The sequence below is a fragment of the Triticum urartu genome, chromosome 7A, assembly GCF_056163025.1.
Source record: "Triticum urartu cultivar PI428250 chromosome 7A, HENAU_Tu73, whole genome shotgun sequence".
In the NCBI taxonomy this organism is placed as follows: Eukaryota; Viridiplantae; Streptophyta; class Magnoliopsida; order Poales; family Poaceae; genus Triticum; species Triticum urartu.
In genome coordinates this window covers 102,181,883-102,242,830 of record NC_141879.1, presented here as the reverse complement: position 1 = coordinate 102,242,830, position 60,948 = coordinate 102,181,883, and the positions used below count along the sequence as shown (strand labels likewise).

At 41.9% G+C, this 60,948-nt stretch overlaps 2 protein-coding genes and 2 pseudogenes across 2 annotated transcripts; 1 reads left to right on the top strand and 3 right to left on the bottom strand.

Moving 5' to 3' along the window:
- Positions 1-6,599: 6,599 nt before the first annotated feature.
- Positions 6,600-7,756, bottom strand: LOC147958283 (BTB/POZ and MATH domain-containing protein 1-like; annotated as a pseudogene).
- A 4,023-nt stretch (positions 7,757-11,779) lies between these two features.
- LOC147958282 (protein FAR1-RELATED SEQUENCE 9-like) lies at positions 11,780-14,194 on the top strand (annotated as a pseudogene).
- Positions 14,195-15,752: 1,558 nt separating this feature from the next.
- Positions 15,753-16,498, bottom strand: LOC147958281 (uncharacterized). Its single transcript, XM_087535769.1, has 4 exons — positions 16,412-16,498; positions 16,201-16,299; positions 15,968-16,102; positions 15,753-15,857 (listed from the first exon to the last, which is right to left on the bottom strand). Exons 1-4 carry the CDS (start codon positions 16,496-16,498, stop codon positions 15,753-15,755), a joined length of 426 nt encoding a protein of 141 aa, XP_087391895.1.
- An 808-nt stretch (positions 16,499-17,306) lies between these two features.
- LOC147958280 (uncharacterized) lies at positions 17,307-20,448 on the bottom strand. Its single transcript, XM_087532027.1, has 6 exons — positions 20,423-20,448; positions 19,319-19,543; positions 18,768-19,197; positions 18,459-18,626; positions 18,254-18,370; positions 17,307-17,948 (listed from the first exon to the last, which is right to left on the bottom strand). The coding sequence occupies exons 1-6, from the start codon at positions 20,446-20,448 to the stop codon at positions 17,307-17,309; spliced, it is 1,608 nt and encodes a 535-aa protein (XP_087388153.1).
- Between the last annotated feature and the right edge of the window lie 40,500 nt (positions 20,449-60,948).

The window sequence follows — 60,948 nt, the reverse complement described above, 5'->3', positions numbered from 1 at the left end:
ACTGACTGGTCAAAACATCGGTCTATACCTCAGGGGGGCATTGTAAAATATTCTTTTTCTAATTTTTATTTCATAGGCATGCTTGGCACATGTGGGTCACCATGTTCAAGAAAGTTTGGGTGATTTGGAGGTGCTGGGAAAAATCACATTTGTTCAAAAATTGGCTTAAGTTAGACCAAATGGCCCCTCCGGAATACGGTCATTTTTTCGACCACCTCCAAATAACCTCAACTTTGGCACACATGATCTATTGCACAAACAAAGGTGGGTTTCCAAGGTTTTATATTTGTTTGATTTTTTTTATTAATTTATGATGCCCCTAGACTGTCTGGTCAAAATATCGGTCTATACCTCAGGGGGGCATTGTAAAATAATATTTTTCCAAATTTTCTTTCATAGGCATGATTGGCACATGTGGGTAACCATGTTCAAGAAAGTTTGTGTGATTTGGAGGTGGTGGGAAAAATCACATTTGTTCAAAAACTGGCTTAAGTTAGACCAAATGGCCCCTCCGGAATGCGGCATTCTTTCGAGTACCTCCAAATTACCTCAACTTTGGCACACATGATATATTGCACAAACAAAGGTGGGTTTCCAAGGTTTTATATTTTTTGAATTTTTATTAATTTATAATGCCCTCTAGACTGACTGGTCAAAACATCGCAGCGCACAGCCGTTGGGTGGTGGGAGTTTAGTCCCACCTCGCCAAGCGAGAGAGCGCCGCACTAGTTTATATACTCGGCTGCGACTCCACTCCCAAGCTCCTATCAATTGCAGGCAGTACATTGCCTAACCCTCGTCCCCTCTGCCCCGTGGGGCCTACTAGCAGTAGAGATATTTTGCACCACGGGCCTGCATCCTGGCCCATGCATGGCAGGGTTCCTAGTCGTATGCAGGCCGTGGAGTATGAATTCTCCTGCTCTGGTAGGTGGACACTTTTTTTGGCATATTGCCATGTGTATTGATCTTCAAATCACACACTAAATTATACACATGCTCACTTGCGTTCAATACACACTTTTTTTGCATATATGACAAGTTAATGTTTTGACCTTCAAGTCATCTAATAAATTTTACACATGCTCACGTACATGTAATACACATGGAAATTAATTGGATTTCAACAAAATGAGGCCGTGGTGTATGAATTCTCCTCCCACAAGCATGCCATGGTCATGGTACGCTGTGCAAAAAGTTTGGGATCATTTGGTGGGTCCGGCAAGGAAAACCTCTTTCAAACTTGCCCTCTGGCAGACCCAAATGGTCCGGCTTGTACATGATGCATGTGGGGGCATGCATGAGATTACCCCAACTTTTGGGAGCATGTGGGTCACCATGCTCAAGAAAGTTTATGTGATTTGGAGGTGGTGGGAAAAATCACATTTGTTCAAAAACTGGCTTAAATTAGACCAAATGTCCCCTCCGGAATACGGTCATTTTTTTGACCACCTCCAGATGACCTCAACTTTGGCACACATGATCTATTGCACAAACAAAGGTGGGTTCTAAGTTTTTTTAAATTTTTTATTATTTTATAATGCCCTCTAGACTGACTGGTCAAAACATCGGTTATACCTCAGGGGGTATTGTAAAATATTCTTTTTCAAAATTTTCTTTCATAGGCATGATTGGCACATGTGGGTCACCATGTTCAAGAAAGTTTGGGTGATTTGGAGGTGGTGGGAAAAATCACATTTGTTCAAAAATTGGCTTAAGTTAGACCAAATGGCCCCTCCGGAATACGGTCATTTTTTTGACCACCTCCAAATAACCTCAACTTTGGCACACATGATCTATTGCACAAACAAAGGTGGGTTTCCAAGGTTTTATATTTGTTTGATTTTTTTTATTAATTTATAATGCCCTCTAGACTGTCTGGTCAAAATATCGGTCTATACCTCAGGGGGGCATTGTAAAATAATATTTTTCCAAATTTTCTTTCATAGGCATGATTGGCACATGTGGGTAACCATGTTCAAGAAAGTTTGTGTGATTTGGAGGTGGTGGGAAAAATCACATTTGTTCAAAAACTGGCTTAAGTTAGACCAAATGGCCCCTCCGGAATGCGGCATTCTTTCGAGCACCTCCAAATTACCTCAACTTTGGCACACATGATATATTGCACAAACAAAGGTGGTATTCCAAGGTTTTATACTTTTTGAATTTTTATTAATTTATAATGCCCTCTAGACTGACTGGTCAAAACATCGGTCTATACCTCAGGGGGGCATTGTAAAATATTCTTTTTCCAAATTTTCTTTCATAGGCATGATTGGCACATGTGGGTCACCATGTTCAAGAAAGTCTGTGTGATTTGGAGGTGGTGGGAAAAATCACATTTGTTCAAAAACTGGCTTAAGTGACCAAATGGCCCCTCCGGAATACACGGTTATGTTTTCTACCACCTCCAAATGACCTCAACTTTGGCACACATGATCTATTGCACAAACAAAGGTGGGTTTCTAAGGTTTTATATCTTTTTGAATTTTTTATTATTTTATAATGCCCTCTAGACTGACTGGTCAAAACATCGGTCTATACCTCAGGGGGCATTGTAAAATATTCTTTTTCCAAATTTTCTTTCATAGGCATGATTGGCACATGTGGGTCACCATGTTCAAGAAAGTTTGGGTGATTTGGAGGTGGTGGGAAAAATCACATTTGTTCAAAAACTGGCTTAAGTAGATCTTATAAGTAGGGTAATATAACTTTATTACAAAATAAAGTAGATCTTATTTCAAATTCCTTTTTTTGCACACATTATTTTTAACTAGTATTACATTACTCTTCTAAATTTACATTTAATTCCTTCACACTTTGATGATGGAATATTTGCTCTCTAATTGCAACATAGGTTCAAATGATGGAACATTTGATCTTTTTGCTTATTCAAATTATGCGTTGATAGAATGTGTGAGGATGAACAATTATTAGTAACTTTACTAAACCCCATGTACTATAATTCATGACAGCCATTTTGGAACATTGCCACATTCAATATTTGGTATAATTGGCACATGGGCACAACATGTTGCACTTGTCCACATCATAGACAAGTGTTGCAGCATGTCTGAAGCAACACTGAAGCGCCATTTGTAATCATTGCACCATCGAAACAACAACTAAACATGAAGCAAGCATTCACCACCAATAAAGTTAAGGCCACACATATATAGATAGCATTCTAGGTTACCATCACAGGTAGCAGGCAGTTCACAACAGATCCAGTTCAGACACACAATACATTACATTAATATAGCTAGTTTCCAAGCAGTTCAGACCCAGATGCAGCTTTCCAAAAGTAAAATATCATCAAATATACTGATGATGAGTACGACTTCTAGCTTCCGATGATCAGCATGATGTACGACTAGAGGTTAGGGTTTCTCAGGACCTTCAGGAGGGCAGAATGCTGAGCCCTGATCTTGTACTCATCACTGGAGATCGATGTAGCCCGACAATGTTCCATCAGATGCTCCAATAACCCAGACCTGGGCTTGGGCCTGCTGCAGTAGGGGCAGCGGTACTTTTCATTCCTCCAGTTGTAGTACATACCAGGTCCTTGGGCCCTGATCTTCAACACCTCCTTCTCTTCAAAGGACTCGACGTTCCCCTCAACCACATCATCTCCAGATTCATACTGCACACATTAATGACTGACATTAATACATTATGCATTCAAAAATACATAATACTAACTCAATGCAGAAATAACATTTCAACTAGGCCTTACCTCGTACGGCTCATCTTCATTAGAGTCATATGGGTAGAACCCAGTCTTGTCCCACTTCCTCTTGTTGCCCACAAGATCCTCCTCCTGCTGCTATATTGTCAAACAAGCACATCAATTACAATGAATTGAATTGCAGTTCACAGAATGTCATTACAAACAAAATTGTGAATGTGAACCACATTGGTATGTTGCAAGTGACCAAATGCTTTCCTTATAAATACAAAATCTAAGCATCAATCAACAGACAAATGATGTCCTTCATAAATGCTAATGAAAATGCAAGCTGGATTCTTGACATTCCCTGGATTAACCCAACACTTTTCTTTTGAGAGAATCCCCCCACACTACTTAATGGAAACATATAGTATATTTTGTTGCTAGGATCCTGCCTTGGAATGTTTACTTCACACTTTACATATAGTATATACTAATTACAGAAGCCAACTACAAATTTTAATATGCACAAATTACTGTTTTTGGGATAATGCAGCAAAGCTCCTACACATATTAACATAATGCAGTAGTTAATTAGGTACAACTTCAACTATAAATGCATACATCTCCAACAAACATCTAAAATTTCATTACTTACCTAAACAACAACAAATTATACTATAGATGAATCTTGTATCATCTAAATCAATTCATTGGCACATCTTAATTAATGCATTCCAAATCAAATATGTTTCCATCCAGTATCATTGAACCACAGACCAAATCAAATAATCATAAATGTCAGCAGCATTGAACTACAGATCTAATAATCATATGACATCTATCTGACCTTAAATTCCCCCTTAAATAAGGTATTCAACTTCATACTAATTAAAATCTAACAAGCAAAAATTCAACTACTAATCTAATAAGCATCTGAAAAAACCCCAAGATGCTTTTATCTCTGAAGCAACAGCATTGCAGAGGATGTTCAATGCTGTCAATATCTCTGAAGCAACGACAAAATTCCACTACTAACCCAAACTAAATAAGCATAGACTTCCCCTTCCCCTCGACCACGCTTCCCCTCTCCTTCAGAAGCCCCAATCCAGCACAAAAAAAATCCAGCCCTTGAGAATCTCTTTTTGATTAACATGACAATACCCAGTACATGAGCACATCCTTCACTATATTTAGAACCAAACTAATGCACCATCTAATCACCTCACGTAGACAATTTCCAAAAACACAAGGCCATGCACAACCCATCTCATAGCCTCTGCCTGACAGGCATCAATCAAGCAGCAAATAACTGCAACTATGACAACATGCATCAATCAAGCATCTAAGAATTGCAACTATGACAGCCATAATCCCTAAAAGTAAGCATCCATTTAAATAATCATCAAGCCAAAGAACTAAAGCAGGCACCAACCCAAACCAATAGAGAAGTATATATTTGACTAATCCATCGTCTAATCCTCAAGCCAAACACCTAAAGAATTGCAAAAATTCCACTACTAATCTAATAAGCGTCTGAAAAAACCCCATCCCTCAATCCGGCTACTTCTAACCTAATCTAATAATCATATGTGGTCCACCATTCTTGCACGAATCAAATACAGAAAAACCCTAATGCAGAGAAAACCCTACCTCCAACAAATCTAACCAAACAAAGTTCTAGCCACAAACCCTACAATCTAAAAACTACAAACTAAAAGTGATAAGCAGATACCCTCTACGCCGCCTCCTCCTCGCCGGGCCGGCCTCCACCTTCTCCACCTCGTGCGCCTCGCCAGAGCCCGCCCCCACCTTCTGCGCCTCGCCAGAGCCCGTCTCCACCTTCTGCGCCTCGCCGGAGTTCGCCAGAGCGGGCGCATCTGGCTGGTCCGCGCCGCTGCGGCCCGCCCCCGCCTTCTCCAGATCTCCGGCGGAGGGAGCACCGCGCTGGACGCCGGCACGCCCCCTCACAAAGGTGCCCACAGCGACCTGCCGCGCCTGCTCCACCAGATCTGCGCCCCAATCGAGGCGCTCGCCTCCTGCGTCCGCCATGGCGATGGAGAGGATGCGGTGAGGGAGACGAGGAGGTTGGAGAGGAGAGGGAGTGGGGAGTGGAGAGAGGGAGACGATGCGGCGGGGGGAAATGGTGGGCGATGCGGCCGGAGGTGGTTGCCGTCCATATTTATATGATGGGACAGTTTTGGCAACTACCCGTGACACGTGCTGCCCCACGCGCGGGCGGCTTCACGCGTGCACGAAAGGCCGCCGTATACAAACAAATACGTATATGGACGGGCATACGTATACGGCCGGGCATACGATCTAACCGGGCCCGTACGGGCCTCCCAGGGCTCCTCGACGGCTATACGCGGGGGCAACAAAGACGACCATGCCCCTCGTTATGAACCGTTTTTGGTTCATCCTGGCCGTCGATGTGTTTTTCCACCCCGTGTTCAGCCCAGGGGGGGAGCACCGGAGCAGAAACGCCCACACCATCCTTTCTGAAAGTGCTAGTGGCTACAGTGTGACATTATTTTGGCAATAGCAAATTGTAGCATGGTAAACTTTAAAGCTTTATACACAAATAAAAACATATTTACCCTGGCATGATCAAAGGTGTACAACAACATTAGTATTTTCAGTGCCTATGCAGAACTGCCACTATCTGGATTCTAAATCTAAAGTAACAAGGCTCCAACATGCAAGATTGGCATGACATCCATCTTTAGCAGTCCATAGAGACTAACTAAAACATTAGAAGAACTACTGTTTAACATTCTATTGCTCATTAAGCTACTTCTGTTTCTGAAGCTCGTCTAAAGTTACATAACTAAGATATAGATTTAGACATGCGAACATTTAGCCATACATGCATCAAGGACTAGTAAAAACTGAATTACCAAATTTAGATTACATATTCACACTGTGGTACTTAAAATTTCATGATGATATCCTTCGCCGCTTTTAGTTCAGCGGGTAGGAATCTAGCAATCAGCTCCTTGATGACTGACGGGCAACTGCTCTTGAGATGCTCATAACCATCCTTGCCACCATAGCCTCAAAATTGGAAGGAGAGGCAAGGAACTCAAAGCAAGCTTCCTTTAGTCCACGGCAACTATGTTGTTCAGCTAAAGCTAAGCTAGTGGCCACGGTGTCGGAGTCAATGTGGTTGCACAACTTGTCCTCGCATATCAGTTTCAACCTCTCGACAGCGTACCTGTCAGCCGCAACGAGTAAATGGCCAGCCATCGCCATGTCTTCACGGGTGATCTGAGGCATTGAGTCGTCCGTGTATATGAAATGCAGCAATGACTTGAACACGTCGCTCTCCATATCGCCGATCTCAACCGGATCACCGGCATTCTCCATCATGGAGCCGAAGAGCTCCGCCTTGAAGACGGAGGACCGAGCAGCGAGCACGGACCTATGCGCTGAAAATTTCTGCCCGCCGACGTGAAAGGTGACGTCTGCTCCATCCATGCTCTCGAGGAGACCGCCGAGGTCCCGGCACATGTTGCTCGGAGGAACCACTACAAACTGTCGTTTAAGCTTTGTAATTTGCTCGCAACGGATCTCCTTCAAGACGGTGACATCGCATCTGATGGTGAAACAATCGTCTATGAGATGCGGCGACCCCTCCAGATCCGCCTTGCTGATAAATTTGCTGTAGCCCCAGGTGGAATCTTTTGGCGTGAAGGTCTGTACGGACTTGTAGGCACGGCTGAGAGAAGGCACTGGCACCCCGGCCTTGTCGAGCACACTGAACTTGCATCTCACCTTGACATGCTTATTGGCACCCTCAGAATCAAGAACTAGGTAAATAGACACGAAATCGGCATCATCGTTTGGGCAATAACGCACGGTCCAAACATGGCCTCCAACGCGAAAAGGAGTAGATGTTGCCCACTTGCCGGTCTCGAGCAGCGCCTTGGTTCTCGAGTATCCCGCTATCTTGAGCGTGTATGACATATCCTCGGCGTCAACTACGATTGCACCACCACCAGCAGCAGCAGCAGCAGAAAGATTGCAGTTTCCTGATGCAGTATGATCTGCTCTTGTTGGCGACCCGCGGAAGTAGCAGCGCAGCATAATGCCGCCGCGGGCCGAATCGGAGGGGTGTGGAACTCTGGATGTCGGGGCGACGGCTCGTACGTCTCCTCAAGGAACAACGGCAGTAGCGTGTTATGACCGGAGTACTTGGAAACGAGATGAGTTGACCTAGGAAAAACCCTCCATGATTATAAGACGGTCGGTGACGGGCACACAGTCCGTTGGTGCTCCAGATTCCAATTCCAACTATGTCATGAAGACAGAACCCTATTTGGAGTATAATAATACTCCTTCTGTCCCAAAATTCTTGTTTTAAATTTGTCGAGATACGGATTTATCAAGTCACGTTTTAATATTAGTGCATTCGTATCTAGACTAATGTAAGACAAAAATTTTGAGACGGAGGGAGTAGTATGTAACAAAAAGAAGGCCTATATTTGAGCACCTACAGTAGAAGGCCATTAATTAAAAGGGCTGAAAAGGCATAAAAAGGACTAACCGAAGAAGAAAAATGCCCACGTGACTATATTACATCCATTTACTAAAAAAACATGATACATATATAACAAATGAAAATTCCAAAAAATTGTCATTCGAGTTTGACCAAACTATTTCATAATTTGCCATGATATTTTTTTTACAATGGCAAGTTCTACAGCAAAAATGATCTCTAAGAAAGCATAGCAAATCTGCCATGGCAAAAATAAAAAATTAAAAAATTTCCATGGAAAAAATTTATGTTCAGAAAGATGACATGTCAAATTTTACCAGGAAAATAAAATAGAATGCACAAAATACAAACGACGACATGGAACATATGAATTTTAGTTGCCATGTTCTTATGTAGAGTGAACAGTTGAAGCACAAAAGTATGACAAGAAAATTGCCATGGCAGATTCATATAAAAAATTGCCATGGTAATTAATTAAAATTTGCCATATTTTGTACTCCCTCCATTCTAAAATATAGTGCGCCCACGCTTCCCGAGGTCCAACTTTGACCATAAATTTAACCAACGAGACCAACTGCGGCGGGAGAAAAAAATTATATAATTAAAAACTTCTTTCGAATACGAATTCACTGATATAATTTTTGCTCCCGCAATCGGTCTTGGTAGTTAAATTTACGGTCAAAGTTGAAGTACGGGGATAGAGGAAGCACTACATTGTGGAATGGAGGGAGTATAAGAAAAAATGTCATGTACGAAAAAAGTAAAAGCTCAACTTATGAACAAATTTCCCTGGCAAATTCATATCAAAACTTGCCATGCCCAGCCGCCCACCCGGGGAGATGAGGAAAGGGGAGGTTGCGTGGGAGGGTGGAGAAGGGATGGGGCTCGAGGTGACTCCCTCTTCTCTGCAAACGTGATGGGCCACCCTTTGTTTTTCCTAGCCAATACACATCCGACTATCCAGGCCGATCAGGTTGCGGTTTCAGTTACCGGAAAAGTAGGATCGGATCGCACGAGGCGATCAGGAGGTGACGAGGCCCTTGCGCGCCGTCGGTGACACCTCCGGTTCCCCCTCTCTCCATCGGCCGCTCCGGCGGCGGGAGGGAGGGGGAACCTCGGGTCTGTTCGCTAGGTGGGTGTGTGGTAGGGTTAGGGTTGAGGGAGACGCTGCCGAGGCTGTTGCGGTGGTGTCGCGTCGGAATAAGTTTCTTAGGGCTCCGTTCGCGGTCAGGCGAGGCTTTGCCTTCGTCTAGGAGCCAGCGGAGTTGGGGATCCTCGGGTCTCGTCGAGGTCGCGGGCTTTGGTGGCTGGAGGTCCATCGGCACTGGCGGTTGGGTCCTCAGATGGGCGATGGATTCAGGGAGACGAAGACCCTTCTTCTTCCTTGTTGGTATGATTTGCTGCTGCTGTTCTTCTCCTTCCTCTGTGCTGATGCTGGTGGGAGATCCTGCTTTGTCCGGGCGGATGGCCCGGCCGCGGTGCTGGACCGGTCGGATGACTCGAGTTCTCTTCCTTTCGGAAGGGACACTTCTCGCGGTACTCAAAGCCAAAGATGGCGACATCTGTTGCAGGTGTGTTGGATTGATGTCCATGCCCTCTCAGCGCTGGTGTCAAGAAAGGAGGAAGCAGCGTGGCGGCAATTGTACCGTGGTCGAAGATGATGACCTGTTTGCGACTGGTTGCATATGCTTCTGCTGCAGGGGTCTTCTCTCAAGATTCAGAGATGATGACACAGGGCTTCGGAGAACTTTTTGTGTTATGGTTGTCTTAGGGTATTCTAAGTGTTCATGGTCCTTTGTTTTTACGTTTCAGTGTGCTTGTAAGGGTCACCTACTCTGTACTGATTCGTGATTTGAAGAACAATTTCAAAAAAAAAAAAAATACACATCCGACTGCATAAAACAATCGTCTCTTGTGTTGCCGACGTGGACATGCCCAGCCAGCGCCATTGTGGCGACTGTTAATGGGTTTTATGAGTATGACCAATCCTCGGCGTCGATTACGATAGCACCGCCAGCAGCAGCAGAAAGATTGCAGTTTCCTGAGGCGCCCGTACGATCTGCTCTGCTTGCTGGCGACCCGCCGAAGCAGCGGCGCAGCATTATGCCGGCCGGCAGGATGGAGGGGGTCTGGGTGTCGGGGCGGCGGCTGGTGCGCGGAGATTGGAAATTATCGAGCTCGACGTACGGCTCCTCGAGGAACAACGGCGGTAGCTTCGTTACGACTGGAGTACTTGGAAGCGAGATTGACCTACGATCCCCTCCTGCATTATAAGACGGTGACGGGTCAGATTGGTAGTTTGGCACCTGGGACACAGTCCGTTGCAGCTCCTGATTCCAATTCCAACCATGCCATGAAGACGGACCATATTCGGAACCCCTAAGGCCATCTGAAAATGTTATAAAAATATTATAAACCAGGCCGGTGCTAGGCGTAGGTCGGGCGATGCTAGACGATTCGTAAGCCGCCTTCGCGGTCGTCTGATATAAAGCACCGCGTCCGTCCGATCTGTACGTGCACGCTTCCCCCTTGCAAAGCCCGTCGGCCCGTAGCGGTCGCTGCATTGCAATGAAACAAGACGCCCCCACACGCGAATAGATCCCCACCTGTGGCCGCAAATCGCGGGGGCTTCCTCCACCTCTACTTGCCCTGCGATTTTAGCTCGCCGGAGACTACAACGACCCGCGAGCGCCGCCCCTTCTCTCCACCTCCACCCCTCCACCTACTCCACCTCCCGCGATGGCGCACCACATCGCCAGAGACATGGCCTACTCCGCCATGGCTTGGAACTCCGGCGAGGGTTCCTCTGTTCCCCGGCGGACAACTTCAGCTCCGGCGACCGCCCTAGATCCTAGAAGACAAGGTCCCGTGTACAAAGATCCTCCAATTGTTTTCACTCATGCACCCCCTGCAGGATCCGCTTCAAATTCGGTGAGCTTCCCCTTTCTCTGCTGCATTGACATTTCCTATGCTAATGGCTTTGTTGCTTGCCCTTGTTGCTTTGCTCATTGTTCACTGTCATTTAACACAAACTAGTGTGCAGCTGAGGTGATGTTGCTTTGAAACAAAACTAGATGTTGCTTTGATTTCAATTCAGTAAGGAAGAAAAGTTATGTAATGGGAAGGTTGCATTGCTTCAGATTCAAAGGATGTGTAGCTTAACTGAATGTGTGTTAGCTATGCAACACCACTGAATGTTGCTTGCTTTAAGATTCACATGATGTAAGCACACACTGAAAAAATATATTGATTTCTTTAAATTTCAGAGATTACTTGTGCAAAGTTAAAAATTCTGCTGTATGAAAAAAATGCTTGCTGAATAGCAAAAAGCACTAGTAGATTATAGGGCTTGGGTATGTTATAGTGTTGTTGGCCTCTACAATTTCAGCAAGCATAAAACTCTGTAAAAGGATATGTTATTTAAAGCTTGTGCACACTGCAATGAAAAAACTAGTGTTGTTCTTCACTACCACTGATGGTGTTGTTCTACTGTTGTTGCAATGATGTAGCATACCGAAGATGGGGCGGCAAATGAGGAGAGTTTTGTTCAGCAACCTTTCACAAGTCATGGTGGTGGGGATTCAGATGGTGTCCTAGACACTCACGGTGGAATGCATGATGCAGATGAGGATGATGATATTTCATCTCAGCCACTTCTGCCCCATGTTGGCATGGAATTTGACTCAATTGAAGATGCCAAAAAGTTCTATAATGACTACACATTTGGAACGGGCTCTGGCTCACGCATAGCTTCCTCAAAAAACAGTCAGAAGAAAGGTTCACAACAACTTATCAAGAGGGTCTTCCAATGTGTGCATGCTGGCAAACCGGAGACTACATGTGAGACAAGCAGCCACTCGGAAGGAATTGCAGCACGGGGAAGCTCATGAAGCAAGCAGGCTGGGGTTGAAATGGATGTGACAGTCAAGCGTCAGAGGAATCGGATTATGCATTATGATTGCAAAGCTCATATGATTGTTGGCCTCAGGGGCAATAAGTGGGTTGTTACCTACTTTGTTGCACAACATACACACCCTTTGATGCAGCGTGAAGAGATTGTGAGGTTCTACCGCTCACACCGCAAAATTCCAGAAGAAGATTACCAACTACTGATGACAATGCATGATGTAAACTTGTCAACTACAAATTGCATGGGAATGCTTGGAATGGTCCATGGAGGAGACCGGAGGAAACTGCCATATGTGAAGAGGGATGTTTCAAATGCGCCTTCCAAGCTGCGACAAAATCAGTCATTTCAGGACATGGATATGACGGTTGCTTACTTTAAGAGGCGTCAAGCTGAGAATGCTCAATTCTACTACGCAACAGAAGTTGACAAAGAAACAAACGAAGTGACAGCTCTGTTTTGGGTGGATGGAAGGACAAAAGCATTGTACCCAAAGTACAAAGATTGTGTGTTCTTTGACACAACATTTTGCACAAATCGGTACAATCTGCCTTTCGCTCCTATTGTTGGTGTGAACAACCACTTGCAAACCGTGCTGCTAGGTTGTGCCTTGGTGCCAAATGAACAAATAGAAACTTTCAAGTGGGTGTTTCAACATTGGATGATTGCAATGAATAATGAGCACCCGCTGCACCTAATGACTGACCAAGACAAGGCAATGGAAACATCAATAAAAGATGTCTTCCCAAACACAGTGCATAGGTGCTGCAAATGGCACGTCCAGCGAAAAGCAAGGGAAAAGTTGGGTAGGATCCTGAGCATGGATGAAATTTTTGAGCAGGTTTTCTATGGGGTTATCAATGATTCAGAGACGGTAGATGAGTTCGAGGAGAATTGGCAGCATATGCTGCATTGCTTTGACTTGGTTGACAACAGACATCTAAGCAACATGTGGCGTACGCGAGAGACCTGGGCTCCAGCATACTTCCGAAAGAACTTCTTCCCATTTACAAGCACTACAGGGTGGTCTGAGGGTCTCAACTCCTACTTCAAGACATTCGTCAACCCTCAAGACTCTGTCTGGAGATTTGTACAACAATATGAGGTGCTTCAAGAAACAATGTTGGACTGTGAAGACAATCAAGCTTTCATAGGCCACGCAACAACTGCACCACTTTACTCAAGGTATGTGTGTGCTTTTGTAGAGAGAAAAGGTTAGAATAGGGAACTTGAAAAACTCAAAATCATTGACCTTTTCATTGCAACATTCAGGTACAACTTTGAGCGCCAAGCAGTTCACTTCTATACCCGAAACGTGTTTCTCAAGTTTCAAAAAGAGGTCATGGCATCAACAGGCTTCATCATGAACCTGCCCCCTGCTCTTGACAATGCAAGCGTGAGGTTTGAGCTACACTCAAATTACTTTGAGAACCCCCGAATATTTTCAATGAATGTTGTGTTGGCAGAGGAGAAGTTTGAATGCAGCTGCAACTGTTTTGAGATGAATGAGATTATTTGTGCACACATCATAAGGGTAATGGTGCATCTCAATGTCCAAAAAATTCCACAAAGATACATGCTAGAGAGGTGGTCAGAAGCTGCGACAACGGCAATGAGCAGTGGTGGATGTCTCCTAGATTTTGGGCACCTTGCAACCAACACTCTCAAGTATAACGCCTTGTGCAGAAAGTATACATGGTTGGCTTCACAAGCTTGCAACAACGATCTTGCCTACAAAATAATGAATGATGCAGCTCACCAACTTGAGCCCCTCATAGCTGCAGCGAAGCAAGGGGCGCTCCAAGAACAACAGGAAGCAAATCAGCAGCAAGCAACGCAACAGCAACAACAAACCCCCGAGCCAACCACTGTGCCGCAACCTGATGGCGATGCCATGCTTCAGAACCCCGCACGTGTTCCAAAAAAGGGCGTCCGACTGAAAAATCAAAGAGGAGAAAGACTCTGCTTGAGCAAGGGGAAGATGCACATAAGAACAATGCTAAGAAAGATGAAAAGAAGCAAACCAAGCCCAGAGGAAAACCTGGACCAAAGAAGAAAGCGCCTCCTTGCTTGTACTGCAACGAAGAAGGTCACGGTGTCCAAACATGCCAGTACTTGAAGGCTGCAATGGGGGTCAAAAAATGTCCCTACTGTGAAGAGCATGGTCATGCTGTGCAAGAATGTCCCTACCTAAAAGCTGCAATGAAGACAGATGCTAGCATGGCTAGAGCAACAGAGCTTAGGCTGTGATCAACTTCGACCAGAAAAAGAAAAAGAAAACTCTCTTGCTACTACACATTTGTAATATTGGTTACGTAGATTAGTTTCTTGACAAAGAGAATGGTGCAATTTACATTAGAGGACAAAAAGTAGTTATTTCATCATGCATTGAGTTGTGCCCCATATAATGCTCTTCTTTTTCTGAAATTACAATTCCCCCTGTTGCTTATGATATTGTTGCTGGCTCATTGTACTTCCACCATTGTAGCTTTTATTTTGAAAGGTTTCCTTGGTACAACAATGCATGATGTTGTTGCTGGCTACTTAAACATACAAGTACATTGAAGCATCCCGTTTTAAAAACTTTTCCATAAAAAACACACTGGAGAAACTGTAGCAAAAACTTTTGACATGCCCGTTGCCACATAGAAAGGATATTGCATTACATTTCCTTTTGTTTTAGTGAGATTGAAAAGTTATGAAGATGAAGAGAAACAACAACCCAACAATCGCCCCAACCCCACCCTATTGTTGCGATTATTCAACTTCGCACACGATTACATGTGTGAGTACAGTGTATTGACTTTCATTGATGATGTCGAACTTCACTGTAACTACTAAATCCATATAAAAAAAGATGTGTGTGTATATATATATATGATTAATAGAGATACTAGCAGATACACTGTAACTACTTGTGAGAAAAAAGATCTCAAGCCGGGTACAGTCAAAGTATATCAACAATCTTCTTGAAAAGGCAAGTAAAAAACAAATAATCCTTGCATAAGCTGACAAACAATCTTGAATAGGCTTCACAAAAAACAAATCCTTGCATACAGTCACACAATGAAACATTCCTGTGAACTTCATTCAGAGTTGCATTGTGAAAAAAGTTCAGTCGAGCTGGCTAGAAGAACAAGCTCTCAACTACACTCGAGCTAGCTACAAGAACATGCTCCCAACTACACTCGAGCTAGATACAAAAACTCGCGTCAGCAGTACTAGGCCACCGCCGCCACGACTCCTCCTGTTGCAGAAGCTCGAAAACCCCCATCTAATGCTAAAGAAGCAGCTTCAGCTGATGCGCGGGGTCCAACTTGTTGCTTGGGTGTCTCAACAGATCTACTGCAATGTGTTTCCGAAGGTTTGGGATGTAATCCTAGGAAGCAATAAGACAGGAAACAAGTAAAAATTTAGTCATGAAACAGATCCCAATCAAGTTGAGAAGAATTACACAAAAAATATGGTTTGCTATCTAAAGAAAATACCTCGCCAAATGACAACATAACAAGGCCATCTCAATTCTCCACGTATAAAATACTATAGTAGCCACAGTTATAGCTGAAAAAAATAGAAGGTATATAGTTATAAAATGCAAAAGCAGCTTGAGGTGAAAAAAGATAAAAATGTCTCTAAATGCAAAATAAACACATATTCTACTGGGACAAAAATGCTTACTAAGTTTTTTGTTGAGGGTAATCAAGTGGGGTGAATAGCGAGTAAGACTCGAGATTGTGCTTAAAAAGTGGCTCCCTCATTGCAACACTCTTGATGTTTGCGACCTGATCAAACCCAAGAAAACATGGACAAACAAAATGCATAAGTGTGCGGTGTGGAAAAGAAAAAAAAGAAGGAAAAGATTTGTTGCGCCAAACTCCAACAGGAGCATTACCACATTCTTAGTGATCCTGTCCATCTCAAAAAGGTCTTCCGAGTTCCTGATGGAGTCAAAGATATTGAACTCCTTTTGGGTGATGTTAGCAACTACTACTGCCCAATGCTTTTTGTGTACAACCTTGAAGAATAGCTGCAATGCATCAAAACAAAGTAGAACCAGAAAATCCATTTAGAAAAAAATGTAAAAAATAGAAAAAGAATGCAAGATGGAACAAGATAAGAACTTACCAGGTCAGATTTTGAAATGTGATTTTGTAAGCAAGCATTCTTAAATTCTTTTTCGCACACCTTCGGATCAAACACATCTGGCTCAGCACTGAGTTTCAACTGATGGAGAAAATCACAAAACAAAAAAATATTAGAGGGCAGACCACAACTATATGATAAATCAAAAAAGCATTGAAACAACAGATAGAAAAAAAGAGATTTGAACACTAACACTCATCAACACTGAGAAAACAAATTTTTTTGGCTTCTTCTTCTTCACTGACTGATCATAGTTGAATGTCTTCAGGTATAAGGTCATGACCTCATTGTCAATCTCCGCTCTTGGCTTTAGAGATGCATGAAAATTCTCGAGAGATGTATGGAAGCCATCTATTTCAATGAAGTCGGGCCTGTAAAAAGAAAATTTGTGTTGATTTTAGATAAAAACAGCAAGAGATATGCTCACATATCAAACTCTTTCATCTATGGAAACACACAAAAAAAAGATTTCAGGCAAAAATGAGTAATAGAAAAGCATCATCATATGACTCACAGAAGCTCGTTTTTCTTTGGTTTTCTTGTCTTGTATCTGGTCATTACATACTGATGGTGTAAGGCATCACCGTGTGCATCAACCTTAATCTTCTTCATCATTGGCACATTGTCTGGGGAGAGAGCCACCCTTTTCTTCTTTGACTGTTTACCAAGACTGTTGGACTCACCCCTGACCGCAACATTCGCCTCGGTTGTCTCGTGCAAATCCACTACTACTGCACATCATTGCAACAACACAAAAACAGAGAGAAAAATGAGAATGCAAAAAGGAAACACACTGAGAAAACTCTTAGATAAAAAGAGCTTGTGTTCTGAAGCAAGAAAAAACCTTGAGGTCCATCGGAGGAAGCGTTTTTGAATGAGATGGGGGACACATCAAACACAGGCCCCGGAATGGTCGTTTGCCCTAGGGAGCTTTGGAACTGTGTCAAATGTTGCGGTTGGGAGGTTGCTAGGCCTTTCAACTTGAGGAGTGTTGTCAAAGTTTGGCACTAATGGGATTGAATTCTGCACATCAGAGCTAGAAGCATTTGGTGTCTACACATGCTTGACTGGTATGTCTACTTTTTGATTCATGACTCATAGTCTTCGGTCCCCTCCACGAAAAGAGCACAAGATGGGCCATCTTTCCACTCCAATGCAGTTACCATCATTGCTTGCCCCGTGCCCTGGGAAAGAACTGGTGTTTCAACCTTATCAGAAGCTCCTGAAGGATCCATGTTGCAAACATCTTTGGGGGTCACCTTTCCGCCCTGACGTATAACTTCCTCCTGCTCCACACAATCCTTCCCATGAGAATGATTGCTACTCTCACCTTGTTGCAACGCAGCACCCCTAGAACGCTTAGCAACGCTTGTGCTTTGACCCACCCCCTGTTCCGCTTCCACCCCAACCTTCTCACCTAATGCACCGGTCTCCGCTACTTTGGGAGCAGCAACTACACCGCCAGGTTGTGCCTTGTTCTGATCATCAGCACCTGCTTCTTCCCGGGATTCAGGATCTGATAATGGACACTTGGAAGAGTGGATAGCAATGCCTGCTGCAGTGGCTGTTGGGGTGCCAAAAGTCATCGCTCCCGTGCGCTCGACACTGCTTGTTGCAATGACTCTTGGGGCGACAAAACCTTCACTCCTGTGCTCATGGTTTGACACTGCATTGGAGTGCGCTTCCATCAATATGAGACCCAACCGCTTGCAGAAAGTTGACTGCAGGACCTGCCCAAAAGAGATAACAACATTCTTTAACTCTGCCGTATAGAGATTTTTGTGCTTCTCATATATAGGCTTCAAGTGCAAAGGTATCTAGCACAGAAAATAAGAAACAAACAAATGGGGGTAAGCATAAATAAATATGAAAAGAAGATCAAAAGAACAAAAAGAAGCAAAATCATGCACTTAAATTAATTGGTTTTAACAAGGTAGTGCATTTCTACCTCTAACTCTTGGCAGGAAGGGAGCGGCTGCAGCCACTCATCTAGAGAGACGCGAAACTTAGCGCCTAAATCACCCTCAACACTGACTTGAGTGTTGGCTTTGTCAGCTCTATTAGTGATATTTGCCGGATGATGTTGATTCTGACCCTCACATTGCTTGTCCGCCTTTAGTATTGCATATGGCGTTTGAGACAAAGGACGATGCTGCATACAACAATCACCAAAAGAAGAAAGTAAGATTTTTATCACCGAAATAAATCTTTAGAAAAAGGAAGATTGGGTCTGCTCTTACATTGCGCTTTCCAAAATCAACCTTCTCGAGGGTGAGCTTGTTCTTGTCAAAATCTTTAACAAGCTCAAAATCTGCATTGCACACAAAGCAAGCCCTAGGCAGCGAGTAGTTGAACGTATCCTCACTAATCAATGACCGAGGCACATCCAGGAAATCCATGTAAATTAACTACATATATTTTTGAAAAAGAAAACAAATCAGAAGGTTGTATCGTACATATGATTGTTGCGAGCAGAATAAAATAAAATAAAGTAAAGCAAAAATATGAACCAATGAAAACATAGACAAAATGATTTGTGTTTGGCATACCACGAACATAGGTAGACAACCGCCTATCCAGAAGCCACTTGCCCCAGCCTCCCTCTTTAGTTGGTAATTCCTCGCCTCCCTCAACACAGTTGCCAACACATGCTCGTCCCACGCAAACTCATTCAGTTCATCCAAGTCCTTCAAGCTAGCAAGGTAGTCCAACGAGACCATGTTGCCGGTGCCAGGAACTAGCACGAGAGCAAGGCATAAAAGAACCCAAGTCCTCTCTAAAGTAACAACATCATTATCCGATGCTTTCTTGATTACAAAAATGGATTTCTTCATTGGAGCCCTTGTGCCTTCTCGATATATGTCGCGCAGCTCGCAACATTCATTCCTCTTCAGCAGCTCCACTGCCCTTGGTCCGGATGGGACATTAAAAAATTTGTGCACCATGTCTCTAGTGAACAATATAGTCTTCTTTTTATGGCTGACAAAATGGCACATGTCAAATTCGAGGACAAAGAACATTGCTATGCAATTCCAAATAAAGAACATTGCAACAGAGACACACACAAAATGAAATGTGCCAGAGGGTGATTTGAAGGTACCTGAACAAAGAATGCTTAGTGTCAATTCTCATAACTACCCAGTCAATCAGCTCGAGAGGTACAGAAAATGGTCTGATCTTCAACAATGAACCAATACTCGACTTCTCTAGCACTGCCCTCTTGTTAGCATTCAGCTCCTTGTCTGCAACCTCACGCAAACGGCTAGCTGAAAAGTGCGTTGAAAACGACCCATCGGAAGATTCATCATCATCCATTTTTGGATCACTGCAAAAAAAAGAACAAAAAGGAAATGTTCAGAACACCCATTAACAACACTAAAAGCTATAGAGAAGGAATGCATGAAAATCTGAAACTTGTGAAAAAAATCTGAAATATACTTGGTCATTGCATGAAAATGCTGGTTGGTCATTCATTTTAGGAGGCCACATAAAAAATTGCAATGTAGCATCTTCACTAACTTCTGAAAGGGAAAACCTATATAGCTATCACTAACAGATATCAAATAAAAACAAACACAAACAACTACTTCTACAATTTCCATGCAATATGGGTAAAATCCTGGGGTAACATGTACTGCAATGCAACACAACTGCCTCCTGAACAAACACAACAACAGACAAAACTACACTAAAATCTACAACTCACAAGTACTACAAATGCAAAAAACCGCCTAATCATATCTCTACATCATCAGACCTGCTACACACATAAAAACAACAACAACCGTCTACATAAATCCACATGCAGTCAACGACATTGCAGTAGTAGTCGTGAGCACCACCGAAACCTGTCAAAAGAGCAGTAGCACACACACACATATGCCATCACTGATGACCTTCAGCAAGGTGCACTGCAAATATGTGGAAGATTGCAACAAGCTTGAAACAGATGCAGTTGCGAGCACGAGATCCCAGAGAGAGTGTATGGGCTCTGGCAAAACTCCTGCTCCAGGTCCAGAACAAAGACCACTGCGCCTCTCCCAAAAAATAGATGTCTACCGGCGAGCCCGCCCCAAAAACTCCGGCAAGCCAGCGATCCGCCTCCCCTAAAATAGATCGTCTGGGACGTCGAACCTACAAGATTTCTACTATGAATTTCTACTGCGGCCACTTCTGGATTATTTTGGAGAAGGATCGGAGGTACCTGTCCTGCAGATTGTCGACGTCCATGTCCTCAGCCGCCTCCTCGCGGACCTCCTCGCGCGCCTCCCCTCGTCGACCTCACGTCAGCTTCGCCACCCCGGGAGCTGGACGCCGCGACGACCGTCGCATTGGAGATTTGGAGCAAGCTTGGGGGAGAGGAACGAACAGAAAAGGGGAAAATGTTGCAATGTGGGTAGGGGTGAGGGAAGGGGGTGCGGGTGAGACAACCCGACCCGATAGACGCGTCCTTGTCAGCTCGCGTCGTGCGCTACACCAGGACCGTCAGATCTCTCGCGATTGGACGGTGCGCGAGGAGATTTACGCGAGCGAGAAATCAGTCGGTTGGAAGGAAGCGTTTTCCCTTTTTCAGTAGTTTTCTCTCTCGGAAACCATAATATTTTTCCCAAATGATAACACTGCTACACGTGTGGCACACGAACACATGATAATTCCGGACATTTTTATAACAAATTTAGTGGCATGAGGAATACAACTTTAGTTGTCAAGTATGGTGACTTTTCTTTTCGGATGGCAAGTTCTAATTTTTGGGGGTTTGTTTTTTCCTTTTTAGATGACGACTTTAGTGTAAAAAATGCCAGAGCCGGACTGCTTCATGTCATATGTGTTACACTTATCGATTTGGTATTTCTAATAGTATTCTAATAAAATTTAATCAATTTGAAGATTGTGGGGGATCTAGGATCCTGAAATTGGGGGTTTTGCCATTGCCTTTACCGTCCTTCTCCGCCAATTCTCGGCTATGCGGGCATGGAGGGATTCCCCCAACTACGCCTCACGGACTACCGAAGCCTCCTCCACATCGCGTGCTGTCGTGGCCGCCTGCGCCGCGAGGGTTGCAGCAGCCGGCTCCGCTTGAAGCCGCGTTGAAGCCTCACGTGGCGGGCACGCCGCGCCTCCTTTTTCAGATCCGCGTCAGGCCATGGAGGCGCAAATGTCCGTTTTGGCGCATGAAGTTGCAGGGACGAGGTGCCACCTAAAAGGTTATGGCGGCATGGCGGGGTTGTGCCATGCGGCCTTCGTGACTGCTACCGGCAATGCGCGGCGAGACCATTCGGCCTAGGATCTACCGGCGCCGGATTCGGCTGCTAGTTGGGCAATGGACTCCCGTTGGCTAGCTGAAGCCCGTGGGAGGATGCATGATGATGACATGTACCTAGGATAGGGTCATAGGCCTGACCTAGACATCTTACCCAAGGATACTACCCTAGAGTCAAAGACATTCAAAGTACAACCAAAGATACTGACTGAAATCACCTTGGAGTCCAATCCACTCGACCAAATAAACCACTCGGATATCCCAATTCCACTCGACTAAGATAGAGTCATTTGACCATACGAAGAATCACTCGGAATACAGAAGATCTGAAGCCACCCAGGATGGCAACAATGAAGCATTCATTCTGCAGTCTTAAAGGACATTTATAGTCCTTTATAGCTAGCATTACCCGTAACGCCTTGTCTTAACGAACATTGAACCCTGTGTAACTGAGGGCCGAAGGGGTCCGGCGCACTCTATATAAGACACCCATCCCCTCTGGCACAAGGGTTCACACCCCCTGTAACTTTCATGCATAATCTAGTCAACCAAGCCTTCGGGCACCGAGACGTAGGGCTATTACTTCCTCCGAGAAGGGCCTGAACTCGTAAATCTTGCGTGCAAAACCTCACCGTAGTTAGGATCTTGCCTCCTCTTATGTACCCCCTATTCCTACTGTCAGACTTGCTCCCACGACAGTTGGCGCCCACCATGGGGCAGGCGTCTTAGCAACTTCCGATGAGGTTGCAGCTTTTCGCGATCTTCATCAACATGGTTTCAGGCGGTGGTTTGGCTTTGGGCCGTGAGATCCGTCTCGGCGCACTCATTTTCATCGCCGACGACTCTGCCTGGCTCCAAGAGGCCCCCCTTGATGTCGAGGCCATTCCCGTCCGCGGGGCGGCGCACTTTCGAGCGAGTGCCTGCAGCGTCCTCCTGCGGCCGCCGTCGACCCAGTATCAGCCGGCTCCCACGTCATCCACTCTCCTCGCTGTACACCGCCACAAGTGATCCGGTCGGTCGCGGCTTCAGCGGTGGGTGAGGCATGCGGTGGCTCGACAGACAGCCACCCCTCAAGTCGCGGCAATCGAGCCCGACGAATCTCTCTACGGACCATTCGACTGGTTCCGCAGAGACACTTTCCGAGTGCGGAAGAAGCGACCCTACGGTGGAAGTCCTCATGGTCAACACGCCGCGCAGCCCACCTGGGTTCCGTCGCGGCGGCGGCGGCGATGGCAACGGCGGCCCGTCGCATGGTCACGACGAATATCATCCCGAAGCCCTCACTTCTGAGAAGAGGGACGAGCTGTGTCATCGCAACATGGAGGCACTCTACACCCCCATCATTGGGGAGACCTCCGAGGCTCGGGCCTTGGAGGCTGCTCGTCTGGCCACCTTGGCTGAGCATGCCCGACTGGAGAATCTCCAACATTCACTCGACGAGTGCGCCCATCGGCAGATCCCCAAATCCAGTCAACGGCCTCGACAATTGTTTCCGCCCGAACCTCAGGTATACCGTACTCCAGTCCAGAATCTTGCAGCCGCAGCATGAATAGCAGAGTCAATTCAGCCATCTCGTTCAGAAGCTGGTAGAGGGCTGCTACAGATCCGCGAGCTGCTCCGAGCGACCGGTGAACAAAAGTAAGCTCTTTCTCAGTCGTGCAACAGGATTCATAGTAGATCTGTGGTCGCGGACACAGTTCAGTCGGCACACAGCCCAAGATCGCCCCCGCGGTGTGACAATCATGGTCATCGCCAGGATCAGTACTTGGATCGAGGACACAGACAGTATGATCACCGGTATGCCCGCGATGACCACCGTTGAGTGCCTACGCCCCCTCCGAGGCGCGGGTCGTACACGCCCCGCCCGTATGATGATAGGCGCCCGTATGGTGATGAGCGGAGAGTTCCACTCGACCCCGGAGAGCCTGGTTTTGCTGCAATATCTCTTCTTGTACAAGGTCTGGTCGACAGGGGTCAGGCAGACAGAGAAGGACAAGATAGAAACCATCCGAGTGGAAGCAGAGTACATGTTTCTGGACCAGAATGTTTCAGTAGAGCCATCCGTGCTGCAGAGATCCCTCCCAACTTCAGATTGTCAATGAGTGCGAGTAAGTTCACCGGTGAGTCGAAGACTGACACTTGGCTAGAAGATTACTGAGTGGCAGTACAGATTGCTGGAGGCAACAATGATGTAGCCATGAAGCACCTCCTCCTGATGCTTGAGGGTTCAACAAGAGCTTGGTTGAATCAGTTGTCCCCTGGAAGTATTTTTAGTTGGGAAGAATTGGCCTGAGTGTTTATCAAAACATTTGAGGGCACCTACAAGCTACCTGCTGGACTAACTGAATTGCAGCACTGCGTTCAGAAACAGAATGAGACTTTGAGAGACTTCATCCAGAGATGGACTACTCTTCATCATACTATGCAAAATATGTCAGAGCATCAAGCAGTTTGCGCCTTCAAAGAGAGCGTTTGATACAGAGAGCTAAACCTAAAATTCGGTCGGTCAGGTGACATGTCTCTGGCCTGAATGATGGAAATAGCCACTCGGTGCGCTAACGGCAAAGAGGAAGACCGACTCCAAAGTGGCAATAACAAACCAGTCGCCCAAGACATCGGAGGAGGAAATTCCAGTCGGAAGCAGAATCGCAAGGCTGAAGTTGTAGGTCGTGCTGAAGCTGCAGCTTTGAATCAAGGGAAGTTCAAGGGAAAGCCTAAAGGACCATGGATCCCCCAAAAAGCAAAAGATCAGGCAGGAATGACATTCTTGATTTGTCGTGTCACATACACACCAAAACAGATGCAGAGGGTAACTTGATTCTGCCCAAGCATACCACTCGACAGTGTCGACTCTTGATTCAGAGTTTCCAAGAAGGTCAGTCCACTAACAAAGGAAAAGAATCTCATAAAGACGAGGATAAGGATGAAGATGATGGTTACCCCAATGTCAATGCTACTTTGGTGATTTTTGCTGACATCGAGAGCAAAAGTCAACTGAAAATTATCAATAGAGAAGTGAACATGGTTGCTCCGGCAACTACAACCTATTTGAAGTGGTCAAAAACTCAGCGGGTGCAATATCATGCATAATTTCTTTGTACAAGTCAATAGGTACTGCACTAGCACTAGCACCCATATCACACAAGCCATGATAACAATGATCTCCTATTTTAACAAAAATAACATGCATGCCTACCACAGGTCTATGTTTATCTTTAGCATAAGGTTTACCAATTCTAGCAGTTTCATCACAAAAATAAATAACATGCCCATCAATATTATCAGCCAAGACATCCTTAACAATAGCAATATTATGTTCAACTTTAACTTGCTTAGGAGGTGTATAGGTTCTAGTATTGCTTTTACGAACCACAGTTGAAGCTTTAGCATGATCTTTTATCCTAAAAGAAAAAGGTGGTTTCTCAACATAAGCAGTAGGATTAATAGGATCATTATAAGTGATAGTCTTTTCTTCAACTTTAATAGGTGCAGCTACTTTTACATCTATGGGAGGATGATATTTTAACCACTTCTCCTTAGGGAGATCAACATGAGTAGCAAAAGATTCACAGAAAGAAGCTACTATCTCAGAGTCAAGTCCATATTTAGTGCTAAATTTACGGAAAACATCGGTATCCATAAAAGATTTAACACAATCAAACTTAGGTGTCATACCTGACTCCTTACCTTCGTCGAGATCCCAATCTTCAGAGTTGCATTTAATTCTTTCCAATAAATCCCATTTGAATTCAATAGTCTTCATCATAAAAGAGCCAACACATGAAGTATCAAGCATGGTGCGATTGTTATCAGAAAGCCGAGCATAATTTTTTTGGATAATCATTTATCTTGAGAGCTCATGATTGGGGCATGAATATAACATTGATTTAAGCCTCCCCCAAGCTCTAGTGATGCTTTCTCCTTCGCTAGGCCAAAAATTATATATATAATTAGGATCACGATGAACAAGATGCATCGGATAAAACTTCTGATGAAATTCCAATTTCAATCGTTTGTAATTCCATGACCCCATATCATCACATAGCCTATACCATGTCAATGCATCTCCCTCCAAAGATAAAGGAAGACCTTCTTCTTGATAACATCATCGGGCATACCTGCAAGCTTAAATAATCCAAAAACTTCATCCACATATATTAGGTGCTCATCAGGATGTAATGTTCCATCTCCTGCAAAAGGATTAGCTAGCAGTTTTTCTATCATACCTGAAGGAATTTCAAAGTAGACATTTTCATTTTTAGTAGGTTTAGTAGGTTCAGTTGGTTGAGGAGCAACTCTTTGCTCTACTGGTCGGGGTGAAGATACCCCGAACAAGCCCCAGAGGATTACTTTCCATAGTAACAAGTGACAGTAAATTTCAGCACACTATATAAATTTTTCCTTACCAAATTCCACCTACCAAAGGCGCTTCACTCCACGGCAATGGCGCCAGAAAAGAGTCTTGATGACCCACAAGTATAGGGTATCTATCGTAGTCCTTTCGATAAATAAGAGTGTCAAATCCAACGAGGAGCAGAAGGAAATGATAAGCGGTTTTCAGCAAGGTATTCTCTGCAGGCACTGAAATTATAGGTGACAGATAGTTTTGTGATAAGATAATTTGTAACGAGCAACAAGTAACAAAAGTAAATAAAGTGCAGCAAGGTGGCCCAATCCTTTTTGTAGCAAAGGACAAGCCTGGAAAAATTCTTATATAGAGAAAAGCGCCCCCGAGGACACATGGGAATTATCGTCAAGCTAGTATTCATCACATTCATATGATTCACGTTCGGTACTTTGATAATTTGATATGTGGGGGGACCGGTGCTTGGGTACTGTCCTTACTTGGACAAGCATCCCAATTATGATTAACCTCTATTGCAAGCATCCGCAACTACAGCAAAAGTATTAAGGTAAACCTAACCATAACATGAAACATGTGGATCCAAATCAGCCCCTTACGAAGCAACACATAAACTAGGGTTTAAGCTTCTGTCACTCTAGTAACCCATCATCTACTTATTACTTCCCAATGCCTTCCTCTAGGCCCAAATAATGGTTAAGTGTCATGTAGTCGACGTTCACATAACACCACTAGAGGAGAGACAACATACATCTCATCAAAATATCGAATGAATACCAAATTCACATGACTACTAATAGCAAGACTTCTCCCATGTCCTCAGGAACAAACGTAACTACTCACAAAGCATATTCATGTTCATAATCAGTGGGGTATTAATATGCATATAGGATCTGAAAATACGATCTTCCACCAGATAAACAAACTAGCATCAACTACAAGGAGTAATCAACACTACTAGCAACCCATAGGTAACAATCCCAGACTTAGAGACAAGAATTGGATACAAGAGATGAACTAGGGTTTGAGAGGAGACGGTGTTGGTGAAGATGTTGATGGAGATTGCCCCCCTCCCGATGAGAGGAGCATTGGTGATGATGATGGCCATGATTTCCCCTTCCCGGAGGGAAGTGTCCCCGGCAGAACAGCTCCGCCAGAGCCCTAGATTGGTTCCGCCAAGGTTCCGCCTCGTGGCGGCGGAGTCTTGTCCCGAAAGCTTGCTTATGATTTTTGTCTCAACGAAAGACTCCATATAGCAGAAGATGGGCATCAGAGGGCCACCAGGGGGCCCACGAGGCAGGGGGCGCGCCCAGGGGGTAGGGCGCGCCCCCATCCTCGTGGCTGGTGAGTGGCCCCCTCTGGTACTTCTTGTGCTCAGTATTTTTTATATATTCTGAAAATAACTTCCGTGAAGTTTCATGACTTTTGGAGCTATGCAGAATAGGTCTCTAATATTTGCTCCTTTTCCAGCCCATAATCCCAGCTGTCGGCATTCTCCCTCTTTATGTACACCTTGTAAAATAAGAGATAATAGGCATAAGTATCGTGACATAATGTGTAATAACAATCCATAATGCAATAAATATTGATATATAAGCATGATGCAAAATGGACGTATCAACTCCCCCAAGCTTAGACCTCGCTTGTCCTCAAGCGAAAGTCGAAATCGAAAAATATGTCCACATGTTTAGAGATAGAGGTGTCGATAAAAATAAAATACGAACATGAGGGCATCATGATCATTCTTAGAACAGCAGCTTATATAATTCTTGTCATATGATCTCTTATGCTAGAGTAACAATTCAATCACAACTTCAAGTATGAATCATAAACTTCATTGAAAACTAACAAACTATAATCTCAGTCATTGAAGCAATTGCAATTTATCATAACATAGGAAAGAGTCAATATAAGAGCTTTTCAGCAAGTCCACATACTCAACTATCATAGTCTTTCACAATTGCTAACACTCAAGCAATACTTATGGGTATGGAGTATTAATCGGACTCAGAGAAAGATAGGGGCTTATAGTTTTGCCTCCCAACGTTTTACCTCAAGGGTAATGTCAACAATAATAGTTCATGAAAACTCACATCCAATTAGCCATATGTACCAGGATCTTTCCAACATATTGTGCTTGCCAAAAGATAAAATGTAAAAAGAAAAGGTGAAGATCACCATGACTCTTATGTAAGGTAGGAGATAAAAGTAAAAGATAGGCCCTTCGCAGAGGGAAGCAGAGGTTGTCATGCGCTTTTATGGTTGGATGCACAAAATCTTATTGTGAAAGAACGTCACTTTATATTGCCACTTGTGATATGGACCTTTATTATGCAGTCCGTCACTTTTATTTCTTCCACATCACAAGATCGTATAAAGCTTATTTTCTCCCACACCAATAAGTCATACATATTTAAAGAGCAATTTTTATTGCTTGCACCGATGACAACTTACTAGAAGGATCTTACTCAATCCATAGGTAGATATGGTGGACTCTCATGGCAAAACTGGGTTTAAGGGTATTTGGAAGCACAAGTAGTATCTCTACTTGGTGCAAAGAATTTGGCTAGCATGAGGGGGAAAGGCAAGCTCAACATGTTGGAGGATCCATGATAATATAATTTATCTTAGATGTAAGAAAACATAACCCATTACGTTGTCTTCCTTGTCCAACATCAACTCTTTAGCATTTCATATTTTAATGAGTGCTCACAATCATAAAAGATGTCCAAGATAGTATATTTATATGTGAAGACCTCTCTTTCTCTATTACTTCCTATTAATTGCAACGATGGCCAAAACTATGTTTGTCAACTCTCAACAACTTTTATTCATCATACTCTTTATATGTGAAGTCATTACTCTCCATAAGATCACTATGATCTCTTTATTTCTTTTTATTCTTTCTCTTTTCTCTTATTCACTCAAGATCATGGCAAAATAATCAAGCCCTTGACTCAACACTAATCTTTATTATATAGCTCACGGACTCGATTACATAGAAGGATCATAAGGCAAAACTCAAAACTAGATCATACTAAAACTATATTCTACTAGATCAAGATATTATCAAAAGGATCGAACTAGGAAAAACGGTAAAGATAGGAGTGATGGTGATACGATACCGAGGCACCTCCCCCAAGCTTGGCAGTTGCCAAGGGGAGTGCCCATACCAGATACTCAATTCTTCTTTGTTGGTGGAGAGGGTGGAGTTGTTGATGATGGCATAGGCTTCTTCCTTAATTTGCGCTTGAGCCTTGTCTCCACGGTTCCGGTCCTCCTTGGTCCCTCAACATCACGGATGTGCAGCACCCCCTCATGCATCTCAATGGTTTGAGGGTGTTGCAGCACTTCCGCGAGGTAGGGGTTGATGACCTTATCGAAGAACTTGTCCTTGGGAGCACTTGGAGACGTCATGATGATCTAGATCTGTCGAAAAAACAACTTGAAACAAGAACAGAGGATATTTGCGTGATACGGTGGTCAAAACCTTCAGGAGGTTATATAATGAATTTTTACCGACCAAAATACGTAACGTACAAGAAAACGGATTCCAAAGAGCGCACGAGGTGCACACGAGGCAGGGGGCGCGCCCTCCACCCTTGTGGAGCCTTCGTGTCCTTCTCGGACTGCTTCTTATTTTTCTAAATATTCCACAACAGAGAAAAATTGCCACTAGAACTGTTTTGGGGTCGGTTTACTTACCATACCACATACCTATTCCTTTTCAGAGTTTGAAACATTCCGGAAAGTGTCCCTTATGTATTCCTCCGGGGTTACGGTTTCAATAACATTGGTTTCAACATTTATAGGATTACCTGAGATATAATGTTTGATTCTTTGACCGTTCACCACCTTCGGATTTGTGCCTTCGAAGTTGTTGATTTTTATGGCACCGGAACGATAGACCTCCTCGATAACGTAAGGACCTTCCCATTTAGAGAGAAGTTTTCCTACAAAAAATCTTAAACGAGAGTTGTATAGCAATACATATACACCTACATTAAACTCACGCTTTTGTATTCTTTTGTCATGCCATCTTTTAAATTTTTCTTTAAACAATTTGGCATTCTCATAGGCTTGGTTCTCCATTCATCAAGTGAGCTAATGTCAAATAACCTCTTCTCACCGGCAAGTTTGAAATCATAATTGAGCTCTTTAATAGCCTAATAAGCCTTATGTTCTAGTTCGAGAGGTAAGTGACATGCTTTTCCATAGACCATTTTATACGGAGACATGCCCATAGGATTTTTATATGCAGTTCTATAGGCCCATAATGCATCATCAAGTTTCCTGGACCAATTCTTTCTAGATCTATTAATAGTCTTTTGCAAAATTAATTCGAGTTCTCTATTGCTCAATTCTACTTGACCACTAGACTGCGGGTGATAAGGAGATGCAATTCTATGGTTAACATCATACTTAGCAAGCATTTTACGGAAAGCACCATGAATAAAATGTGAACCACCATCAGTCATTAAATATCTAGGGACTCCAAACCTTGGAAAAATAACTTCTTTAAGCATCTTAATAGAGGTGTTATGATCAGCACTACTAGTTGGAATAGCTTCTACCCACTTAGTAACATAATCAACATCAACTAAAATATGTGTATATCCGTTAGAGGCAGGAAACTGTCCCATATAATCAAAGCCCCAAACATCAAATGTTTCAATAACAAGTGAATAATTCATAGGCATTTCTTGATGTATACTAATATTAGCAATTCTTTGACATTCATCACAAGATAAGACAAACTTACGGGCATCCTTGAAGAGAGTAGGCCAATAAAAACCGGATTGCAATACCTTATGTGCAGTTCTATCTCCAGCGTTGTGTCCTCCATAAGCTTCAGAGTGACACTTGCGTATGATATGTTCCTGTTCATGCTTAGGTACACAACGTCTAATAACACCATCTACTCCTTCTTTATAGAGATGTGGGTCATCCCAAAAGTAATGTCGTAAATCATAGAAAACTTTTTCTTTTTCTGGTATGTGAAACTAGGTGGTATAAACTTAGCACCAATGTAATTAGCATAGTCAGCATACCATGGAGCAGCATGAGAAGCATTTATGACATTTAATTGTTCATCAGGAAAGCTATCATCAATAGGTAGTGGGTCATCAAGAACATTTTCTAACCTAGACAAGTTATTTGCAACGGGGTTCTCAGCTCCCTTTCTATCAATAATATGCAAATCAAATTCTTGTAGCAAGAGAACCCATCTAATAAGTCTAGGTTTAGCATCTTTATTTTCCATAAGATATTTAATAGCAGCATGATCCCTATGAATAGTTACTTTAGAATCAACAATATAAGGTCTGAACTTATCACAAGCAAATACAACTGCTAAGAATTCTTTTTCGGTAATAGCATAATTTCTCTGGGCATTTTCTAGAATTTTACTAGCATATTGAATAACATTTAATTTCTTATCAACTCTTTTCCCTAGAACATCACCCACAGCATAATCACTAGCATCACACATAATTTCAAAAGGTAAAGTCCAATCGAGTGGCTGAACAATAGGTGCAGAGATCAATGCTTTCTTAAGTATTTCAAATGCTTCTACACAATCATCATCAAAGTAGAACGGTATATCTTTTTGTAATAAATTAGTCAGAGGCCGAGAAATTTTTGAGAAGTCCTTAATGAACCTCCTATAAAAACCGGCATGACCAAGGAAACTTCTTATACCTTTGATGTCCTTGGGACACGACATCTTTTCAATAGCATCAACTTTAGCTTTATCAACTTCAATGCCTCTTTCAGAAATTTTGTGCCCCAAGACAATACCTTCATTAACCATAAAGTGGCATTTCTCCCAATTCAAGACAAGGTTAGTTTCTTCACATCTCTGCAAAACTCGATCAAGGTTGCTTAAGCAATCATCAAAAGAGGATCCATAAACGGAGAAATCATCCATGAATACCTCACATATATTTTCACAAAAATCAGAATATATAGCCATCATGCATCTTTGAAAGGTAGCAGGTGCATTACATAAACCAAAAGGCATACGTCTATAAGAAAAAGTACCGAAAGGGCAAGTAAAAGTGGTCTTAGATTGATCATCAGCTGACACAAGTATTTGAGATAAACCAAAATAACCATCTAGAAAACAAAAATGTGTATGTTTGGATAATCTTTCTAGCATTTGATCAATAAAAGGTAAGGGGTAATGATCTTTATTAGTAGCCTTATTTAATTTGAGGAAATCAATTACCATCCTATAACCTGTAATAATTCTTTGCGGAACCAATTCATCTTTATCATTAGGAATGACAGTAATACCTCCCTTCTTAGGAACACAATGGACAGGACTTACGCACTGACTATCAGCAACGGGATAAATTATACCTGCCTCAAGGATCTTTAGTATTTATTTTCTTACCACTTCTTTCATCTTAGGATTCAGTCGTCGTTGATGATCAATAACTGGTTTGGCATCTTTTCCAAACTTATTTTGTGTTGACATAGAGTGGGACTAATGCCCTTAAGATCATCAAGAGTATATCCAATAGCAGCACGGTGCTTCTTCAGAGTTTTCAATATTTTTTCTTCCTCCTTCTCTGAAAGGTTAGCACTAATAATAACAGGATATATCTTCTTTTCATCAAGATAAGAATATTTAAGAGTATCAGGCAATGGTTTAAGCTCAAACACAGGATCACCCTTGGGTGGAGGAGGATCCCCTAAGATTTCAACATGCAAGTTGTGTTTCAGAATATGTCCCTATTTAAAGAACACTTCATCTATTTCCCTTCTTTCATTCATAAACATATCATTTTCATGGTCTAGTGATGACCCACAAGTATAGGGGATCTATCGTAGTCCTTTCGGTTAGTAAGAGTGTCGAACCCAACAAGGAGTAGAAGGAAATGATAAGCGGTTTTCAGCAAGGTATTCTCTGCAAGTACTGAAATAAGTGGTAACAGATAGTTTTGTAATAAGGTAAATTGTAACGAGTAACAAGTGACAAAAGTAAATAAAGTGCAGCAAGGTGGCCCAATCCTTTTTGTATCAAAGGACAAGCCGGAACAAACTCTTATAATAGGAAAAGCGCTCCCAAGGACACATGGGAATATTGTCAAGCTAGTTTTCATCACGTTCATATGATTCGCGTTCGATACTTTGATAATTTGATATGTGGGTGGACCGGTGCTTGGGTGCTGTTCTTACTTGAACAAGCATCCCACTTATGATTAACCTCTATTGCAAGCATCCGCAACTACAACAAAAGTATTACGGTAAACCTAACCATAGCATGAAACATATGGATCCAAATCAGCCCCTTACGAAGCAACGCATAAACTAGGGTTTAAGCTTCTGTCACTCTAGCAACCCATCATCTACTTATTACTTCCCAATGCCTCCCTCTAGGCCCAAATAATGGTGAAGTGTTATGTAGTCGACGTTCACATAACACCACTAGAGGCTAGACAACATACATCTTATCAAAATATCAAACGAATACCAAATTCACATGACTACTAATAGCAAGACTTCTCCCTTGTCCTGAGGAACAAACGTAATTACTCACAAAGCATATTCATGTTCATAATCAGAGGGGTAATAATATGCATAAAGGATCTGAACATATGATCTTCCACCAAATAAACCAACTAGCATCAACTACAAGGAGTAATCAACACTACTAGCAACCTACTAGCACCAATCCCGGACTTTGAGACAAGAATTGGATACAAGAGATGAACTAGGGTTTGGAGATGAGATGGTGCTGGTGAAGATGTTGATGGAGATTGCCCTCTCCCGATGAGAGGAGCATTGGTGATGACGATGGTGATGATTTCCCCCTCCCGGAGGGAAGTTTCCCCGGCAGAACAGCCCTGCCGGAGCTCTAGATCGGTTCCGCCTCGTGGCGGCAGAGTCTCGTCCCGAAAGGTTGCTTCCTCTTTTTTTCTCATCGAAAGACTTCATATAGGAGAAGATGGACGTCGGAGACCCACCAGGGGGCCCACGAGGTAGGGGGCGCGCCCTGGTAGGGGGGCGCACCCCCACCCTCGTGAGCAGGGTGTGGGCCCCCTCGACTTCATCTTTGGTGAGGATTTTTCTTTATTTATTTTAAGATGTTCCGTGGACTTTCAGGACTTTTGGAGTTGCGCAGAATAGGTCTCTAATATTTGCTCCTTTTCCAGCCCAGAATTCCAGTTGCCGGCATTCTCCCTCCTTATGTAAACCTTGTAAAATAAGAGAGAATAGCCATAAGTATTGTTACATAAAGTGAAATAACAGCCCATAGGGCAATAAATATCGATATAAAAGTATGATGCAAAATGGACGTATCAACTCCCCCAAGCTTAGACCTCACTTGTCCTCAAGCAAAAAGCCGATAACAATAAATATGTCCTCATGTTTAGAGGTAGAGGCGTCGATAAAAATAAAATACGGACATGAAGGCATCATGATTGTTCTCAGAACAGCAACATATATAGATTTTGTCATATGATTACTTATGTTCAAGTGATGATCTATTCACAATGCAAGAGTATAAATCATAAACCTTATTGGGCTCCAACAAACTATAATCTCAGTCATCGAAACAATTGCAATTTATCATAACACCGGAAAGAGTCTATGTCAGAGCTTAAAAGAAATTCCACATACTCAACTATCATTTAGTCCTTCATAATTGCTAACACTCACGCAATACTTGTGGCTACGGAGTTTTAATCGGACACAGAGAAAGATAGGGGCTTATAGTTTTTCCCCACAACCTTTTACCTCAATGGTAATGTCAACAATAATGGTTCATGCTCCCCTACATGCAATTATATATATATATATATATATCATGTTCTTTCCAACATGCTGAGCTTGCTAAAGGATAAAATAAAATGAAAAAGAAAAGGTGAAGATCACCATGACTCTTGCATAAGGTAGAAGACAATAATAAAGGATAGGCCCTTCGCAGAGGGAAGCAGAGGTTGCCATGCGCTTTTATGGTTGGATATATAAAATCTCAATGCGAAAGAACGTCACTTTATATTGCCACTTGTGATATGAACCTTTATTATGCAGTCCGTCGCTTTTATTACTTCCACATCACAAGATCGTATAAAGCTTATTTCTCCCACACCAATCAATCATACATATTTAGAGCAATTTTTATTGCTTTGCACCAATGACAACTTACTTGAAGGATCTTACTCAATCCATAGGTAGATATGGTGGACTCTCATGGCAAAACTGGTTTAGGGATATTTGGAAGCACAAGTAGTATTTCTACTTGGTGCTGAGAATTTGGCTAGCATGAGGGGGAAAGGCAAGCTCAACAAGTTAGAGGAACCATGACAACATACTTTATCTCAGATATAAGAAAGACATAACTCATTACGTTGTCTTCCTTGTCCAATATCAACTCTTTAGCATGTCATATTTTAATGAGTGCTCCCAATCATAAAAGATGTCAATGATAATATATCTATATGTGAAACCTCTCTTTCCTTATTACTTCCTATTAATTGCAACAATGACCAAAGCTATGTCTGCCAACTCCTAACAACTTTTAATCATCATACTCTTTCTATGTGAAGTCATTACTCTCAATAAGATCAATATGAACTTGTTGTTTCTTTTTATTATTTTTCTCTTTTCTTTTATTCACCCAAGATCATGGCAAAATAATCAGGCCCTTAACTCAACACTAATCTTTATTATATATAGCTCACGGACTCGATTACAAAGAGAGATCATAAAGCAAAACTCAAAACTAGATCATGCCATAAACTTTATTCTACTAGATCAAGATACTACTAATAGGATCGAACTAAGAAAAACGGTAAAGATAGGGGTTGTGATTGTGATACGATACCGGGGCACCTCCCCCAAGCTTGGCAGTTGCCAAGGGGAGTGCCCATACCCATGTGATTATATCTCCTTGGTCGGTGAAGAAGGTAGTGGTGATGGATAATCGCACATCGAGCGTAAGAGGTCCTCCAGCTTGCGGGTAATGCCCTTGAGTGCGACAATATGATCCTTCAACAAAATATTTTCTTGTGTGAGATACTTATTCTGTATACGAGCTAACTCAATCATCTTCAAAGCTTCGATCTTAGTTGGGGTAAGAAGGTTATGATCAAGTTGAAGGATGTCTTTTGCTGCCGGAGTTTGATCCTCCATGGCCTTCTTGATCCTTTCATCCTTGTTGACCTTCGTGGGTTCTTCCCCCTTCAGATCTATCCTCATTAGCCAAGCATCGTTGTCACCATTGTTGGAGGAGGGGGACGACATGATGCCTGGCCTTGAAAACCCTGACAGAAAACAGCTCGAAACAAGAACAGAGGAGATTTGCGTGATACATGAGTCAAAGCCTTCGGGAGAATAGATAATGAATTTTTACCGACTAAAATACGTATCGTATAAGAAAACGGAGTCCGGAAGGCACACGAGGTGCTCACGAGGTAGGGGGGCGCGCCCAGAGGGGTAGGGCGCGCCCACCACCCTCGTGGGGCCCTCGTGTCCTTCCCTGACTGCTACTTATTTTTCTATTTTTCTAAATATTCCAAAACAGAGAAATATTGCCTTAGAAATTGTTTTGGAGTCGGTTTACTTACCGTACCACATACCTATTCCCTTTCGAAGTCTGAAACGTTCCGGAAAGTGTCCCTTATGTATTCCTCCGGGGTTACGGTTTCAATAATATTGGTTTCAACATTTATGGGATTACCTGAGATATAATGTTTGATTCTTTGACCGTTTACTACCTTTGGATTTGTGCCTTCGAAGTTGTTGATTTTTATTGCACCGGAACGATAGACCTCCTCAATAACATAGGGGCCTTCCCATTTAGAGAGAAGTTTTCCTGCAAAAATCTTAAACAAGAGTTGTATAGCAATACATAATCACCTACATTAAACTCACGCTTTTGTATCCTTTTTTCATGCCATCTTTTAACGTTTTCTTTAAATAACTTGGCATTTTCATATGGGTTCTCCATTCATCAAGTGAGCTAATATCAAATAACCTCTTCTCATAGGCAAGTTTGAAATCATAGTTGAGCTCCTTAATAGCCCAATATGCCTTATGTTCTAGTTCGAGAGGTAAGTGACATGCTTTTCCATATACTATTTTATATGGAGACATACCCATAGGATTTTTGTATGCAGTTCTATATGCCCATAATGCATCATCAAGTTTCTTGGACCAATTCTTTCTAGACCTATTAACAGTCTTTTGCAAAATTAATTTGAGCTCTCTATTGCTCAACTCTACTTGACCACTAGACTGTGGGTGATAAGGAGATGCAATTCTATGATTAACATCATATTTAGCAAGCATTTTACGGAAAGCACCATGAATAAAGTGTGAACCACCATCAGTCATTAAATATCTAGGGACACCAAACCTCGGAAAAATAACTTCCTTAAGCATTTTGATAGAAGTGTTATGATCAGCACTACTAGTTGGAATAGCTTCTACCCACTTAGTAACGTAATCAACAGCAACTAAAATATGTGTATATCCATTAGAGGTAGGAAAAGGTCCCATATAATCAAAGCCCCAAACATCAAACGGTTCAATAACAAGAGAATAATTCATAGGCATTTCTTGACGTCTACTAATATTACCAATTCTTTGACATTCATCACATGACAAGACAAACTTACAGGCATCCTTGAAGAGAGTAGGCCAATAAAAACCAGATTGCAATACCTTATGTGCAGTTCTATCTCCAGCGTGGTGTCCTCCATAAGACTCGGAATGATACTTGTGTAGGATCTGTTCTTGTTCATGCTTAGGTACACAACGTCTAATAACACCATCTACTCCTTCTTTATAAAGATGTGGGTCATCCCAAAAGTAATGTCTCAAGTCATAGAATCATTTTTTCTTTTGCTGGTATGTGAAGCTAGGTGGTATAAACTTAGCAACAATATAATTAGCATAATCAGCATACCATGGAGTACTACGAGAAGTACTTATAACATTTAATTGTTCATGAGGAAAGTCATCATTAATAGGTAATGGGTCATCAAGAATATTTTCTAACCTAGATAAGTTGTCTGCAATGGGGTTCTCAGCTCCCTTTCTATCAACAATATGCAAATCAAATTCTTGTAGCAAGAGAACCCATCTAATAAGTCTAGTTTTAGCATCTTTCTTTTCCATAAGGTATTTAATAGCAGCATGATCAGTGTGAATAGTTACTTTAGAATCAACAATATAAGGTCTGAACTTATCACAAGCAAATACAACTGCTAAAAGCTCCTTTTCAGTAGTAGCATAATTTCTTTGAGCATTGTCTAGAGTCTTACTAGCATAATGAATAACATTTAATTTCTTATCAACTCTTTGCCCTAGAACAACACCTACAACATAATCACTAGCATCGCACATAATTTCAAAGGGTAAATTCCAATCAGGTGGCTGAACAATAGGTGCAGAGACTAATGCTTTCTTAAGTATTTCAAACGCTTCTACACAATCATCATCAAATACAAATGGTATATCTTTTTGCAATAAATTAGTTAGAGGCCGAGAAATTTTTGAGAAGTCCTTAATGAACCTCCTATAAAATCCGGCATGACCAAGGAAACTTCTTATACCTTTGATGTCCTTGGGACATGGCATCTTTTCAATAGCATCAACCTTGGCTTTATCAACTTCAATACCTCTTTCAGAAACTTTGTGCCCCAAGACAATACCTTCATTAACCATAAAGTGGCACTTTTCCCAATTCAAGACAAGATTAGTTTCTTCACATCTCTGCAAAACTCGATCAAGATTGCTCAAGCAATCGTCAAAAGAAGAACCATAGACCGAAAAGTCGTCCATGAAAACCTCACAAATCTTTTCACAAAAGTCAGAGAATATAGCCATCATGCATCTTTGAAAGGTAGCAGGTGCATTACATAAACCAAAAGGCATACGTCTATAAGCAAAAGTAGCAAAAGGGCAAGTAAAAGTAGTCTTTGATTGATCTTTAGCCGACACATGTATTTGAGAGAAACCAGAATAACCATCTATAAAGCAATAATGTGTGTGTTTGCATAATCTTTCTAGAATTTGATCAATAAAAGGTAACGGGTAATGATCTTTCTTAGTAGCTTTATTTAATTTGCGGAAATCAATTACCATCCTATAACCTGTGATAATTCTTTGTGGAATCAATTCATCTTTATCATTAGGAACAACAGTGATACCTCCCTTCTTAGGGACAGAATGGACAGGACTTACCCACTCACTATGAGCAACGGGATAAATTATACCTGCCTCCAAAAGCTTGAGTATTTCTTTTCTTACCAATTCTTTCATTTTAGGATTCAGACGTCGTTGAGGATCACGAACTGGTTTGGCATCTGCTTCCAAATTTATTTTATGTCGACATAGAGTGGCACTAATGCCCTTAAGATCATCAAGAGTATATCCAATAGCAGCATGATGCTTCTTCAGAGTTTTCAATAATCTTTCTTCTTCATGCTCTAAAAGGTTAGCACTAATAATAACAGGATATATCTTCTTTTCATCAAGATAAGCATATTTAAGATTATCAGGTAAAGGCTTAAGCTCAAACGCGGGATCACCCTTGGGTGGAGGAGGATCTCGTAAAATTTCAACAGGCAAGTTGTGTTGTAGAATAGGTTCCTGTTTAAAGAATACTTCATCTATTTCCCTTCTTTCGTTCATGAACATATCATTTTCATGGTCTAGCAAATAGTGTTCTAAAGGATCACTAGGAGGTACAGCAATAGAAGCAATACCAATAATTTCATCCTTACTCAGTAATTCTTCCTCACGATGTTGTTTACTAAATTTAGAGAAATTAAACTCATGAACCATATCATCCAAGCCAACAGTAACAACATTCTTTTCACAAGCTATCTTAGCATTAACAGTGTTCAAGAAGGGTCTACCAAATATAATAGGGCAAAAGCTATCTTGTGGGGAAGTAAGAACAAGCAAATCAGCAGTATATTTAGTTTTCCCACACAAGACTTCAACATCTCTAACAATTCCAATTGGTGCAATAGTATCTCTATTCGCAAGTTTAATTGTGACATCAATATCTTCTAACTCAGCAGGTGCAATTTCATTCTTAATTTCTTTGTATAAGTCATGATGTATAACACTAGCACTAGCACCCATGTCACATAAGCCATGATAACAATGATCTCCTATTTTAATAGAAATAACAGGCACACCTACCACAGGTCCATGTTTATCTCTATCACACGGTTTAGCAATTCTAGTAGCTTCACCATCGAACTGAATAACATGCCCATCAATATTATTAGACAAGAGATCTTTAACAATAGCAATATTAGGTTCTACTTTAACTTTCTCAGGAGGTGTATAAGTTCTAATATTGCTTTTACGAACAACAGTTGAAGCTTTAGCATGATCCTTTACTCTAACAGGGAAAGGTGGTTTCTCAACATAAGCAGTAGGAACAATAGGATCATTATAAGTGACAGTTTTTTTTCTTCAACTTTAATAGGTGCAGCTACTTTTACTTCTATGGGAGGATGATATTTAAACCACTTCTCCTTAGGGAGATCAACATAAGTAGCAAAAGATTCACAGAAAGAAGCTACTATCTCAGAGTCAAGTCCATATTTAGTGCTAAACTTACGGAAAATATCGGTATCTATAAAAGATTTAACACAATCAAACTTAGGTGTCATACTTGACTCCTTACCTTCGTCGAGGTCCCAATCTTCAGAGTTGCGTTTAATTCTATCCAATAGATTCCATCTGAATTCAATAGTCTTCATCATAAAAGAGCCAGCACACGAAGTATCGAGCATGTTGCGATTGTTTTCAGAAAGACGAGCATAAAAACTTTGCATAATTATTTCTCTCTGGAGATCATGATTGGGGCATGAATATAACATTGATTTAAGGCTCCCCCAAGCTTGAGCGATGCTTTCTCCTTCGCGAGGCCAAAAATTATATATATAATTTCGATCACGATGAACAAGATGCATAGGGTAATACTTTTGATGAAATTCCAGCTTCAATCTTTTATAGCCTCACGATCTCATATCATCACATAGCCTATACCATATCAATGCATCTCCCTTCAAAGATAAAGGGAAGACCTTCTTCTTAGCAACATCATTGAGTATACCTACAAGCTTAAATAATCCACAAACTTCATCCACATATATTAAGTGCTCATCAGGATGTTTTGTTCCATCTCCTCTAAAAGGATTAGCTAGCAGTTTTTCCATCATAGCCACAGGAAATTCAAAAGGAGTTTCATTAAGAGGTTCAGTAGGTTGAGGAGCAACTCTTTTCTCTACTGGACAGGGTGAAGATACCCCGAACAAGCCCCTCAGAGAATTACTTTCCATAGTAACAAGTGACAGTAAATTTCAGCACACTATATAAATTTTTCCTTACCAAATTCCACTTTCCAAAGGCGCTACACTCCCCGGCAACGGCGCCAGAAAAGAGTCTTGATGACCCACAAGTATAGGGGATCTATCGTAGTCCTTTCGATAAGTAAGAGTGTCAAACCCAACGAGGAGCAGAAGGAAATGATAAGCGGTTTTCAGCAAGGTATTCTCTTTAAGTACTGAAATAAGTGGTAACAGATAGTTTTGTAATAAGGTAAACTGTAACGAGCAACAAGTGACAAAAGTAAATAAAGTGCAGCAAGGTAGCCCAGTCCTTTTTGTAGCAAAGGACAATCCGGAACAAACTCTTATAATAGGAAAAGCGCTCCCGAGGACACATGGGAATATCGTCAAGCTAGTTTTCATCACGTTCATATGATTCGCGTTTGATACTTTGATAATTTGATATGTGGGTGGACCGGTGCTTGGGTGCTGTTCTTACTTGAACAAGCATCCCACTTATGATTAACCTCTATTGCAAGCATTCGCAACTACAACAAAAGTATTAAGGTAAACCTAACCATAGCATGAAACATATGGATCCAAATCAGCCCCTTACGAAGCAACGCATAAACTAGGGTTTAAGCTTCTGTCACTCTAGCAACCCATCATCTACTTATTACTTCCCAATGCCTTCCTCTAGGCCCAAATAATGGTGAAGTGTTATGTAGTCGACGTTCACATAACACCACTAGAGGCTAGACAACATACATCTTATCAAAATATCAAACGAATACCGAATTCACATGACTACTAATAGCAAGACTTGTCCCTTGTCCTTAGGAACGAATGTAATTACTCACAAAGCATATTCATGTTCATAATCAGAGGGGTAATAATATGCATAAAGGATCTGAACATATGATCTTCCACCAAATAAACCAACTAGCATCAACTACAAGGAGTAATCAACACTACTAGCAACCTACTAGCACCAATCCCGGACTTTGAGACAAGAATTGGATACAAGAGATGAACTAGGGTTTGGAGATGAGATGGTGCTGGTGAAGATGTTGATGGAGATTGCCCTCTCCCGATGTGAGGAGCGTTGGTGATGACGATGGTGATGATTTCCCCCTCCCGGAGGGAAGTTTCCCCGGCAGAACAGCCCCGCCGGAGCTCTAGATCGGTTCCGCCTTGTGGCGGCGGAGTCTCGTCCCGAAAGGTTGCTTCCTCTTTTTTTTACATCGACAGACTTCATATAGGAGAAGATGGACGTCGGAGACCCACCAGGGGCCCACAAGGTAGGGGGCGCGCCCTGGTAGGGGGGGGCACCCTTGTGAGCAGTGTGTGGGGCCCCTGGACTTCATCTTTGGCGAGGATTTTTCTTTATTTATTTTAAGATGTTCCGTGGACTTTCAGGACTTTTGGAGTTGCGTAGAATAGGTCTCTAATATTTGCTCCTTTTCCAGCCCAGAATCCCAGCTGCCGGCATTCTCCCTCCTTATGTAAACCTTGTAAAATAAGAGAGAATAGCCATAAGTATTGTTACATAAAGTGAAATAACAGTCCATAATGCAATAAATATCGATATAAAAGCATGATGCAAAATGGACGTGTCATCTAGCAACTATTGTTCTAAAGGCTCACTAGGAGGTACAACAATAGAAGCAAGACAAATAATTTCATTTTACTAGGCAATTCTTCTTCACGGTGTTGTCTATGAAATTTAGAAAATTTGAACTCGTGAGACATATCACCTAAACAATAGTAATAACATCCTTTTGCAGTCTATCCTAGCATTAACAGTGTTCAAGAAGGGTCTACCTAATATAATGGGACAAAAGCTATCTTGTGGGGAACCAAGAACAAGAAAATCAGCAGGATATTTTGTTTTCCCACACAAGACTTCAACATCTCTAACAATTCCCATTGGTGAAATAGTATCTCTATTGGCAAGTTTAATGGTGACATCAATTTCTTCTAACTCAGCGGGTGCAATATCATGCATAATTTCTTTGTACAAGTCAATAGGTATTGCACTAGCACTAGCACCCATATCACACAAGCCACGATAACAATGATCTCCTATTTTAACAGAAATAACAGGCATGCCTACCACAGGTCTATGTTTATCTTTAGCACAAGGTTTAGCAATTCTAGCAGTTTCATCACAGAAATAAATAAATGCCCATCAATATTATTAGCCAAGAGATCCTTAACAATAGCAATATTAGGTTCAACTTTAACTTGCTCAGGAGGCGTATAGGTTCTAGTATTGCTTTTACGAACCACAGTTGAAGCTTTAGCATGATCTTTCATCCTAAAAGAAAAAGGTGGTTTCTCAACATAAGCAGTAGGATTAATAGGATCATTATAAGTGATAGTCTTTTCTTCAACTTTAATAGGTGCAGCTACTTTTACTTCTATGTGAGGATGGTATTTTAACCACTTATCCTTAGGGAGATCAACATGAGTAGCAAAAGATTCACAGAAAGAAGCTACTATCTCAGAGTCAAGTCCATATTTAGTGCTAAATTTACGGAAAACATCGGTATCCATAAAAGATTTAACACAATCAAACTTAGGTGTCATACCTGACTCCTTACCTTCGTCGAGATCCCAATCTTTAGAGTTGCGTTTAATTCTTTCCAATAAATCCCATTTGAATTCAATAGTCTTCATCATAAAAGAGCCAGCACATGAAGTATCGAGCATGGTACGATTGTTATCAGAAAGCCGAGCATAAATTTTTTGGATAATCATTTCTCTTGACGGCTCATGATTGGGGCATGAATATAACATTGATTTAAGCCTCCCCCAATCTTGAGCGATGCTTTCTCCTTCGCGAGGCCAAAAATAATATATATATATAATTACGATCACGATGAACAAGATGCATAGGATAAAACTTCTGATGAAATTCCAATTTCAATCGTTTGTAGTTCCATGATCCCATATCATCACATAGCCTATACCATGTGAATGCTTCTCCCTACAAAGATAAAGGGAAGGCCTTCTTCTTGATAACATCACCGGGCATACCTGCAAGCTTAAATAATCCACAAACTTCATCCACATATATTAGGTGCTCATCATGATGTAATGTTCCATCTCCTGCAAAAGGATTAGCTAGCAGTTTTTCTATCATACCCGAAGGAATTTCCAAGTAGACATTTTCATTTTCAGTAGGTTCAGTAGGTTGAGGAGAAACTCTTTGCTCTACTGGTCGGGGTTAAGATACCCCGAACAAGCCCCTCAGAGGATTACTTTCCATTGTAACAAGTGACAGTAAATTTCAGCACACTATATAAATTTTTCCTTACCAAATTCCACCTACCAAAGGCGCTTCACTCCACGGCAACAGCGCCAGAAAAGAGTCTTGATGACCCACAAGTATAGGGGATCTATAATAGTCCTTTCGATAAATAAGAGTGTCGAACCCAACGAGGAGCAGATGTAAATGATAAGCGGTTTTCAGCAAGGTATTCTCTGCAAGCACTGAAATTATAGGTGACAGATAGTTTTGTGATAAGATAATTTGTAACGAGCAACAAGTAACAAAAGTAAATAAAGTGCAGCAAGGTGTCCCAATCCTTTTTGTAGCAAAGGACAAGCCTGGACAAATTCTTATATATAGAAAAGCGCTCCCGAGGACACATGGGAATTATCGTCAAGCTAGTTTTCATCACATTCATATGATTCACATTTGGTACTTAGACAATTTGATATGTGGGTGGACCGGTGCTTGGGTACTGTCCTTACTTGGAAGCATCCCACTTATGATTAACCTCTATTGCAAGCATCCGCAACTACAACAGAAGTATTAAGGTAAACCTAACCATAGCATGAAACATGTGGATCCAAATCAGCCCCTTACGAAGCAACACATAAACAAGGGTATAAGCTTCTGTCACTCTAGCAACCCATCATCTACTTATTACTTCCCAATGCCTTCCTCTAGGCCCAAATAATGGTGAAGTGTCATGTAGTCGACGTTCACATAACACCACTAGAGGAGAGACAACATACATCTCACCAAAATATCGAACGAATACCAAATTCCCATGACTACTAATAGCAAGACTTCTCCCATGTCCTCAAGAATAAACGTAACTACTCACAAAGCATATTCATTTTCATAATCAGAGGGGTATTAATAGGCATATAGGATCTGAACATATGATCTTCCACCAAATAAACCAACTAGCATCAACTACAAGGAGTAATCAACCCTACTAGCAACCCACAGGTACCAATCCCAGACTTAGAGACAAGAATTGGATACAAGAGATGAACTAGGGTTTGAGAGGAAATGGTGTTGGTGAAGATGTTGATGGAGATTGGCCCCCTCCCGATGAGAGGAGCGTTGGTGATGATGATGGCGATGATTCCCCCCCCCCCCCAGAGGGAAGTGTCCCCGGCAGAACACCTTCGCCAGAGCCCTAGATTTGTTCCACCAAGGTTCCGCCTCATGGCGGCGGAGTCTTGTCCCAAAAGCTTGCTTATGATTTTTTTCTCAACGAAAGACTCCATATAGCAGAAGATTGGCATCGAAGGGCCACCAGGGGCCCACGAGGCAGGGGGCGCGCCCAGGGGGTAGGGCGCGCCCCCACCCTTATGGCTAGTGAGTGGCCCCCTCTGGTACTTCTTGCACTCAGTATTTTTTAACTTCCGTGAAGTTTTAGGACTTTTGGAGCTGTGCAGAATAGGTCTCTAATATTTGCTCCTTTTCCAGCCCAGAATCCCAGCTGCCGGCATTCTCCCTCTTTTATGTAAACCTTGTAAAATAAGAGAGAATAGGCATAAGTATCATGACATAATGTGTAATAACAGTTCATAATGCAATAAATATTGATATAAAAGCATGATGCAAAATGGACGTATCACATCCCAGGAAAGAATGCAGGTTCACTCGGTCAGATAACTCTTGATGTGGTTTCCGGTGATTCAAAGAATTACCGCAAGGAAAAGTTGACATTTGAGGTGGTGGATTTTCACAGTGCCCACCATGCTATTCTGGGCAGGCTAGCATATGCTCGTTCATGGCTCGACCATGTTACGTTTACCTCAAGTTGAAGATGCCTGGTCCCAGAGGTGTGATCATAGTCACAGGGAATCAACAAAGAGCAGAAGAGTGCCTCTAGAAGGCTCAAATATTGCCGATGAACAGATGGCTGCAGTTGAGATGGAAGAGTATAACAAAAATGCAGATCTGATGATTTGTTGCGAGCCAAGAAACCTGCTTCAGAGTCTTCATTTCAGTCGACCGGTGAGACAAAGCCTGTTCATGTTCACCCGACTGATCCCAATGCTGCTCTGACCCCCATTTCAATGACACTCGACAGCAAATAGGAAGAAGCGCTCATACAGTTCCTCAGTGAGAACTGGGACATCTTCGCATGGAAACCATCTGACATGTCGGGTGTACCCAGGGGACTGGCTGAGCACCGTTTGCACATTGACCCAAAAGTAAAACCTATCAAAGAACATCTCCGTCAGCCCGTCATGAAGAAGAGAAAGGTAATTGGCGAAGAGGTGGCTCAGTTTCTGGCCGCTAAGTTCATCCGTGAGATATACTACTCCGAGTGGCTCGCCAATGTTGTCATGGTCCCAAACAAAGATGATTCATCGATTTCAAGCACATCAATCGGGCTTGCCCGAAAGATCACTTCCCTCTCCCCGCATCGACCAGATCATCGACTCAACTGCGGGGTGTGAGCGTTTGTCCTTTTTGGATGTGTTTTCCGGGTACCATCAGATCCGATTGTACGAACCCGATGAAGTAAAAGCACCCTTCATCACCCCATTTGGGTGTTTTTGTTATGTCACCATGCTCTTTGGTCTTAAGAATGCTGGCGCCACATTCATGCACATGATTCAGAAGTGACTGCTAGCTCAAATCAGTCAGAATGTGGAAGCATACATGGATGATATCATGGTCAAGTCACGTAAAGGTTCTGACCCGCTGACTGACTTCGCCGAAACTTAAAAAGATATGACATCAAGCTCAATCCATCAAAATGCACATTCGGAGTCCCAGGCGGAAAGTTACTTGGTTTTCTCATTTCCGAACAAGGAATCGACGCAAACCCAGAGAAGATTGGAGCAATTCTCCAAATGAAACGTCATGTGCGTGTGCATGATGTTCAGAAGCTTGCTGGTTGTTTGTGTTGGGGAACACAGTATTTCAAAAAAGTTCCTACGATCATGCAAGATCTATCTAGGTGATGCATAGCAACGAGAGGGGAGAGTGTGTCCATGTACCCTCGTAGACCGAAAGCAAAAGCGTTTAGTAACGCGGTTGATGTAGTCGAATGTCTTTGCGATTCAACCGATCCAAGCACCGAACGTACGACACCTCCGTGTTCAGCACACATTCAGCTCGCTGACATCCCTCGAGATCTTGATCCAGTTGAGGACAAGGGAGATTTTTGTAAGCACGACGGCGTGTTGACGGTGATGATGAAGTTATCGACACAGGGCTTTTCCTAAGCACTACAACGATATGACCGAGGTGTGTAACTGTGGAGGGGGGCACCGCACACGGCTAAGAGAAGACTTGGTGTCCATTTGGGATGCCCCCGTCCCACGTATATAAAGGGGGAGGAGAGGTGGCCGCCCAAGGGGGGTGCGCCAAGGGGGGGAGTCCTACTTGGACTCCCAGTCCAAGTAGGATTCAACCCCCTCCTTTCCTTTCCGGAGAAGGGGGAAGGGGAAAGAGGTGGAGGAGAAGAAGGAAAGCCCCCCAACCCTAGTCCAATTTGGTTTGGCCTTGGGGGCGCGCGCCTCCACCTGGCTGCCGCCTCCTCTCTCCACTAGGGCCCATGAAGGCCCATTAACTCCCCGGGGGGGGGGGGGTTCCGGTAACCCCTTGGTACTCCAGAAAATGTCCAAACTTTTCCGAAACCATTCTGTTGTCCAAGCATAACCTTCCAATATATCATTCTTTACGTCTCGACCATTTCAAGACTCCTCGTCATGTTTGTGATGTCATCCGGGACTCCGAACAAACTTCGGTTCATCAAATCACATAACTCATAATACAAATCGTCATCGAATGTTAAGCGTGCGGACCCTACGGGTTCGAGAACTATGTAGACATGACCGAGACACATCTCCGGTCAATAACCAATAGCGGAACCTGCATGCTCATATTTGATCCTAGATATTCTACGAAGATCTTTATCGGTCAAACCGCATAACAACATACATTGTTCCCTTTGTCATTGGTATGTTACTTGCCCGAGATTCGATCGTCGGCATCATCATACCTAGTTCAATCTCGTCACCGGCAAGTCTCTTTACTCGTTCCGTAATGCATCATCCCATAACTAACTCATTAGTCACATTGCTTGCAAGGCTCATAGTGATGTGCATTACCGAGAGGGCCCAGAGATACCTCTCCGATACATGGAGTAACAAATCCTAATCTCGATCTATGCCAACTCAACAAACACCATCAGAGACACCTGTAGAGCATCTTTATAATCACCCAATTATGTTGTGACGTTTGATAGAACACAAGGTCTTCCTCCGGTATTCGGGAGTTGCATAATCTCATAGTCAGAGGAACATGTATAAGTCATGAAGAAACCAATATCAATAAAACTAAACGATCATAATGCTAAGCTAACGGATGGGTCTTGTCCATCACATCATTCTCTAATGATGTGATCGCGTTCATCAAATGACAACACGTGTCTATGGTTAGGAAAATTAACCATATCTTTGATTAATGAGCTAGTCAAGTAGAGGCATACTAGGGACACTCAGTTTTGTCTATGTATTCACACATGCACTAAGTTTCCGGTTAATACAATTCTAGCATGAATAATAAAAATTTATCATGATATAAGGAAATATAAATAACAACTTTATTATTGCCTCCAGGGCATATTCCCTTCAGTTTGGCTGCGCTGAGTCGATTCATCTCGCGTCTCGGTGAAAAGGCATTACCTCTTTACCGACTGATGAAGAAATCTGACAAGTTCAAGTGGACTCCTGAAGCCGAAGCAGCGTTTGTAGAGCTCAAAGCCATGCTTTCCACCCAACCAGTGCTTGCTACCCCAGTCAGCAAAGAGCCTCTACTATTGTATATCGCAGCCATGGGACAGGTTGTCGGCACAGTGCTCACAGTCGAGCGGGAGGAGGAAGGAAAAGCGTATAAAGTCCATCGCCCAATATACTATATCTCTGAAATCTTGACTCTGTCCAAGCAAAGGTATGCCATTATCAGAAGCTTTTCTATGGGATTTATCTGACCACGAAGAAAGTTGCACATTACTTCGCAGACCACCCGATTTCAGTCGTCAGCGATGCTCCGCTATTAGAAATCTTGAACAATTGAGATGCAACCGGTCGAGTGGCCAAGTGGGCGATTAAACTCCTCCCTTTGAATATCAAGTTCGAGGAAAAAAAGGTGATCAAGTATCTGGCAATAGCAGATTTTCTGGCCAACTGGATCGAACAATAGCAACGGACTCAGATTCACTCAGAACATTGGACTATGTTCTTTGATGGGTCCAAAATGTTGAATGGTTCTGGTGCTGGATTGGTCCTGGTATCCCCAAGGGGTGACAAGCTCAGTTATATTCTCCAGATTCACTTCGATTCTTCAAATAATGAAGCTGAGTATGAAGCACTTCTGTATGGGTTGTTGATACGTCTCCAACGTATCTATAATTTTTGATTGTTCCATGCTATTATATTATCTGTTTTGGATGTTAATGGGCTTTATTTTACACTTTTATATTATTTTTGGGACTAATCTATTAACCGGAGGCTGATACGTATCCGTCGTATCTACTTTTCCAAACACTTTTGCCCTTGTTTTGGACTCAAACTTGCATGATTTGAATGGAACTAACCCGGACTGACGCTGTTTTTAGCAGAATTGCCATGGTGTTATTTATGTGCAGAAACAAAAGTTCTCGGAATGACCTGAAACTCCACGGAGATTATTTTTGGAAATAATAAAAAATACTGGCAAATAATCAAGGCCAGGGGACCCACACCCTAGCCACGAGGGTGGGGGCGCGCCTACCCCCCTGGGCACGCCCCTGCCTCGTGGCCCCCCTGGAGCTCCTTCGACCTCAACTCCAACTCTATATATTCACTTTCGGGAAGAAAAAATCAGGGAGAAAGATTCATCGCATTTTACGATACGGAGCCGCCACCAAGGCCTAAACTGTCTCGGGAGGGCTCATCTGGAGTCCGTTCGGGGCTCCGGAGAGGGGAATCCGTCGCCATCATCATCATCAACCATCCTCCATCACCAATTTCATGATGCTCACCGCCGTGCATGAGTAATTCCACCGTAGGCTTGCTGGACGGTGATGGGTTGGATGAGATTTATCATGTAATCGAGTTAGTTTTGTTATGGTTTGAGCCCTAGTATCCACTATGTTCTGAGATTGATGTTGCTGTGACTTTGCCATGCCTAAGCAATAGGGCCCGAGTGCCATGATTTCAGATCTGAACCTATTATGTTTTCATGAATATATGTGAGTTCTTGATCCTATCTTGCAAGTTTATAGTCATCTACTATGTGTTATGATCCGACAACCTTGAAGTGACAATAATCGGGACCACTCCCGGTGATGACCGTAGTTTGAGGAGTTCATGTATTCACTATGTGTTAATGCTTTGGTCCAGTACTCTATTAAAAGGAGGCCTTAATATCCCTTAGTTTCCGCTAGGACACCGCTGCCACGGGAGGGTAGGACAAAAGATGTCATGCACGTTCTTTTCCATAAACACGTATGACTATATTCGGAATACATGCCTACACTACATTGATGAATTAGAGCTAGTTCTGTGTCACCCTAGGTTATGAATGTTACATGATGAACCACATCCGGCATAATTCTCTATCACCGATCCATTGCCTAGGAGTTTTCCATATAGTGTTCTCCGCTTATTTACTTTTCCGTTGCTATTATTACCATCACTACAAAACACCAAAAATATTACTTTTGCTATCGTTACCTTTTGCTACCGTTACCATTACTATCATATTACTTTGCTACTAAATACTTTGCTGCAGATATTAAGTTTCCAGGTGTGGTTGAATTGACAACTCAACTGCTAATACTTGAGAATATTCTTTGGCTCCCCTTGTGTCGAATCTATAAATTTGGGTTGAATACTCTACCATCGAAAACTGTTGCAATCCCCTATACTTGTGGGTTATCAAGACTATTTTCTGGCGCCGTTGCCAGGGAGCATAGCTCCATTCTTTGATCACTTGGGATTTATATCTGCTTATCATTATGAAGAACTTGAGAGATCCAAAAACCAAGATTTATCCCTCAACTACGAGGGGAGGTAAGGAACTGCCATCTAGCTCTGCACTTGATTCACCTTCTGTTTTGAGTAAGCTTGCGACACCTAAATCTGCTTCTACTATTAATTCTGATATGTCGCATGTTATTGATGATGCCACTTCTTCTATGCATGATACTTATGATGAAACTACTTCTATGCTTGATACTATTGTGCCACTTGGTGAATTTCTTGATGAACAACTTGCTAGGGCTAGAGAGAATGAAATTATTGAAACTGATAATACTGATGAAGTGATGTTGAAGGCTCTCCTAATAAATAGGAATTACCTGTTGTGCCTGAGGGCTATGTTATGGATGAAGAAACTAAAATAGACTTTCTTGCTTGCAATGATAGGAGTGATCTTAACAAATTATTAGCTAACCCTAAACAAAAAAACTCTTAATGCTAGAATGAAATATGATCCTGCTTATGCTACTTCACCTATCTTTGTTACTGATAAGGATTATGAATTCTCTATTGATCCTGATATAGTTACTTTGGTTGAATATGATCCTTTTTATGGCTATGAATCTGAAACTGTTGTGGCACATCTTACTAAATTAAATGATATAGCCACCCTGTTCACTAATAATGAGAGAACTCGCTACGTTTATATCCTTAAAATATTTCCGTTCTCATTAAAGGGTGATGCTAAGATATGGTTTAATTCTCTTGATCCTGGTTGTGTGCGTAGTCCCCAGGATATGATTTATTACTTCTCTTCTAAATATTTCCTGCTCATAAGAAACAAGCTGCCTTAAGGGATATATATAATTTTGTGCAAATTGAAGAAGAGAGCCTCCCACAAGCTTGGGGGGAGGCTTCTCCAATTACTTAATGCTTTGTCTGATCATCCTCTTAAGAAAAATGAAATACTTGATATCTTTTATAATGGACTAACCGATGCTTCCAGAGATTACCTGGATAGTTGTGCTGGTTCTATTTTCAGGGAAAGAACACCAGATGAAGCTGAAATTACATTGAATAACATGTTGACAAATGAAAATAATTGGACACTTCCTGAGCCAACTCCTGAGCTTATTCCTAAACCAACTCCAGAGAAAAGAGGTGTTCTATTTCTCAGTCCTGAAGATATGCAAGAGGCAAAGAAATCTATGAAAGAAAAGGGTATTAAAGCTGAAGATGTTAAGAATTTACCTCCTATTGAATAAATACATGGTCTTAATTTACCGCCTGTCGAAGAAATGCATAATTTTAATCCATCACCTATTGAAGAAATACATGGTCTTGATAACTCGACACAGGTAGTAAAGGTAAATTCTCTCTATATATATGATAAAGCTGAAATCCCTCCTACTAAGTTTGATAGCCAATGTTTGGATGAGTTTGATAACTTTATGGTTAGGCAAGAAGACTTCAATGCTTATTTTGGTAGACAATTGAAACAAAATGCTTATATGATCGAACACTTGGGTGATTATATGTCTAGAGTTAAAGGTGAACTTAAACTTATTAGTAAACATGCTTTTATGGTTACCACTCAAGTAGAACAAGTACTTAAAGCTAAGAATGATTTGCTCAATGAATTGAATAGTAAAAATAATGACTTTCCTGTTAGAGTTGCAACTAGAGGAGGTAAAGTGACTCAGGAACCTTTGTATCCTGAAGGCCACCCTAAGAGAATTGAGCAAGATTCTTAGAGAAATAATATAGATGCACCTAGTCCTTCTAAAAGGAAGAAAAAGAAAAATGATAGGACTTTGCATGCTTCTAGTGAACCTATTGCTGAAACACCTGAGCATCCAAATGATATTTCTATTTCTGATGCCGAAACACAATCTGGTAATGAACATGAAACTAGTGATAATGTTAATGATAATGTTCATGTTGATGCTCAACCTAGCAATGACAATGAAGTAGAAATTGAACCTGCTGTTGATCTTGATAACCCACAATCAAAGAATCAACGTTATGATAAGAGAGACTTTGTTGCTAGAAAACATGGTAAAGAAAGAGAACCATGGGTTCAGAAACCCATGCCTTTTCCTCCCAAAAAATCCAAGAAAAAGGATGATGAGGATTTTGAGCGCTTTGCTGAAATGATTAGACCTATATTTTTGCGTATGCGATTAACTGACATGCTCAAAATGAATCCTTATGCTAAGTATATGAAAGAAATTGTTACTAATAAAAGAAAGATACCGGAAGCTGAGATTTCCAACATGCTTGCTAATTATACTTTTAAGGGTGGAATACCTAAGAAGTTAGGAGATCCTGGAGTACCCACTATACCATGCTCCATTAAAAGAAATTATGTTAAAACTACTTTATGTGATCTTGGAGCCGGTGTTAGTGTTATGCCTCTCTCTTTATATTGTAGACTTGACTTGAATAAGTTAACACCTACTGAAATATCCTTGCAAATGGCTGATAAATCAACTGCTATACCTGTCGGTATTTGTGAGGATGTGCCTGTTGTGGTTGCAAACATTACTATTTTAACGGACTTTGTTATTCTTGATATTCCTGAGGATGATAGTATGTCTATTATTCTTGGAAGACCCTTTTTGAATACTGCAGGGGCTGTTATTGATTGTAACAAAGGAAATGCCACTGTTCATGTTAATGGTAATGAGCATACGGTACACTTTCCGAGGAAACAACCTCAGGTCCACAGTATCAATTCTATTGGAAAAATTCCATCGATTATTTTTGGAGGTTTTGAATTTCCTCTACCTACTCTCAAGAAGAAATATGATATTCTTATTATTAGGGATGTGCATATCCCCGTTGAGGTAACATAGTGTTATTCGAAATTTCTCCGGTTTCATGTTACTCGAAATGAGTTTGTTAACAAGACTTGATCAACCTTGTTAGTGGATTCCTTTTGATGAGCATGAGATGGATGAAGTAAGAAAGCACAAACTTCTGTACCCTTCTTTTACTTTTTGTTATTTATATTAAATAAAGCAAAAATAGTAATTTCTATCTGTTTTCTGATTTATCCATGCAATAAAAAATACCTCAAAAATAAAAGTTCTCCAAATGCCCTGAAATTTAAATATGATTTTTTCTGGAATATTTGAGAATATTTGGCACTAAGAACACAGCAGGGGGAGCTGGCACCTGACCACGAGGGTCCAGGGCGCGCCCACCCCCCTGCCTCGTGGGCCCACGGTGGCCCTCCTCCACTTATTCCTGCACCCACACACTTCTTCTTCCTCCCAAAAAAATCACCATCCAGCTCAAGCACGAGTTCTAGCTCATTTTGCTGCGATTTTCGATCTCCTTGCTCAAAGCACCTCTCACAAAACTGCTTTGGGGGATTGTTCCTTGGTATGTGACTCCTCCATTGATCCAATTAGTTTTTGTTCAAGTGCTTTATTCATTGCAAATTTGTGCTGCTTAGGTGACCCTGTTCTTGAGCTTGCATGTCAAATTTATATGGTTCCAAGTAGTTCTAATGCATGATATAGGCTCTAGGCACTTGTAGGAGTAGTTGCTATCAATTTTATTGAGTTTGGTTCACTTTTATTTGAAGTTACTAAAAAATTCAGAATTTTTCAGAAAATCATGAAGAGATTTTTGAGGGCCTCATCGAGCCGAAGCTCGAAGGAAAAGCAAAGTGAAGAAGCAGAGAGGCCCAAATACAATCTGCCTCGCACCGCGGAGGTTCAGCCGTGTGAATGGCCTTCCAATGATTTCTTGAGAGCAGCCGGGATTTATGATGTTTTTTATGAATTGTCTAAGAATGCAGGCCTCACCGACTTCCTCCGCGACCAACGCAAACAGTATCTCTTACTCACCAATACTTTTGTGCAAAACTTCTACTATTATCCTAAGGAATCACCTCCTTCAGTAGAGTTTCATTTATATGATGTGGTTAAGAAGATGTCACTATATCAATTTTGCAGGGTTTGCAAAATACCTTTCGAGGGTAGCTTAGAGGAACCACATTGTACAGATGTGGACGGGTTTATTGACACTATTACCGTAGGGGAAACTAGGAAGGTTTCCGATGCAAGAATCACTAGCATACAGTTTCCTATTTTACGCTACTTTGCAATAGTTGCTAGTCGTTGCTTAATTGGTCATGGAAACTGTGGAAACCTTAGTGTTCCTGATATTTTTATTTTGTTCCATGGTTTATTCCATGACGACTCTGTTAGTATGGGCGGTATTATTGCTAAACGGTTAAGTCTGAACCGTACAAAGGGCCCCATCTTTGGAGGTGTTTATGCTTCACGCCTTGCTACATACTATAACATACCTATTAGGCACTATGAAAAAGAAGAAAAATTGTTGCCTACTGTTTATTTAGACTATAAGAGTATGTTAGCGCATGATTTTATTATAAAGAATAGGGAAAGGGAGCTTAAATACAAATTGTTCTTTGATAAACATCATCCTGAGACTATCACCTTGCCTGATCCTTCCTTGTTTGATTTATCTACATGCCAGTATCTCGTTCCGCTGGAGGCTATTCACGCCTACCAGAACCCTACATCAGCCACAGAGCCAGAGTCGGAACCATAATTTGATCCTCCACGACAGTCTAATTACCAGTGGGATCCGGAGATGATTGCCAACTAGTGGCAATCAGAGTCATCTTCTTCACAGTATGACCCCAACTATTACTTTGGATATCTGCCAGACCAGCCGTGGCCATAGACCAACTTAGGCCAAAAGCCTAAGCTTGGGGGAGTATGTATTTCCCACGGACATTACATTTATGTTCACACACTCATTGCTAGATGCTAGTGCTCATACTTTTTCATTGTAATATCCATGCTAGTTTGTTTCCTTTTTTATGCTTTATTCTTGTGTGTTTGATAAACCTTAAGAAAAACAAAAAAATTTAGTTGTAGCTTTTAGCTAGTTTACTTTCCATGCTTGTAGTAGTAACTAAAAAGAAAACCCAAAAATATTTCATGTTCTTCTTTTTGCTTGTTGGGAGCTTTCCTGTGTAAATAGTTTCATTTCTTTTCTTTCCTTTGGGGGTCGATAGGAGAAGACCATAATTAAATTGTTAAAGTGGCTCTTATATGCATTATTGTTGATCTGACAAAAGAGCCCATATTGCCTTGTCTTCTCCTGTTTATTGAATGCTTGCAGATTCTACCTTAGTCCAATGCACGTGCACTATTATTATTATTCACATCATTCGTCGTGCAAGTGAAAGGCAATTATGAAGATATATGATGGACTGATTGAGATGAGAGAAGCTGGTATGAACTTGACCTCTCTTGTTTTTGTAAATATGATTAGTTCATCGTTCCTGATTCAGCCTATTATGAATAAACATGTTTGCAATGACAATTAGAGATCATAGTTTCTTATGCCATGCTTAATTAGGTAGGAGCTTATAATGGTTTACCTTGCGTGTCAACATGCTATTAAAATGGTTGTGATGTGGTATGATAGGGTGGTATACTCTTTTGAATGATTTAAGTGACTTGACTTGGCACATGTTCACGCATGTAGTTGAAACAAAATCAACATAGCCTTCACGATATTTATGTTCATGGTGGATTATATCCTACTCATGCTTGCACTCAATGTTCATTGACTTTAATGCATGTTCATGGCTGTTGTCGCTCTCTAGTTGGTCGCTTCCCAGTCTTTTGCTAGCCTTCACTTGTACTAAGCGGGAATACTGCTTGTGCATCCAATTACCTAAACCCCAAAGTTATTCCATATGAGTCCACCATACCTACCTATATACGGTATCTACCTGCCGTTCCAAGTAAATTTGTATGTGCCAAACTCTAAACCTTCAAATAAACATTTTGTTTTGTATGCTCCAATTGCTCATGTATCAACTAGGGATGTCCGTATCTTCCATGTTAGTGTAGGATCGAAAGTATGTCTAGAGGGGGGGTGATTAGACTACTTGCATTGGTAGAAAAAGGGCCTATAGTCCCGGTTCGTAAGGGCCTTTAGTCCCGGTTCCTGAACCGGGACTAAAGTGTCGGTACTAATGCCCTGACCCTTTAGTCCCGGTTCAATCCAGAACCAGGACTAAAGGGCGCGGCCACGTGGAGCTCCACCTTTAGTCCCGGTTGGTAACACCAACCGGGACTAAAGGAAATTTTATGATTTATTTTTGAAAAAAAAATTGAATTTTTTTTTTGAAATTTTTTTATTTTCAAACTTCTGAATTATTTTAACCTCTAGTCTGTAATCACCACCCCTCATCACTTCTCAATTTATCCTCTAATCACCCCTCATCATTCCAAATCATCTAACTTCACGAACGGTCACCCATCCTCCCACTCCCCCAGCCTGAGCACGCTTAACTTCCGGGTTCTATTCTCCCTCGCTCCAAGTCTGTACTTGTTGTTTTCCTGATAATAGTAAGATGTCAATCCTATTAACCTTCAGGAATTTTGCTTGAGCATGAAGTGACACATTTCACTGTTTGAGTTTGAAACTATTGTTTTAAAAAACAATAATTATTTAGTAACACTAATATTTCTTGAATAATTAGTTTGACCATTGTTTGACCACAGTTTGACCAGATTTGACCAAAATTGAAATAACTAAAATAATTATGACCACCAAAAGCTATGGAGATCAAAGCAAATGGAAACCTGGCTCTGATACCATTTGTAGGATCGAAAGTATGTCTAGAGGGGGGGGGTGATTACACTACTTGACCAAAATAAAAACTTAACCTTTTCCCAATTTTAGTTCTTGGCAGATTTTAGCTATTGTAGGACAAGTCAAGCAATCATCACACAATTCAAGCAAGCATGCAAAGAGTATATTGGCAGCGGAAAGTAAAGCATGCAACTTGCAAGAATGTAAAGGGAAGGGTTTGGAGAATTCAAACGCAATTGGAGACACGGATGTTTTTCCCGTGGTTCGGATAGGTGGTGCTATCCTACATCCACGTTGATGGAGACTTCAACCCACAAAGGGTAATGGTTGCGCGAGTCCACGGAGGGCTCCACCCACAAAGGGAAACGGTTGCGCGAGTCCATGAAGGGCTCCACCCACGAAGGGTCCACGAAGAAGCAACCACCCACAAAGGGTCCACGAAGTAGCAACCTTGTCTATCCCACCATGGCCATCGCCCACGAAGGACTTGCCTCACTAGCGGTAGATCTTCACGAAGTAGGCGATCTCCTTGCCCTTACAAACTCCTTGGTTCAACTCCACAATCTTGTCGGAGGCTCCCAAGTGACACCTAGCCAATCTAGGAGACACCACTCTCCAAGAAGTAACAAATGGTGTGTAGGTAATGAACTCCTTGCTCTTGTGCTTCAAATGATAGTCTCCCCAACACTCAACTCTCTCTCATAGGATTTGGATTTTGTGGAAAGAAGATTTGAGTGGAAAGCAACTTGGGGAAGGCTAGAGATCAAGATTCATATGGTAGGAATGGAATATCTTGGTCTCAACACATGAGTAGGTGGTTCTCTCTCAGAACATATGAGTTGGAATTGTGTATGTGTTCTGATGGCTCTCTCCACGAATGAAGAGGAGGTGGAGGGGTATATATAGCCTCCACACAAAATCCAACCGTTACACACAGTTTTCCAATCTCGGTGGGACCGAATCAACAAACTCGGTCGGACCGAAAAGGTAAACCTAGTGACCGTTAGAGATTTTTGGTGGGACTGACATGCAACTCTGTAGGACCGATATGGTTAGGGTTTGAGCATAACGTAATCATCTTGAGCTTGTGTCCCCTTGAAAGAAGTACCATACTTCTCTTGTTGAGGAACAAACTTTGTCTTGGGGTATTGATCTTCTTCCCACTCAACTCCATTGGCATTGAACTTTCGTTCAAAACCAACACCTTGATTCTTCCGGTGCATTCCTTGCTTGCACACAATTTCCTCGAATTGCTACTCCCGGCAAGGCTTTTGTACACTCCTTTCTCTATAATTCCCTTCAATAAGCTATTTTCTTGCTCAAGTGTAACTTGGCTAAGAGAATCATTAGTGGAATCAAGAGAACTACTAGAAGCAACAATATTGGATTTAGCATGATCATTGTTACTGCTAGAGGAAGAATCTTTCTTTTTCTTGTTACTAGACTTGACTTGAGGCATGTAAGTGGATAAGAGTAAACGCTTGGCAATGTAAGAAGAACTTTTCTTGCGGAGATCATCATTGATTGCTTTTAAGAACTCATGCTCTTGCTCAAGATTGAGCTTTTCAAAGCGTAATTTCTCATGAGCTCTTAAAAGTTCTCGATGATCTTCGAAGATAGTTTCATGAGCTAACTTAAGAGTGTTTAGTTCTTTAGTTAGAGCCTCAATCTTCTCCTTATCATTGTCATTCGTTTTATCTTGATTAGCATGATTAATTGACGTTTAATCATAGTATTCATCACTAGAGTTGTCAACAAGCAAATCATCACCTAACAAGTCATCTTCATCACTATTGAAATCAACATACTCGGGGTGTGTTACCTTAGGACCTTTGGTCATGAAGCATCTTCCAATTCCTTCATTTGGTGAGTCAAATATGTCGTAGTAGTTGGTTGACACAAGTGCTAGACCGGCAACACCTTCATCTTGAGTATCTTCGGAGTCAGAGTGATAACTTCTCTCGGAGTGGCTGTCGGAGTCGGAGCCGGATACCCATTCACCAACATGAGCTTGATGTCTTCGTTTTGTGTAGCTCCTTGATGATTTTTCCTTCCTTTACGAATCCTTGCTTCTCCGTGAGTATCTTCGTTCATAACGATCATCTCTACTCCTTCTCTCTCTTGGTGGTGATTCTTTGCTTCTTCTTTTTGGAGAATCTTCTCTTCTCTTGTAGGGAGCCATACACTCATTGGAATAGTGTCCGGGTCTTCCACAACTGTAGCAGTTTCGCTCTCGACTAGAAGATCTTTTGTCATTGTAGGACCTTGACTTGAAGCTTCTATCTTTGCTTCTACTCTTGTAGAGCTTGTTGAAGTTCTTCACCATTAAGCTCAATTCTTCATTGAAGTTTTGTTTCTCACTTGATGATGTAGGGGCTTCACATGAGGCTTTGTAGGCACCACTTGATTTGTTGTGAAGTTCCTCTTTATCCTGAAGTGACATCTCATGAGCAACAATTCTTCCAATCACCTCCGTTGGCTTGAGATCTTTGTAATTGGGCATCATTTGGATCAATGTGCACACGGTATCATATTTTCCATCCAAGGCTCTTAGAATCTTCTTGATGATGAATCTATCGGTCATCTCTTCACTTCCTAAGCCGGCAATCTCATTTGTGATGAGAGCAAGCCTAGAGTACATTTCAGCGACACCTTCACCATCCTTCATTTTGAACTTGTCAAGTTGACTTTGAAGCACATCCAACTTGGATTCCTTGACGGAGTCGGTACCTTCGTGCATATCAATCAAAGTGTCCCAAATTTCCTTTGCATTCTCAAGACGGCTGATTTTGTTGAATTCTTCGGGGCACAATCCGTTGAAGAGAATATCACAAGCTTGAGCATTGTATTGCAACATCTTCAACTCATCTGCGGTATCTTCATGGTTTGGTTCTTTCCCATCAAAG

Bases quoted from the DNA above. Each gene is read 5' to 3' on its own strand.
- LOC147958281 (XM_087535769.1), bottom strand. From the start codon at position 16,498: ATGACCTTATACCTGAAGACATTCAACTATGATCAGTCAGTGAAGAAG. The intron at 16,300-16,411 runs GTTAGTGTTCAA...TTTCTCCATCAG, and splicing joins TTTTCTCAGTGTTGATGAGT to TTGAAACTCAGTGCTGAGCC. The intron at 15,858-15,967 runs GTAATGCTCCTG...GGGTTTGATCAG, and splicing joins ACAGGATCACTAAGAATGTG to GTCGCAAACATCAAGAGTGT.
- LOC147958280 (XM_087532027.1), bottom strand. From the start codon at position 20,448: ATGGACGTCGACAATCTGCAGGACAG. The intron at 19,198-19,318 runs GTACCTTCAAAT...CCATTTTGTCAG, and splicing joins ACTAAGCATTCTTTGTTCAG to CCATAAAAAGAAGACTATAT. The intron at 18,627-18,767 runs GTATGCCAAACA...AAATATATGTAG, and splicing joins GTTGTCTACCTATGTTCGTG to TTAATTTACATGGATTTCCT.